Genomic DNA, 71,931 nt, shown 5'->3' on the forward strand with positions numbered 1-71,931 from the left:
AGAATTTCATTGTTTTCGATTATATTCATGATGACGGAGTGATTCTGATGAGGACAGCAAAAGGCACTTTATAGTGATATTGACCCAAATATATAATAATGATCAATAATGATACAAAGTCATTCCTATTCGGTGCCATTTGAGTCCCTAGAACATAATAGTGTACATTTTATTTTAAAAAATCGATTATTAATAACTTTTTGTTGCATTAAAAGTCCCTTTTCAAACTTAATGAGATGTGCTCAAATTACAGCGTGCTTTTCAGTGTGATAATTCCTGTTTATTAATATTTTATTAAAATACAGTTACAAGCTACATTGAGGGACATTTTAGCCCTTAGAAAATGTAAAAATTAACTATTTAATCTTAACACTTGACTTGTTAAAAGATATATGGATGTCCTGTAACACATTTGGCATGTCACATGAGAAAAATCTGGTTAAAATTGTTACATCATAACATCCTGAGCTGGACCAATCAGCGGAAATGATGAAATCATGCAAATTGTAGCATTTTGTGGAAAGTAACTTCCCTGATAGCAACGAATAATAGGAATGCCCTACAATTGTGATATGAAGTATAAAAAACACTATATAAGCCGCCCCCTGCTGAATAAACCAATAAAACCATTACAGAAAATTCTAATGGTTTTATTGGGAATTTTATTGGTTCTATATGGTCCAAAACACAGGGTATTTGTTTTTGTTGGTCTCTAATGGTATGTATTAGTTCTAATGGAATGTATTGGTTCTAAATAATGGAATATGGCCCAAAACACTAGTGGTTTTAATGGTAAAAGCGAATGGTTCCTACTAGTATTTTAATGGAAATCATTAGAATTTTCTGTAATGGTTTTATTGTTTTTTTTTTCAGCAGCATTTCCTCAAAACAACCCTTACCTGATGTAACGTCATCATGTTTTGATTGTGGAGATCCGCGGATCGTTTATCGATTTCTCCTGTTGTAATCACGATAATCTCCGTTAAAATATGTGAAATTCTCTCAACGTTACTGTATTGACGGGATATTTTGATTTCATTGGTAAAACGACGTTTTCTCTCTGTGACTGGAATCTGCGCGAGCTTAGTGCCAAATCCGCCAAACCCTTAAAAAGCCCGCGAAAACCACCAAGGGTCAGTCTAATATCCGCTTTATCCTTAAAGTCCGTTTTAATCATTTATCTTTTACATCCTTCAAAAAATAAAATCACAAATTATACCCAAATAACATTAGAAACATACCAATGGATAAATGTCTTGAACTTAACCATTTTAAAACTTAACATTAACAGATTAATTTGTAACTTTTTTATTTTTTCTAAACATCATAAATTTAGTAGTAACATTAGAAACATACCAATGGACAATTGTCTTAATTTATTACCTAATTATAATTATTACAGTAACTTTTGCGCTATCTAGGAAGACACCAATAGCCCTGACCTGAATATCATTGGTTACACAACCCTGCTGAAAAAAACAGCATCAAACCAGCATGGGTATTATGCTGGTTTGTTGCTGGTTTAGCTGGTGGTCACCAGCATACCAGCACCAAAACACAACATATGCTGGTCTTGCTGGTATGCTGTTTTTTCAGCAGGGAACATTCACATTTAGAGGCGTAGAAAATAACAGATGAATGCTTTTACAATTCATCTATTACTCCACATATGTCAATCAGATATGGGTTAAAGTTACATAAAGAATCTTCTCAGGGGTGCCCAAACTCGGTCCTGGAGGGCCGGTGTCCTGTATTTTGGTTTAAACTTGTCTGGAAGTTTCTAGTATGCGTAGTGATACCTTAATCAGCTACTTCAGGTGTGTTTGATTAGCTAAACTCTGTAGGCCACACGTCACTTCAGGACTGAGTTTGGGAACCCCTGTTTAAAGCCTGGGATACACTGCACAATTTTTGTCTGTACCGGACGAAATATTACCATCATGAAAAAATGGTGCCAATTTCTGTGATCGTAATCGGTGTTCCTACGTTGTACTGTAAGAGTCGTTCAAAGACGGCCGTTTTCTTTGTCTTGTGACGGAAGATAACCTACAATATTTTCTAACAATGTCATGATCAACGCACAGTGTGTTTGCTGCTACGACCTGTGTACCAGTATTTGTTTATGACTAGCGCATGCTGATAACCTTGACGCAACATCCGATTCAATAGTTGTCATCATTGTACAGTCTACATGCTTGACTCATACCCAAGTTTAAACGATCCATGTCGCACAGTGTGATCTTATAGGAGTAAAAAACTCCTGCAGAACATAATTAAAGCTGAAATGACACAAACGATCACATTAATCTTTTTTGTTTTGTCTTTAATAAACAAAAGAACAGATTGACAGACAGAAAATGATTTCTCTATGAATCCCAGAGGGGCTTTGCGATTTGATAGAAAAGAAGTGCAATGGGTTTTATTTGTCTTTCTCCCTCTGTTCCTTATCTTTCTTGTCTTTCTCTGCTTTGGCTTCCTCTGCTTCGTGTTTCTTGATCAGCTCTTCCACCTCTTTCTGCTTCAGAACTTTGATTCGGGTTTTGCCGTTTTCTCGTGTTAGTGTGGCGATCTCCACTGCACAGATGAGAAATATTAATAACAGCATAACAAAATATAGACCTTAATCTGTTTAGTTTTTTCTGAACAGGCTCAGATGGGTTGTGGGTCTTGTATGTGGTGTCATGGTCATACATAATGCAAAACTCTGCTCTATGCCAGAGTATCTTAATCCACTGGCATCGTCTGCATGCTAAAACATTTATTCCCTCATGCAAAAAACACACACACCTTTCTCTGCAGACAGCTTGCTGACATCCATGGTCTTATTGAGCACTTTGACGGCGAGAGCGAGGGCAGCTGATAGAGTCATCTCTCCTTCCTTATAGTCCTGCTTCAGCATCGACACAGCAGCCTGAAACACACACAAACACACTTCATGAAATCTGACTTTTTCCATGTTTAGGTGCTATAATTGGGTCCCTAGTGCTTCTATCAACCTAGAAAATGTAAAAAAGATCAAGACAGTAACTTAGTTTTGGTAAACCATTCTCTGCAAGCATTTGAAAAAATAGGTAATTGAAATTTGTCTCCCCTTGTGATGTCAGAAGGGGATTTTATGATGATAATACCGCATCTTAATCTGAACTATCCAACCACAGCACTGCCATTTAGTGCAGAGATCAGCTCATTTGCATTTTGAAGGACACACCCAAAAATGGCACATTTTTGCTCACACATACAAAGTGTCAATTTAAACATGCTAAAATAAATTATCTATATAATATTTTGAGCTAAAACTTCACATACGCACTCTGGGGACACCAAAGATTTATTTGACATCTTAAAAAAAGTGTTGTGAAATGTGTATTCAGAGAAAAGTTTACTTTTTAAACATCACAACATAATCATAAAACAAAAAATTATACTGAGGATGTTAGCGCCATCAAGAGCACAAAAATATTACTACAGTGCACCAGTAGTGGAAAGCATTGTCCAATTTATGAATATTCTTTTTATTTAATTATGGGGGTTTTTTGTGGGGGGGGGGCATTTTGCCTTTATTTGACAGACGTGTATATGAGAGGAAAGGAAAATACAAGGTCGAAAAAAGGGTACGGGATCGGCAAAGGATCTCGAGCCGGGAATCGAACTCAGGTCGCCATATGTTGGAGCACTGCCCACTACACCACCAGCTCTGACGGGACACTACTTTTTAATGATAAAAACTTTATTAAATTTACCAAAGAAATGCAGAATTAGTAATGAATTAAAGTTAAACAATCATGTTTAATGTTTATTTTTTACATTATTCACTAAAGCAAAGTATTTAAATAACTAATTCACAACTAAGTCACATCACTAACTGGACAATTTCATTTTTGAACAGATTCAAAGTAGTAAGGTAAGAAAATGTCCAAACTTGAATTTAGATTAAGGTAAGTGGACATACTATTTGAAATATTAAAAAGCAAAACAATAATCCCTACTTGCATTTTTGCAAGAATTTATGGGGGTTGTTTCTCATAAAGGGCTTATCCTAGTCCCAGACTAGGAAAATGCATGTTTGAGCTGCTTTAATTTTAAAAATACCTTGCCCTGACTAATTTTTACATATCTGTGACATTGTTTTGTCTCAAGATGCACATCTGTAGTGTTTTTTGTAAGGTACCGTATTTTCCGGACTATAATGGCGCTTTTCCATTGAATAGTACCCCACGGTTTGGTTTGGGTCAGGTCGGGTCAGCTCACCTTACTTTGGCTTGGTTAGCTTTTCCATCGAGTTAGTATCACTTCGCAGTGGGAGGGATTATAGGCGTGTCGTTATATTTGCGCTGTCTACTGCTGTGACATCATACAAGTGAGAGGAGAGCGTCGTTGTACATTCCCATACATTCATTTATTTCTCAGTCCGCCACAAAATTCAAACTGGCCACCACAAATATATGTTTGCTCATCACGTTTATCACTACCTCTGTATCACATGACAGTTTCTGTACAAACACCCGTAGCGTCAGTCGACGCACTCCGCTGAGCCTCATTGAAGTTGCATTTAAGCATATAATGCTGACGTGCTCGTCGCGAATGTGCCGCCACAAACTACAAGTTATGGTGTTCCTGATTCTCAACCTGTGGATGTTTTTCATCGCTAAAAGGGAGTTTGGGAAATTATAGCAGAGCACAGATGACAACATGTTTGCTCGAGATAGCGCAAGCTCGCATAAAGGTAAAGCTAATCTTTTACATTATAGCGATGACGCTGGTAGTGACGATTCTCTCAGACCAATCAGTAATCTATTGTGTTTTTGCGTCACATTTGGTATCAGCTCGGGTCGCTTGGAACTCCAACCGAGGTGGTATGAAGAAAAGTATCGGGTACTATAAACTGCACCCAGTGGAAAAGCTCCCAAAAGTATAGCTGACCGACCCAAACTTAACCAAACCGTGGGGTACTATACAATGGAAACGCACCATAAGTCGCACTTTTTTCATAGTTTGGCTGGTCCTGCGATTTTTACTCAGGCACGACTTTTAGCTGTGGGTTTACACCAGACACGGTAGAGGCGAACATTTTGAGTTCACTCGCTTCGTTGGCGCATGAAATTCTAGTCATTCAATACATTTACGTGGAAATTCGCTTCTGCGACTCCGCTTGCTTCCTGTAATCACGTCACTACTAGAGCAAGCTCCTGATTGGTTAACCGCCAAAGTTCCGATTTTTCAACTTGTGCGTTTCCCACGGCAACGCTCAGAATGAGTTGGAATCGCGTCTACTGCACCACCAACGCCTCATTCACGCCGCGAGACCTCCAGACGTGCGTCAACGTGTCTTTACATTTACTTAACATTGGAATCACTCAAGCTTCTACCGTGGCTGATGTGAAAACAGCATAAGTCAGTATGAATTAATTTCAACAGCCGCAAGAGTCCGCTATAAGCTGTTCATATATTTATGGAATTCAATGGATTCAGTGATGTGGATTGACCATAGACTGTAAAAAAAGATAGACGACGCCCATTCGCTCTCTTCCATTGGTAAAAAGTGAAGCCGCCAGTGTCCCGATACGGCGCCTACATCTTGGGTCTTGAGTCTGCGCAGTGGCGATTTCGGGACCAGTCCAGCGCAGTAGTGAGCAGGAAGTAAAGCCGCGAAAGCAAGGCCCCGCCCTCGCAGAATGCGCATATCACAGCTGTCAATCATGACGTGTCACCATCATTTTTATAGCATTAAATAAGTAACTTAAAGCAAACTTATTTTAAAAACAAACACTTGAATTTAAATCAGCGTGATAAAAACTACAGTACATGACAGAAACCAGTTTTGGAAAAAGATAATTGAAGTGTAATTAAATTGTTTAGGGGAGGCGGGGTTTATGACCTATACTGGAACCGGTCACTGGGGGGCGAACGAGACGTTTTGACTTAAATTTTCAGGGCTTGTGCAGCACGCTTGGGATTGACGGGCCTGCGAACTTGACTACGTTGGCTTGTTCGGTTAATTTAGCCTATTCAGCCTTCCAGGTATGTCCTGTATGCTAATGTGTTTCGTGTAAATCGGTTCAGCCTGCTGTTCTGTGTGCCATTGTTTAGTTGAATAACTTGCCTTTCCATATTAAATGTCTGTTCTTCAGCTTGGATTTTGTGAAATAATTTTCTAAATAAATACGACGTGTAGCCCATAACAACTTATATGTGTCTTTTCGTCTTCATGACACATTTTTGATTTTTGATCGATTTATAATCCGCAAAATACGGTATGCTTAAAAAAAGGCCTAATATAAATAAGGCCTAGTCCTGGACTAACCTAAACCCTGTCCAGGTATCAGCCATGATGTTTCATTAGGTGCAAAATTCAATTGAACTTTTAATGATAACTCAAATTCAAGTACTCCACTCACCGCACTGTTGTTGCCGATACACGTGGCTTTCCAACCTCCGTAGTTTCCACTGGGATCACTCTGGTAGAGCTGAAATCCATAATGTTTGTCCCACCCCATATACAGCAAAGAAACGCCAAATGGCCTCTTACCTGATAAAACAAAGTTTACAGAGCTTTAACAGGAGCATTAACATATTGTTATCAAGTTATGATTATTAATTCACCGGTGTACCTCCAAACTGTGTGTATGCCTGTTTGATGTCACACAGGGCTGTAACCAACTGCTCGCAGGGAATGGGTTCCTGATATTGTAGGAGATACCTGCACACACAAACGCATGTTAAAAATGTAAAGATTAGTCTGGGTCTCATCAACATGAGTTGTGAACGAGGTGTCACTCACCTCTGTGCGATCAGTCTTAGTTCGTTCGTGAGCACGTTGGCGTCTGATGTAATTCCGGCTACGCTGCACGCCATGTCGCTGGATTATAAAATGAATCACACACATTTAGTGTTTGTCAACACTTACAATTCTATTCATTAATAAATGAATGAATCTTTGTATTTAATTAATCATATTCATCAGGCATCAGACGTGCAGATCATTACTTACTCGTTGAGTTTGTAAATCTTCTCCGAGAAGAAAACCTCATCCAGAAGTTTATGGATGTTCCTCCTTTCTGCCGCCAGAAGCACACCATCATTGGCCAAAATGCCCAGACAGGTGCCAGCATGACCAATAGCCTCCATGGCATATTCTACCTGATACAACCGGCCTGCACAACACACATACTGACGTCATCATTCATATATACAGTAATGCATATTAAAATAATATATATATGAATGTAGGCTCTTACCCTCTGGAGAGAAGATGGTCGTTCTAGAGTCATATCTTCGAGACTATAGATACGCAAATAAAAAATAAGTTAAGCATATTGTATATGAAAAATAAATAAAAAGAACATTCATCGTAAAGCAATGCTCACCATTGTGTTCTTCAATAAAAAAAATCCTGCAAAAAAAGAGGAAAAAATGCACAACAGAGAGTAACAACATATACCTGGATTTAAATTTGATCAAAAAATAGATATTGTGCCGCTGTCATTACCCAAAACCCAAAAGCAACAAAATGAAACAGAAACTAGCAAAACACAACAAAGCCACTCACAAAAACACACACTTTCAGCTCTGTCACAAACCTACAAAAATTTTAAATGAAAAAGAACAAGGAAAATGGAGTAGAAATGTGAGTTTTAAAGCTGCTTTCGGTTTATCCTGTATGAATGTGTTTAGCTTTAGCATTAGCAGCTGCATAACAGCATGAAGCAGCAACTTTTCATTGGATATAAAATATCGTTCACACAATTAAACCCACAGCAGCTTGGCCTCTCAACCATGCACGGAAACAGCAACATTGCTGTGTACATCACTTATAGGACGTAAAATGTAGTAAAATAGTGTTATTTTCATACCTAAAGTCTGCGCTCGCGCTGTCTGTTCACTGAGGGGACTTGCAAAGAATCTCACTACAGCGGGAAGCGCGTCCACTCTGCATTGACGTCAGCCACGCGTCACGTGTGTTCAGACCGCGCGGTGATTGGCTGGTCGCCTCTTTTCTGGTAAGCAGTCTTAAAGCTTATTTTTATTATAAAAGCACTAAAAGAACAACAAAAAATACTTTAACGAAAGCGTCCCATCAATTTGGTGGTCAAGTCCAAGTTATGCTTATTCTAAGCCCACGCATTGCATTTTTAAATTCGCTAGACATTTAATTTAAATAGATTTATCAGATGCAGAATTTTGCACTTTACAATGATTTTTACAATCTTATATTTATAGTTATCATCCTTGGTGTGAAATCATTACACAACTATCACTTGTAATATTAATTTATTTAAACTAATTTTGCATTTTTGATTCACTTTGCCTTACAACAAACATTCATACGACGTAAGTGTACAAAGTTAGCACTGAGGATTAAGATATTTTATTAATCCACACTTACTGTACCTTTGGGGCTGATGAGGGTGGGTGAGCTGGACTAAATGTGATCTAGACAACAATGCATAGCTGCTCACTTCCACAGCGCCCCCACAGTACGGGAGGACCAATAACAGAAGTGGACACACCACTGACTGAAGCCTCTCAATTAAATAAATAAATATAATTTAAAGGGCACCTATTTTATTGCTAAAAACGTTATTTCGTGTATTTGCTATAATACAATGGGTTCGCATGGTTAAAAAACCTTATTTTTAACATACAGTGCATTTTTGTAGCTCCAGATATAGTGTCTTCCTGAAACGCACTGATTTTGGACAAAACTCCTCGATTTTTAAAGCACTGTCCCCCTGATTGGCCAGCTAATCTGTACGTTGTGACGTTCCTTATCATGTTTAAAAGAAACGGTCACAATGCAATGCTAACAGGAGTTAACTTACAGGCTGTGAGTCCAAGCGGCAGGAATTATGATAATGTCGGTCTTGTCTACATCACCAATCCCAGGAAGTAAACTGTTGCCTACAATCCATGTGTTTGTTGTAGTCCAAAAAAAGAAGAGAGAATTACGTCGGAAACGATAACTTGTGTCATCGTTTACTTTGGTGTTTGTACCTTTTGCATAACGTTAACATGTACTAATACACACTTACACACCAAAGGAAATTTAAAATTGTGAATCGGACCATAAGAGCTCTTTAAACTAAATATTGAAAGCCAAATGTATTTAAAAGTGCACTGTGTAAATTTTAGCGGCATGTAGCGGTAAGGTGGGGAATTGCAACCAACGACTCAGTCTACTGCTCACCCCTCGCTTTTGAAACGCATAAAGAAGCTACGGTAGCCGCCACCGGAAAAACATGTTATCGACGCAGACAACTTAGTAAAAAAAGTTTGTACGTTAAAGGGCTTCTGTAGAAACATGGCGGTACAAAATGGCAACTTTCACGTAAGGGGACCCTCGATGTATGTAGATAAAAAACGTCTCATTCTAAGGTAATAAAAACATAACGGTTCATTATAAAAAGGTCTTTATACACCCCTAATAATATAGTTTTGTATATTATTTAGCATTTCTGTCAAGAGATTCTTTTAAATATTACACACTGCACCTTTAATATTGCACCTTAAGACTGTTAAAACAAAGTATTGAAAAAATGCAAACTCCACATGCTTAAGTCAATGTTTATTAAAAATTATTTACAATAACAGCATAATCTAACAACAATGATTTTTTATTCTACTGAATCAATCATTCCAGCACTTATGAGTTGCATATGGACTTCACATAGAGAATATAAATGCAGCCAAACATCGCAAAACAGCGTTTCAGTTTCTCCTTAAAGGCGAACATCACTGTAACAAAAAATACAGAAACAAACCAGCCTTCATTTAGATCTCTAATGTGTTAAGTGACTCAAAATGCTGTTGATGAAATTTAAATAAACATATCCTGATGATCATAATGTTTGGACAAAAGTCTTGGGCACGGTTTAGCCTTGTCAGACGTTGTGAGCTGAAATGAGAAATTTCTGAATTCCTTTAATCTTTATTCATTATTGTTATTCACAATGTTATACAAGGGATGATCAGAATAAATAAAGTGACACTTCAGTGGATCGGATCAAAACGAGTGCTTTTTCTTACTGACGGTAAGATGAACATTCATACAGAAGAGAGTTGGTAACTAACAGTATGCTGGACGTTGCTGTATACATGAGCACATTCACTTTTTTATGTGCTTGGGTCAAAATCAGCACCGTAAGACAGCAACAAAGCCTCTTCTCTTAAGATCAGTGACTGTGAAAACACAGCATTTGGAGAAAAACGCTGGACATTTGTTTTTAAGTGCTAAAGGAGGAGGTCCTCCTGGAATGGAGGATTTGGCGAACCGGAGGCACAGCTTACAGAGTTCAAACACCTCCTGAAGGCCTCTAAGTGGCGCTGTGCTAACCCAAGGTCCATGCCGTGTTTCGAATTTCTCACGTTATGGCAACAGGGATCGAGCCACGTATTTCAGGATGCCCCCGTGTCGGAAAAACTCAACATCCATCTCGTTCTCAAACAGTGAAACCACGCTGAAACTCTTGCCCGTGCTCGTCTAGAAACACAAAAAGATTAGCTCATTCAAACAGTAGGGTGTAATTATGAGATTAGGACTGAATTAAGAGCTTTTGGTAAATTAAAATAATTGTGATGAATAGCATTTGTTCAAGTTAACATGATAAATCTCTGAAGACTAAAATAGCTTCTAAGGACAAATTTTGAGTGCACTTTATTTTAATTAATTCATTTTCCCTGGTATATAAAAGTTAAAATCTTAATATTTACAAATGCTTGAATTATTTGTAGGTTGGTCGTGACAGCTCTGTATTAGCAAATCATGCTGACCTGAGGCAGTAGTTGTTTTACCTGTACTGTGAGCTGCTGTCCCGGCGTGAGCTCCTGAGGGAAGCTGATGGTGAATCGCTCTTTTCCACACAGTTCCAGCGAGTCTGCGGTTTCTCCGGGCATGAACTGCAGCGGAGCGATGCCCATGCCCACCAGATGATTCTTGTGCATCTTCTGAAAGCTCTCCGCAATCACAGCACGCACACCCTGAACACACATATACAAATATTATAACTGATCTTTGCTCAAAACCCAAAATTAAGTTTAAGTGATGTTTAACTTTTATTTTTTGCCATAGATGAGTAATCTTCTCGATTAAGAGACAACGCTTCCTCTACTATGCACTAGGTGGTGCTCTTACCCAACTTACAAACACTGAAACATCCACTGAACCAAAAACAGTAAAAACTCTGTGTATGTTTTAGGGGTGACCCCGAATAGTCAAAGATTTGATGCTTCGATAGGAGAAGCTTGATTCGACTACCAATCTTACAGTGTATTCATCACAGATGTGTTATGAAATATGGATCATTTAAGTTTTGGCTGTATAAAGGGGGTCCCACACTGGACGCGCAGCTCAGCGCCGTGCCGCTCTATAAAAAAATCAAACACATTGTTTTCTATGAGTATACCCACACCGGCGCCGACAGGTGGCGCCTGTCCATGGCGTCCAGCTACGACTCAGGAAGTTGCTCAAAACCCTGTCGTGCCACTCACGTAGTTTAACATTAAATAACATCATATTTGTCCCAAATTAATAACGATTAATATCGGCTGCTAACGTATAGTTTGCATTTTGAAGTAGATGCTATCTGACAAAGCTCCCGCTATTTAATGTGCACATCCGGTTTACGATACCTCTGAGTTGTCCTCGACGCAGCGCTGAGCTGCGCGTCCGGTGTAAGGGGGTCGCACACCGGACTGATTTGACATATTAGGGCTGCACGATAAATCGCATGTGACCGTCACGCGCATCTCGCCGGCAATGCCGGCTCCCTGATCAGTACCAAATTGCATCAGCTGCTCTCAGATGGAGCAGCATTAAGCACAGAGCCGTAATTTACTCACAATCGGGGCAATTTCAAATTAATTATCGTGGACGTATCACCTGCGATATGTATGCGATATGGCCCAGCTTGTCAGGGAACTACGGCTCTGTGTAGTTAATGCTGCTCCATCTTGAAAACAGCTGATGGCAATTTATTACTAATCAAGGAACCGGCATTACTGACGAGATGCGCGTGACAATCACATGCGATTTATCGTGCAGCCCTATCACATATAACAGCTTTCTCTTTATATGTTAATATACAGCATATAATGATATGCAAATAATATGTGAAGAAGTAGCTTTCAGTAAATATTGCGTGAAAAAATAAATAAATGTGCGTGAATAAATCGTTGTGTGATGTTCTGTACATTGTGGCTTTAAAATGTTATGAGAAAGCATTTAACAAATGTTTATACACATTAGGGCTGGAACGACGCATCGACCTAGTCGATTACGTAATTACGTCGATTTGCCGGAAATGCGTCGCAGTGTTTACAATCAGGCGTTATAGACACTTTCAGCAGTAACAACATAAACACGCGGCTTTTGTGGTCATCACGTAACTTCCGGTAAACTCTGCGAATAAATAAATAACAACAAAGTCCTTTTAAAGTAGTTTAGTTATATAACAAGCTAAATAAACAACACGTAGATTACATAGGAACCCAAAACATTAGTTATTTTCGAAGAGGTATTTGTTTAAGAGTTCAGTTTCAGCAACTAGTCAGACCATTAAACAAACAGAAACCGGAAGTAAAGTTCGGACCAGACGCTTAAGGGTTTGTTATAGTCGTGCGTAGGTCCTACGGCGTAGCCGCGACGGCATAGGTTCCGCGTCTGTTTTCATTTATACTTTTGCGTCGTCGTCCGCGTCGACGTGCAAACACGCGCGCAGGCCGCTGGTAGGCAGTAACCACGCGTTTAACCACAGTAGCAGTGCGAACGCCAAAGAAGAAGAAGAAGACCAGCAATGATGGATGTAAATAAACAGTGACTTTTGTTGCAGTTTGAGTTAAATCACTCCTCAACTTGGCCATTCTTTGTTTTCACCGTCGCAAACGGAAATACCTATGACGCAGTTTTTTTTACCTGACGGGAGGGGTTCTGGTGGACCAATCACAGCGCTTGCGGTCCGCGTAGAACTAACGCGCTGTAAAAAAATTTGTGAGGTGCGCGTCAGGCTACGCAGAGCTATGCACAGGCTATGGATAGCCGACCTACGCACGACTATAAATCGCCCTTTATCGTGTCACCACATGTGTGCCCGATGAAACCATCTATACCAAACAGCCAGAACGCGATCAAAAGCATGGAAACACTTTATGCAGAGAACAAATAAAATGGTGCTCTGCACACTGTGTAAAACTAAAATGGCATACCACAGCAGCACGACATCTATGCATGAACATCTCAAAAGAAAACATCCTGGGACTCTCTGACCTCAAAATGATGAGACAGCAGCGTAAGTATTTATATATTGTGTCTAATACAGCTGCGTTTACATCTTTGTTTAATACGAGCTGCGAGACATCGCGTCACGTCTGAGCAGTATGTTGAAATAGTAAATAAAGAGCGGGACATGTTTTTATATTAATAAAAAGTTAAATAATAAGTTACTGTCTCATTGCCAGGACTCTCTTGTGAGAGATTTTCCTGGTTAAATAAAGGTCAAATAAAAAAAAACATTGAGAGCTGATAGGCATGTGCCAGCGTTCAATGAAAGTCAGCTGGCAGTGCGAAATTCCTAACTTATTTTTGCAAATATGTGCACAGATATTACAGAAGCTCATCTTTTTTTTTTTAAGTAACAGCAGTGTAAACGTGGTTTATAAAATATTAAAAGAACATTCTAGCTAAACTTGTTTTTTTTACCTGGAACTTTAGAAAAGTTCAATTTTAAAGTTGATGCTTATTCAGTTTGATTTATTTTTATTTTACTTATTTAATTTTAATTATTAATAATTATTTAATTATTAATATGCCCATTTTATTGTTTAAGCTGAATTTTGCACTGTTTATGTTAGGCTGAATGTATGTTGGACCTATATTTTCCTTGGCACTGGCACTTTATTTTTCGTGGTGAAAATGTTTGTTTGTGTATTTGTTTAATTGAAAAAAAAAGCTTAAATAAAATGTTGGCATTAATGGCAGATGTTACATGTATTATTTGTTGGTGAATTATATATAAAAAAATCATTAGACTATTCGACTAATCGAAAAAATAATCGATAGATTAATCGGTTGAAAAAATAGTCGATTTTATAACAAATCACATAAAAAAGCCCAACAAAAATTTTGCCTAACATAAACAGTGCAAAAGGGGCATTATTCACCTTAAACAAATAAAATAAATATATTAATATTAAAGAAGTAAAATACAAATAAATCAAACTGAATAATAACTGGCGAGTTGAACATATCCAAAACAAAGTTAGATATTAAACAGTTAGTATGTGAAATATGTGGGTATAATGAATCCTTTTATTGTTTATTGTTTTCCTCACTGTTAAACCTTGAATAAAAGCGCCTGGTAAACACTTTCTAAATGAATGAACAGAAGCCGTGGATTATGGTACAGTACCAGTAAATAAGGTCCTTTAGCAGCCCAGTCACGTGAGCTCCCAGAGCCGTACTCTTTTCCTGCCAGGATGATGAGGGGAACTCCGTCTCTCTGATAGCGCTCAGCAGCTTCAAACACATCCATCTGTGACAGGACAACACATGAAACATGAACCCAACGAGCTCATAATAAGAACAATCACATTCACACAGATCGGGTCTCTTCACGTACTGTCTGTCCTGTTGGAATGTGCATTGTTTTGGGTCCGGTCTTCCCGATGAGGCGGTTTTGAAGCTTTATGCTGGCGAAGGTTCCTCGAGTCATGACGGCATCGTTTCCTCTCCGTGCGCCGTAGGAATTAAACTCACGAGGGGTCAAACTAAAAAAAATAAAGGACACATGTACATATAAAAAGATACATACAAAAAAATAGTATTTAGGGGGAAAAAAACTCCAAATGGTCTCACCGTTTGCTCTGAAGGTATTTGGCGGCAACGCTGACTCTAGCAATGCTCCCAGCTGGAGAGATGTGATCAGTTGTTACTTTATCACCCAGAAAGAGCAGGACATGAGCGTTGTCAATGGATTGAGGAGCGTTTACTTCTTTAGACTGAGAGAGAGAGAGAAAATAGATGTTGGTACTTATGCTGTGATTCCCAAACGGATCTGGAACGGGATAACACTAACCAGTTTGCTGAAAAAAGACGGACATCGGAGGTAGGTGGATTTGGGATCCCACGGGAAGAGGGAAGATTTGGCCGACTCTAAACTGTTCCAGAACGCATTTCCTTTCTGCAAATAAAAAAAAAACATTTGTCTTAGATGTAAACTGATTATTTATGATGCTCTGTAAAGAATAATGACTTCCTCTCACCTCCACCCGGCTTCTCAGCTCTTTGAACATGGAGGCGATGACGACGTTCTCCTCCGTCTGTTGCACTTCCTCTTTAGATGGCCAGATATCCCTCAGAAACACCTCCTTTCCCTCTGAGTTCACACCCAGCGGTTCTTTCTCCAGGTTAATGCTGACTGTACCTGCGATTGCGTACGCGACCACCAGCGGGGGCGAGGCCAAATAATTCGCCCGTACACAGTCGCACAGGCGTCCTTCTAAATGCCTGTTTCCAGAAAGCACGCCACACGCCACCAAGTCCCCCTGTGAACGAGCAAACAGTTCAAATTAATACGCAGAAGAGTAGATAGAAAGAAAAGAAAGAAAGAAATAGGAGTACTGCTTCACCTGCTTAATCGCATCTACAACACTTTCAGGTAAAGGTGCTGTGTTACCCACACAGGTGGCACATCCATAACCAACCACCTCGAACCTGTAGCACATTTACATTTTTGTTGATACTTAAAAGTAACCTACATATATGTGTGAGTTTACATGTATGCCATGCGTACCCAAGTTTCCTGAGGGAGGGCAGGACTCCGCTTGTGTTCAGGTAATGTGTGACGGTTCCACTTCCAGGCACCAGACTCGTTCTGATATACGGCTTTACTGACAGACCGGCCTCAACCGCTTTCTTTGCCAGCAGACCTGAACCAAACACACAAACACGTTTTCTATACAGTGTCTTGATTGTGACGATAGCTTAGATTTAACACGTGTCTATGTTTCACCTGCGGCAAGCATGACGGACGGATTGCAGTTATTGGTGCAGCTGATGATGGCAGCGATGACCAAGGAGCCGTGCGCGAGGTTGTACTCCGCCCCCTCGTGTAGGAACGGGATCTGGATTCCCTGCTTGTCTTTGGATATGTGGAAGCCCTTAAAACCCACCTGTGCGTAGACATGGATAAAACAAAACTGATGTGCGATGTGCATATGACACCGAGTGAAGGTGGACATGTGTGCACTCACCTTCTCGTTCAGGCAGTTTATGAAGTCTTCCTTCATGCAGGACACGGCCACTTTGTCCTGCGGCCGTTTGGGTCCGCTGACGTGAGGCACAATGGAGCTCAGGTTCATCTCAATGACCTACAACACCACAACATTGCAATATATTAAAAATTTTGGAGAGTAGCGTAAACATATCCGGCCGTTTCAATGAACCGCACCTCGGAATACTGCGGCTCTTCTGATTGGTCATCGTAGCTTCTAAAGAGTTTCACAGCCTTTAGATAGTCTCCTAAAAGAGCAATCTTCTCCTCACTGCAGACTGTCAGGAAAACAAAACATTTTATAGTTATGTAACACCCTAATTAAAACTTAAGCTATAACATGTAACGTACGCAAGATGGTACATACTGGTATGTTTAAAGTGCTGCAGGGTGATGTCATCCACAGGAAAGAAGCTCACAGTGGCATTGTATTCCGGGCACATGTTAGCGATGGTGTTCCGGTCAGGAGCCGAGAGCTGTGATACACCGGGCCCGAAAAACTCAACAAACTTCCCACCAATTCCAGCTTGACGCAGGTGCTGAGAAACAAAGATCCGACAGACTGTTAATAAATATTTTGTATATAGTGATGACTCACACTGCAATCCCTCATTTTGCCCCCCAAAAAAGTCCCACTCTTTTAATACCATTAACAGCGTAAAAGCTGAATTTCCATGTCCTACTTCCGGGAATGCCGTGAGCCTGGATAATGTAGTGTACACTGTGAGCTGTTTAAATTATAGTTAGCAGAGACTTGGACCAAGAAATGGTATTCCTTACGTTACAAGTTAACAAGCGGATTACATTTTGATAATGAAAAACTAAAATTCAAAGCAACAAACAAAAATTCCTGATATTTCAGGACTTTCAATGTCTGGAAAATATCTTTAAAAATTCCATGATATTCCAGAAATTCCATGACCCATGGGAACTTTGCAGTAGCAAATCATCTTCCTAGCTGTAATAATGTAATCCAAAGGCCACTACAGGGTTCCCACACCTTAGTTAACTTCAAATTCAAGGACTTTCCAGGTCCAATATCCTCAAATTCAAGGACTAAATGTGGGGATGCATTTCAAGTGAGAGCAAGGTTACATCGTGTTACCTTTTAAGATACATTGCTACAGTTCCCTTTCGAGGGAACTCACGCTGGGTCACTGCGGTGACACTTTGGTGACGCCTCCAGGGGTAAGTGCGTCTGAATGTGTATATCAAATTCAACCAATGGTGAGGCTTAACAACAAAGACAGGGTGATGCAGGAGCCAAGAAGTATATCACTATCTAAAATATTGCCAAAGACGACGTTACAGGGACGCAGGAAGCATGGCAAGTGAGACTCAGCGTCTCGTTCCCTTCTCAGAGAACAAGTTACATAACCCGAAACGTTTTTATGTGTCAAACACAACTATGCAAAAAAGCATTTTGGAATGAATCAACATTCGCATACAGAAGATATAAGCATTTAAAGCGAACAGTTTAGCACGTGTGCTTAAAAAGTCTAGAATTTTTATGATATTATCCTACACTGCACAGGGACTAATATGGATTTTTTTCCCCCAGAAAACCTCTTGCATAAAATAGATTCAAGCACTTCCAATGACCTGTATGTATATTTTCAAAAACTTCCCATGGCCTTGAATTATTTCCCCCAGATTCACAAACTTTCAAGGATGTCAAGGAACCCTGCCACTAGCTATGTAGAAGAGCTTGGTGTACCTTAGTGATTCCCAGGACAACGTCGATGGATGTGACGAGGGGATTTATGGATCCCACAAGTTTACAGCCCACAACTTCGGGTAAAGTCAAAGTCACTGGTTGACCTAACATGACTGCTTCTGATTCAATTCCTCCAACTCCTGACAGAGAGAGAGAAAGAGAGAGAGAGAGAGAGAGAGAGAGAGAGAGAGAGAGAAAGAAAGAAAGAGAGAGAGAGAGAGAGAGAGCGAGAGAGAGAGTTATAGGTATTCGCCATAATCGATATAAAGCGGATAAAAGGGAGCTATAGATGTATGCTCACCCCAGCCCAGAATGCCAAGACCGTTGATCATGGTGGTGTGAGAGTCTGTTCCCACTACGCTGTCTGGATAAATAAACCCCTCCCCCTCTTGTACAACCCGACACAGGTACTCCAAGTTCACCTGATGCACGGCACCGATGTCCGGAGGAACCACGTTGACGTTTTTAAAGGCTTTCGAACACCACTAGAGAGAAGAAAAGCACAGCAACATGAAATTCAATTTTCGTAATAAATGTGTCTGGTGTTTTTAGGCACAATTGTCTTAAAGGGACACTCCACTCATTTTCCAGCTCCTCTAGAGTTAAACATTTGATTTTTACAGTTTTGAAATCCATTCAGCTGATCTCCGGGTCTGGCGCTAGCACTTTTAGCATAGCTTAGCACAATCCATTGAATCTGATTAGACCATTAGCATCGCACTAAAAATAACCAAAGAGTTTGGATATTTTTCCTATTTAAAACTTGTCTCTTCTGTAGTTACATCGTGAACTAAGACTGACGGAAAATGTTGCAATTTTCTAGGCAGATATGACTAGGAACTATACTCTCATTCTGCCGTAATAATCAAGGACTTTACTGCTGTAACATGGCTGCAGGAGGCGCAATGATATTACACAGTGCCCGAAAATAGTCCCCTGCTATTAAAAGTTACCAAAGATTTTTAAATAGGAAAAATATTAAAACTCTTTGGTTATTTTTTAGCGCATGGTTTTAAACAAAGTGCACGTTTATAGCAGCTTTACAGAAAACATATTAATACAGGAAATATTTGTATTTTTCTTTTCATAATTATCTTCATCATTCACCAAAATTTGATAATCTTCTCTAACTCTGAAATTATTTTTCATTTTTTTATATATATAATTCAAAGTCCAAAAGTATTTTTCTACTTGTTAAAAATTTAAATGGCAAAAGTTAAATGCTATATCTGTATAAATCCTAGAAAGATAAATAATATATTCATCAGAAGTCACAAAAGGTAAATTCAGGGTTGCCAGGACTGACTAATAAAACCAGCCCAATAGCCAGTCAATACACGACTAATGTTCCTCCCACATCAAAACTCACAAATGTCTCTACTGCTCACCTGGCAGAGCATTGCACGAGTAATCCCAGGGACCTAACAAACTGACAAAATGCACACCCTGTAATTCACTGTAAGTAGCTTTGGATAAAAGCCTGAAATAGGGAACCAATCACAAAACGGGGAGGGGGGCAGCAAGACGATGACGACGTCTATGCGACACACCGATTGGCTATGAGCTACGTACAGACGCATTTGATAGACATCCATAGCGCCAAATAAACGACTCTGGGCATTCGTAAACCACGCCTCAAATACAAGAAAATGAACATGTGGTTCCCAGACCACGTCTCATTCTCTGTAAGACTGGTCTGGTGTTAGCCGGGCTAAAGTAAAGCACTATTCGGACGGTATAAGTTTTCCAAACAACCTTTGAGCTTCAACTTGCCCTCCACGACGTATGTATATGTACTGATCGGATGGGACTAGAATTCACAAGCTATTCCAGAGGTGGGAGTGTCTGTTTCATGCATTTGGGCGTTGCAGAAGATCACATGCTCTGGATATGCGTGTTTGTAATGTTTTAAATTTTGCAATGAAACTTTGATGTTTTGAAACTTAAGCCCCAGGATTAGATTTACGGGGTTAGATGGAATAATGTAACTTTACCACAGGATGTCTGTAATATGGATGGTCAATTATAAATCTCAGTAATACATTCAGACGTGGGAGGAGTAAAACAATTATGCAGCGCGTCACCTCTCTCGTCATCACGTGCACATTATGTTGCTTCCTGATATCACATGTGCAAACACGCAACATGATGCTGACGAGAAAAACTCAAAACTCACAAAATTACAGGAAATGACTAAATTTACATGTATATTTACAGTTGGTCTATTTGCACGGGATTAGTATTACCTGAGGTAATTTCTCCGGACCTTTTAACAGAAGGTAAAAGTCTCTGTAATCTTTACTGACATTGTCCATAATCATTACTGACATGGAGCATTCGACGTGGAGCATATTTTGTGCCACCATACTTACTCGTGTAACTACTCATGTAATATTCTTAAAATAGAGAAAACATGAAAGTGTTTGGCGGCTTCTAAATTCATCCTAAGGAAGGAATAGGGCTAGACTAAATGCTAACACATTCACAACACGCTGTACAAAGATTAAGTGCACGCATTGAAAAAAGATAAGTATGCATTAATTCGTCTAATTGAGGTAAGAACATAGTAAAATATTGAAAAACTGTGGTGTTTTCCTTTAACAGTGTATGAGATTTGGCTTGTCTTGATTTAATTATTTATTCTGCCGAATGGAAAAAACAGCCATGTATGAATGAATAGGATGAAGAAAGTACGCCAGATCACGTTTGCCAAAACACGAAAAGAACCCCGTTTTCAAAAGATACTCCGGGTAAACATTCGCATCCATTCGAGTCCAGCAAAAAAAAAGCAGGTAAATTGATCTGGAATTTTTACGGAGGTCGCAAAAGAAAAACACAGACATGGTCGATTCGATTAAAAGGATTAAAAACACAGAGGACCTCTGAGAAGCACGATTTTCCCCCTGTAAAACTAATCCCGTGCAAATATGGCTATAGTCTGCTTTCAAAAAATAAAGTCATTATGCCTTAAGATAGACAGCTGATGAAGAAAATTCTTTCAATTTTCAATAAACCGCAGATTTGGTAACCCTGGGTGAAATCTCACCTTAAAGAACTGCAGTCTCTCTTTATTTCTGTTCAGCTCAATCTCTTGGTTCCTAAGCATCGTCTCAGGCCTGTGTGTGTCGAAAAAGACGTGTCAGAAGAGAATGTAAACAATAGAAGAGAGTAAATACTGCGTGTGTGTGTTTGCGTAAGGTGCAGCCGTACTCTGACACAGGCTGCAGGTGGAAGGGGCACAGCAGTGGTGTGTTCTCGATCTGTACGGCTGGGGTTCGGCCACTGGGGGCGTCTGAGCAGGCCGCTTTACTGCAACCGCGCCCTTGACCCCCACACTGACTGCCACTGCTGCTGCTACCCCCACGAGGCCGACCTGGGAGAGATTTGGCAGCGGACCCTTGACTGTCGTCCACGGGGGTGGGAGGGCTCTGGATGGCACTGAGAAACAGATAGGGCACTTTTTAGTATGTTTACACTGTGTAGTGTCATGTGACTTTTTAACTTTATAACTTGGTACCTATAAAACATTAACAAATGTACTTTGTTGCTTTGTGCATGAGGAAAAGACTGACAGTGAAAACATGTTATTGTCATCACGCCTGTTTAAGACGAGGTGACAGACATGGAGAGTGAAGACTTACACACTAAGCTATCCACAATACATCACAACCATAATAACTGTGTGCGTTACAAGACCTAAACACTTATTAAAGGCTCTTATAGTACTTAAATGTTCATACTGTGATTATTGTGTTTTAAGACATAAATGCTGTGTTACTCTTTCTTTCATCCCTTGAGACAAGACTCCGAGTTCACTCTCACCATTTGCTGTAGTCGATCTGCAGCGAGTGATCGACGATGAGGTCCGTAGGGCATTTGGGGTTCACGAGGCTCGGATCGACCCCTTGTTTAGCTAAAGCATCCCTCATGGCGGCCAGATCCACCATAGCAGGGATACCCCTAAAAACACACACAATTAAATCAGTACACACTCAACACTATAAACAGGCCCAGTAGACACAAAAAAAAACATGTGACTCACGTGAAATCCTGCAGCAGAACCCTCGCAGGCAAGAACGGAACTTCGGTTTGGTTCTGCTGCTTCTGCCAGTCCAAAATACTGGAGACATCTTCTTTCTTCACATAAAACCCATCACACTTTCGAATCGCAGCCTCCAGCAGAACCCGCATACAGAATGGGAGTTTTTCTGTAGCATGAGAGACGATTAGTGTTTTATTTATATTTATACCACAGGGCTGCAAAAACGCTTCATTCTGATTGGCCGAGAAATGTTTTACAGGTGTGCATTATTGTAGAGTAAATGCACACCTATTAAGTTGCTCCAGGTAACACATTACCACCAATAGTGGCTTGTGACTGCTCTTCCGAGGGGCGCAAATTCAAAATATGTGTTCGGGTGTCAAGTGTGTTGCTCGTGTTTTCAAAATATGTGTCATGTGAACCACACGCATCACGTGTTTTGTCAAAATAAGTGCCTGCTGCACACGCGTCAAAACCGTTTATGATAAAAGAGACGCTCACGTTCGCAAAATACACGCAAGACACTCCATTATCATTAACCCTTTAACGCATCTGCAGCAGGCACTTATTTTGACAAGACACGTGATGCACACAGGATCACTCGACGGGCCGAACACATATTTTGAAATTACGAACCGAAAAAAAGAAGGCACCGGCCGCCACTGATTAGTGATTACCACCTTGGGTGTGCATTACCGTATTTTAGAATAATTTAATGACGCGTCGTCAATTTTTACGAAATATCTGAGCCTTGCTGAGTTTGATCACATGGATTACAATCTGATCTGTGCAACAACGTGTGATCTATAAGTTTATCCTCTCTAAAGCATCATAATTACAGCCATTCACATTCAGATTGATATCTTTATCCCGTACATGTCACCCCTGCCATTTTTAAGCATGATTTCCTGTTAGACTGTGGTCAAGTTGTTTTTTGACTATTAAATTTTCTCACCATATCTGACATCATCAAGCATTTGCGGGTTGAAAAATCGTCGCTCTTCATATTGTTCCCCCCGAAGTGTGTCGATCACATGCCTAAATGGATGCTCTGTAAAAAAACAGCGAATGTTAAATTAAAAAATACTGGATTAACTGATAAATGAATCTTATTTGACAGGAAATAGATGCTGAATGTATCTGAATGGCTCAATATAGCAACGTTCAGTGATCTAATTTGTATTAAAGTTTGGCTATGACCGTGCACCTGCTATGAACTGGCCAAGACTACAACAGAAAGACTAAACAGTCTCTGTTCAAAGCTTGTTGGCCTTCAACTCTTTCCTTTTAAAGTTCCCAGCAGCACACAGAAGCCATAGCTATAAACGAAAGACAAACATAACCAAAGCACTGAGACCAACTAGCAGTTCAATGGGATTCCCATGAAATCATGTTTTGAATTATTTATTTATTTTTATTAACAACATTCAAGCATCTATGGATTTATTCATGGTAAGAACCGGTTAATCACATGTTTGGGGAAGAGCAATTTCACATCTAAAATTCTCAACAAATCTGCGTGTTTTGGCCTGTGAAGGGAAAAAGGAGTACCAAAACTAACAGTAAAGTAGCTGACACAGCGAGAACATGAAAACACCACACAGAAATGCCTCGAAATCATGTTTTAAGTGATAAGCTAAGTTCACACAAAAATGACATTTTTTGTGATTATTTGCTGACCATGATGTCATTCCAAATCCGATCACTAACTTACTAGGTATGCTGTTATTATTTCTTGTGAAACACATGTAAACATTTTTGAAGAATTGTTCAATATTTCTTGACAAGTAATAACAGGTTACAGTGACCACTGCTGTCAGACTTCAAAAGGGCAATAAAACAGAAGCAGTCCATGTGACTGAGAAATAAATCAAGTCCGGATGCAAGTAGAGCACAAGTTTATTATGCAACACTTTTCCGATGTAAAAGACCGCACGGGACTGTTTATCATCTCGCTCCCGCAAGGATCACTTCCGCACCACTCCGTATTCCCGCTATCTGCTTAAAAATCTTTACTTCCCAACCCAACAGATCCTGCGAATTTAAAAACTTGTTTCCAGAATCTCAAATATACGCTATTCAAAAAAATTGTATAAGTTATATTTTTTCATCTTGTCAACATAGTAAAATGTTAAAATATTTTTTGTTAGAATTTTTTTCTAAACATTCATCACTTAAATTATTAGCAAAATTAGCAAAACTAACATTAAAAAAACATGTTGTTGACTGACGACGGTTACCTGAATTTGGATATGCTGTTCTGTCAAAGGATGTTGGGATATCGGGAGTGGGCTATTGTCAGACTGCCTGTTCCCATTAAAGGTACCACAGAGTTCTGACTAGTGATAGGACAATATATTGCAGAGGCCGATATATCGGCCGATATTTGAATTTGTTTTAATCTATTATCGGCGTGTTTTAAGGACTTTAAAGGGGTACATTTATAAATGTTATGCATAACTAATGTTTCTTTTTTGTTTCACCTATTTGCTGTTTGTCTCTTATTTACTGTGATAACATTTGTGTTATATCGGGCTCGTATCGGCTAATCATCCTTCTTAATATCGGTATCAGCCATAAAAAAAAACATATCAGTCGACATTTAGTTCTGACGACTAACCGTCTTTTATTTAGAAATGTAATCCCGAAACGTAAGAATCCTTATCGAGTAGGGCTGGGTATAAATATCGATTCATCAATGCATTGCAATTATTTGTTTCTCAATTCAATATGGATTCATCAAATTCTATGAATCGATTCAGCCCCCCCGGCAAGTGGCGCCGCTGTGGGCAACACTCTAGTGAGAGTGTTCAGCGTTGTACAAGATGCGCTTTAGCAAAACAGAAAGATCAAGATGGCAAACAGCAGCACTTCTTTCAAGCCTTCACCATCAACGTGATCAAACATTAGTAATACTACACACATTATTAAAAAATATACTCAGGTACTTAATTGCTTGTGTATTTACTTATTATTGAATCGATACCGAAGCAAGTAAATCAATATTGAATTGAATCGAATCGAAGCCTCAAGAATCGAAATCGAATCGCATTGTGAAATTCCTAACAATACCCAGCCCTATTATCGAGGTCCCGCGAGAAGCCACAGGAATGCAGACCTATAGTACAGTGTGGCTCCCAAAGTAAAGGTCAGGACTCCAAGGGGGTTGCGAGACAGTGAGGGGGGGTCACAAGATAATTTTCAAAAGTTAAATCATTTTTTAACAGTTAGAAATGGCATATTTTTTATCCATAATTGTTACAACGGATAAAAAAAGCTCTCTCTCTCCTATGCCCGCGCATGGCTTCTGTAGTAACTCTGTGTAATGGCAATTTTTTAATTTGCGCCGAATTGTCTGCGATGTCGCGTTTATAAATCAAGATTTTAGTAACTTAGTAGTTAAAGTAACAACTTGGATTAAACACAAGGTTATTGGGTCATGTTTAGTCACTATTTTAATAGTCTTTATGTCTGACAACAGAACAGATAATAGCATTCAGTTGTGTTAAAATACAATAAAACAAAAAATGACTGTCAGATCAGACAGAGAGTAGAAAAACAGATTATCCAACACAGAGCTCCAGACAGACTTTTTTCACTAGGAGCTCAGTGGCCCCCAACTGAAAATTTTAGGGGCGCAACCAGAAAATTTAGAGGCACATACCATAAATCAACATGCTAACCAAATATTCACATTTCTACTAAGTAATACATTGTATTACTAATAAATACTTTGATGATAGATGGAGAAAGTATAATGTGCTGTTTTAAATTCATTGTAACATCACAAAAAAAGTCAAATTTACTGGTCGCACATGTACGAATGGATGTAAAATTCAGAGGCACACTCTCAAAATTTGGTGACAGTCTGGAGCCCTGCAACAGATTAAATAGCTAATCAAAAAAAGAACACTATATTAATAATAAAAAATAATCAGTAGATTAGTCAACAGAAGAAATAGTCGTTAGTTGCAGCTCTACCCTATACTTTCCTGTCATCTCTGTAATTACTATCTATCAAATAAATCTACTATCTTTCTGCTAAGATATATGTGATTTTTGCTACGAAAATGCGGGGATTATGAAATCATGTAGGCCCTGCATATTCTGCGCACGGAAACTGCAATTTATGCTGCGAAAGTGCGACGAATTTGAAAAATGCGTCACCCGCATAAATATGCAGACTTTGGCTGATTATGCGTTAAATCATGCAATCGCATAATCGCGTTTTTCTGGAGGGACTGTTTGTGTTGTCATTATACTTATGTGTGCACAGGGTCCGAAATTAACACCCACCAAGCGCCAAATGCGGGTAGATTTTCCGTTTGGCGACTAAATTCAAGTCTACCCGCCAGGCATTGGGAATTTAAATTACGTTTGAGCGCGCGCTCGAGTTTTACTTTCACTTTCGCGATCACGCGAAAAGATGCAGTACAGGAAGCAATCCGTCAGGATTTGTCATGGATTTGTTGGGCATATCCTCCAACTTCGTCCTGTCAGTCATTACTATCCTCACGTAAGAAAATTAAATCTTACAGATTGTACGGGCAGTGAAGAGAGTGACTCTGTGCACAATCGCTCTTAAAGCGACAGTAGCCCCTGTTTTTCTGATCGAAAAAATTATCCAATCTGTAACTGGATGATCCAAACTGTGAGTTTTGTGACCCACTAAACCACTTTTAAATGGCGAGTATAAATTTGGTTTACATGGAAATCCAGTCTTTTTGTTTGTTAAAAAAACAACAGCATCAAAACAACAACAAGAATAGCAGATTAAACATTGTGGTTAGAGGCCCTATTTGCTTTGTATTGGCAAAATTTGGCCTGTGGTAAAACTAATTGAATAAGCCTGTGCTATGTCCACAAAGTCAAGTGGCATTTTCTTATCTGTGACTTCAGTTAATATTAGGGGTGCACCGAAATTTCGGTCGCCGAAAATTTCGGCCGAAAATGGAATTATCGGTTTCGGGCCGAAATAAAAAATCCAGCCGAAAATGTAAACCGAAAATGAATGTCAACCGCGCCCCTTTCATCTGTGCGCTAGCGCTTGGGTTTCACTCAGCCTTACGGTGATCAGTCGTCTCCCACCCCTCCCCTTCGTGCTCAAGCAGGTTTCACTCAGGGTCCAGCTGTTTGCACGCATCTGCAAAGATTAAGAATGTCTTGATGTGTAAACTTTAGAGAGAGTCGCGCTATGTGTCTCTTACTGTAATCCATTAACGTACATTTGGCGAATAAAGCAACGAAACACAACGTAACGTTTTTATGTGGCGCGACTGTTGCGCTGTTTGGGATTCACCATCAGTCTCTGTATATGCATGCGTTTAAGTGCCCTTAAAAAATTTGAGATCGCACGGACAGTGCGCGTACAGTCCGCGTACAACATCGCATGCGCGTGAAAATATTTAGACAGGACACTCCTCTACAAACAATTATACAAAGGAAATAGACAGCATTTGCACACATACTATCGTTTTTCTTCTTTAATTTTATTTCATCCATAAACAGAAAGCTGTGGAGCATGTTTGTTACCATATTGTTTGATTCCTGTTCTTTGTTGTCTTCTTGTTTGTTCTAAACTGTGTTTGCAATGGTGGATCGGTTTCTTTTCTTCACCTATCCTAATGTTTTAATGTACTGTAAATTTCTCCAAATCAGTGCTGCACTAGAGTAATAATTTGAATAGAGACGCGTTTAAAAAAAACAAGCAAACATAAATTCTTTCTGTTATTGACAGGGCACATATAAACAAAATTCTCTCCACAGTATTCTTTTTCTAATAAAAACATTTGTTTATGTCTGTATAGATTACAGTCAGATTAACCTACTGAAGTCTGTGTCATTAATGTTGATCAAACAACCCATGACAAAGAGACAAATAGCTCTAAAAAATAATAATATATTTAATTTATTGTGTTATGATTAATTTAATTTGATTTCTGTACCTAATGCTAATTTCAGACCTTATTAATGTACAACTTTGTTCTCTTATATAAATGTTTGCAATTTCTTTATTGTTTATTAGATTTTTCCCACCTGGTTTTTGCTGATCCGAAAAATAATCTGATCTGTGCCTCAAAAACTGTAATGTGATCCGAACTGTGAGTTTTTTTATCCGTCACACACCCCTAGTAAAGTTAGCACACAGTGATAGCCATAAATGCAATTGAACTAATAATTGGCATAATAATTTATTTCGGTGTTTCGGTTTCGGTTATTCGGCCTTGGTTTCCTTTTTTCGGTTTTCGGTTTCGGCCAAGAATTTTCATTTCGGTGCATTACTAGTTAATATTTCAGATTCAGAATCTGATGTATAGATATTTCACATTGGTTAGAAGAAAAATTTGTACTGATGATTAATATGTACTGAAAATTGATATGTGTTATTTGTGTTTTGATAGATGTTTTGTCTTAATATTCTACATTAAAAGTATTGTATTTTATTTGGGCTACTTGCATTCATTTCGGGCTACCAAAAACTGAAGAGTTTTGCGAGCCCTGCCATGAATACAGGAAATGAAATCAATGTACATGTGACAAAAAAGGCTGTTTATTATTCTGGCCGGTAAAAAATATGCTTGGCTGGTGGATTTTTTCATCTACCAGTCCCCGTGGCAGGTGAGCCAAAAAGTTAATTTCGGACCCTGTGTGTGCTTATGCCTATTAGTCTGCTCGGTTCCCCACAATGTTTGTATAGCCTACTGTAACCACCTCTAAAGATTGGGTCGAATCACTGGCAGTGTTATTTTAGGGATCGTGGGCTGAAAAGTTTGGGAAACCTTGCTCTAGTATACAGGAATATTGCAAATGTACATATTACAATATGAATATAGCAATGATTTGCACTAACTGAATGATTTCAATACATCAAAAAGCTACATCAAAGTTTTAGACTTTTCCTAAAAAGAATGTAAAAAATGTATGTTGGATATATAACTTTATTAAAAATAAAGTTGATTTTACAAACTTAAAGTGTTATCATATTGCCAATATCGTGCAGCTCAATCAACAGCTGCATATTGGTTTCAAAAATGTTTATTTTTTGTGTTTTCAGAAAAACACCATACTGGTAGGTAAATAAAGATAAAAACTTTCAGACAACCCAATAATTTAACTCACTTCACTCAATCAGAGGGTCAGGAAACTGTGCATGACATAAAATGCACACAAGTTCAAAAACAGCAATATATATCGCCGTTTAGGCTCAGTTGCACAGGAGGAGCATGCACGTACATGCTTATCACCCACAGCCTACTGCACTTCTTACTGCTGCTGGGCTTAGATTAGGTTAGATTAAATACAGCAACAGAAGACAAACCGGTATATGGTGTACATTAACAAAAACAGTTAAATCAACTAAATAAGTGATTCAGTCAGTGATCTTTATTTATGACATGTTATAAAAGACCCTGTTGACAATACTCTCACTGTCAGACAGAAAATGACAGTGGGATCAGTCCAGCTGATATAAAGAAATAACCCAAATGTTTGTGTACCATGGTGGCCCGAGTAATTATAATTACACACTCCACCCTATATAGAAAGCCTCTTGCATTTGTGAAACATAATTAAGGCATTAAGAACCTCTGCATAACTGTTTAAAGTCATAATAAGGTAGATTTCAAGTTTAAAGAGACTTATGGTTTACACAAACTACAAACAGAATAAATGTTTATCATTCTATTATAGCAGGATATGGAAACCTCAATTATAAATATTATGACTACATGCAACAAATCATTCATGTTACATACTTATATATTTGTAATCAATTCTCATGTGTGAAACCTAATTGTAAAAGTACTTTAAGGTGAAACAGGAAAATGTACGCTTTTAAGTAATTGTGCGGCACCAGTCACTGTACATACAGTTTGGTAACGTTAGTATGTTTGTCATAATCATATAAAATGGCATTTGCATAATGCAAAGCGGAATATTACAATATGTAAAAAAATATGTTTATGGTCTAAATGACGTTTTCAACAAAGCATCTTACAATCAATCTACAAAACAGTGATACGTTAAATGTTATTGTAAACAAACTACAATAATTGAATATTGTACATAATAGGGTTTATCTCAAATCCCAATAAGCTACCTACATAGACACTAGCAAGGGAACTATGTTAGCACGCAAAACTATGCTGTCAAGATTGTCACACACTAGTCAGAGACATAACTAGTTCACTCCGTCCCGTGTGTTTAGTCAAGCCAAATGTCAGTAGCTCTCGCTTAGCATTAGCCGCACCGCTAACGACAAAACCGCCTCCCTCATCCATATGAAAGCGACTTTCTGACGACTGTCTGAATACACTGTGATAATTTAACATATGGCCGGTTGACTATATCCCTGTCAGTGGTGGAATTAAGGTAAATGTTGCTGTTTTTGTGTGTTTAGAAGAGCTCTTACCGTGCTGAGGAGAACCGAGCGCCATGATCAGTCTTTACATGAACACGACTCCACTCGCTCAAGAAGCCACAACCGGTAGCCAATCAGCGGACAGAACCACCCTGAAATACTAGCCAATCAGAGCACGGCGTATTCACAAAGCATCCAATCAGCAAACAGCATCCCGTAGAGTACTTCATTGGTGTGTTGTTTAGCAACAAATCTTATTGCATATTAATGATGTAGCACTCAGCTTGGTACATAATGTTCAGACAATGAATAAAGCATTTTCTTTGCTTTCATGTTCTTTTATTTCTGTTGAATGCATTCATGTGAACAAATAATAGTGACGAAAACATTGTTGCACATGCATAGAGCACTAAAGTATATTGAAATTTAGTTGGGAGCCATGTATCTGTAAATTTGTCCCCTGATATTCATAATTGTGTACGATATACTGTTTTTATCATATGGCAATTGAAATGTATTATATTAAATTCATGACATATTATGAAGAGTTTCGTTGCAAAACGAGACAAATCCGTTTTTAACATTTTTGTCGAAACATGTTTATTATTATGTTATCCTGTTATTATTTTGTTTTATGGTGCTGTATTTTTTTAAGTTATGAAGGTTTAAATCAAAACAAACCAACTGCAGTTGAATTGATTAATTGGAATGCACAACCAAAAAACGAGATTTCCGAAAAATTAAAAAAACTGAGTTATCTCGTTTTGCAACGAAACTCTTCATATTTAAATAATAAAAGGATTAGCAAACGTGCAGTGTCACACAAAACAGATACTTTATTTTTCTTTAATTATTTATGTTTATTAAAGAGAAACAAAATATTACAACAAATGGCATTTAACTTACCCAATCAACTTGAAACGGCCATTAACTTCATAATATAACAGGGGCTTGACACAAAAAAACCTGTAAATAAAAACGACGTAAAAATAAATGAATACCTGACTAAATAATAAGAAAATATACGCACAGGCTCGAATAAGGGGTGTAAATAATACAGAAAATGTGCAGAATCCATACAGACTAACACAACACACAACGTAACAACAAAAAAAGTATTTTTTATTGATATAACCAAAATTTACACATTCAAGTAGTGCACATTTAAATCAAATCAAAAAAGAAAAATAAGAAAAAAATAACAATAAAAGCAATAGATACATAATTAGATGGAAAGTATTTTATAAATGTCACAGAAGGAAGGAATATTTTTGGATAGATATTTTAGGGATAATAAGTAATTTTTGCACTCATTTTTTAAACAATTTAAAGAAGATGGTTGCTCCACTTACATTTATGTATATGGTATATTAACACAACATAACTATAATGATGTTTTGCATCAAGCACCTTTTTTTATCCATCCACATACACCAAAATATGAAATTCGTTAAAAGTGTCCTGCATATGTAGAGGTGCAGTTTATGCCATACAATCATCTTTTTTTATTTTATTAAATACAAAAGTATATAAACAACAAAGGCAAATATACATTTTCAGTGTAGATTGGTATTACAGGCTCAACGCAGTATACACAGTATAACTAATAAATAGTTTAGAAAAAAATAAAGAAAATAAATAAATAGAAATCTGAAATTATAATTTACTTAAACCTAAATAGTGAGTAAAAGAATTTTTTTTTAAGATAAATATTAGGGGCAGTATCACAATAGATTAAATGATGTCAATAAATTAAGCAGCTTCATAGCACTCTGATCTTCATCTTATTAAGGGCTTTGGAAAAACATTGAAGTAATTTTTGAATATAATAAATAGTGAATGCCATTCAATCCTCCTGATACCCTGTCCTATCAGAGTGACGTTTGAGCATGCGCCGGAAGTGTAGAGGAGTAATCGCTCGGCATGACTTTCCAGCAGCAATAGCAGGCCTCGAGTCGATCCGAGCAAATGTCGTTTTATGGGTTATAGTGGTATGTTTATCTCCTGACAGGATCTGCCGCTGGATGGACAAACGGAAATCATGGAGAGATAACCGGGTGAGTTATCGCGCGAGGTCAAATTAACTTCTATTTTTACAAATGTTTTCTATTTCTGAGACATGAAAGGCGAGAAGACCACTGTAAAGATGCGAAGGGAGGGGCACATATGCTGTTTTTATGTTTGCGGGGTGTCAGGTTGTCATTTTTCCTGGAATATCGCGATGCGCATGCGCAGTAGAGAAGAGACCTGTCATTTTTGCAGCTTCGCCATGAAAGGTCACAATGTATCTGAAAATGAGAGCTGGATTCAAATTCAGAATGTGTTTAAAGTACATCACATATTTAATTTAAATGATTGGCAAAATAAGGAGTTATTGTTGTGATGCACACTGTTTATTTTACACCATGAATGTGAATACATAATCATCAGTGTCACGTGTGTGCGCGTGTGTGTGTTTACACGTTTAGTCATTGATGACATTTTTTCTTATTTGGATTCATTTTTCACATTTTATTTTGTAAGTATACATACTAATTTCAGAATTCCAATTTAGTATGCAATTCCAGGTAGCTGTATGAAAAAACAATTCAAAAGTACTTCAAAATCTAATCTATATGTATGACCCCAAGTTCACTGTTATTTTGGTTGCACATTTAAAGTTTGACCCTGTAAAGAAAACTATCTATGCTGTACAAGTGTATTACATAATCCAGGTGTCACGTGCAGTGACCTTTAAACTCTGTACATTTAAAACTTCATTCAGCAGACCCTTTTCTTCATAGAAAGAGCATTTAACATTTGTCTAAGGAGCAATAATAAGTTTAGTCTAGTAGTTTTGGTTTTTTAGAGTAAAATGAATTTTGTCATTGCAGGATAGACTTGAAGGCGTGCGTGTGACTGATCGTGTCTTGATCTGTGGCCATGATGCAGCAGAAGCGCAACATTCAGATCATCGAGTGGGAGGATCTGGACAAGAGGAAGTTTTATTCATTGGGTGTTTTTATGACCATGACCACACGGGCGGCGGTCTACCCGTTCACCCTGATCCGCACCAGACTTCAAGTCCAGAAGGGAAAATCGCTCTATAACGGGACATTCGATGCTTTCTTCAAGATTCTGAAGGGCGAGGGGGTGAGCGGCCTCTACCGAGGCTTCATGGTCAACACGTTCACCCTGATCTCAGGTCAGGCATACATCACCACCTACGAGTTGGTGAGAAAGTACGTTTCCTGTTACTCGTCCAATAACACGGTGAAGTCTCTGGTGGCGGGTGGATCCGCCTCGCTGGTTGCCCAGAGCATCACGGTACCCATCGATGTGGTCTCCCAGCAGCTGATGGTGCAGGGTCAAGGGTCTCACCTCACACGCTTCAAGCTTAAGATGGCGATGGCCACATCCAAACAAAAGTTTACATTCGGACATACCAGAGACATTGTGGTTCAGATTTTTCACGCAGATGGATTAAGAGGTTTTTATCGAGGCTATGTGGCGTCGTTGCTCACCTACATACCCAACAGTGCTGTCTGGTGGCCTTTTTATCATTTATATGCAGGTAGGGAAAACAGACAGTTTATTATCGAAAGTTAAACGTGATATCTTTAAACTTAAAATCCATGTGCGTGTGTTTTCAGAGACGCTCTCCACACTTGCCCCATCTGACTGTCCGCACCTGATCCTGCAGGCCATAGCCGGACCAATGGCTGCAGCTACTGCCTCTACACTAACCAATCCTATGGATGTGGTCAGAGCCAGAGTCCAGGTACAAACAGACTTTGGCATTAACTACTTCAGACAGTCATGCTTTATAGCAGCACCATAAATAAACAGGAATACTCTTTGGGTTCGATGGAAAACAAAGTATAGCTTATAATGCACTGTAAGTTACTTTGGACAAATGTGTTGCCGAATTTTACAGAGAAGCTAGGCAAAATCGCGTTCATAATTGTGGAAAATCATCTCCGATAATGTGCACGCGAACACTTGTGTAGTGCATGCGAAAGTTTATTTTACCAGCGCACGCAAATGCTTTTTTTGCAGAGCACGCAAATGCTTTTTTTGCAGAGCACGCAAATGCTCTTTTTGCAGAGCACGCAAATGCTCTTTTTGCAGAGCACGCAAACGCTTTTTTTGCAGAGCACGCAAACGCTTTTTTTGCAGAGCACGCAAACGCTTTTTTTGCAGAGCACGCAAACGCTTTTTTTGCAGAGCACGCAAACGCTTTTTTTGCAGAGCATGCCAATGCTTTTTTTGCAGAGCACGCGAATGCTTTTTTTGCAGAGCACGCGAACGTTTTTTTTTTTTGCTGCGCACGCGAACATTTTTTTTGCTGCGAACGCTTTTTTTGCTGCGCACACAAACGTTTTTTTTTTGCTGCGCACGCGAACGCTTTTTTGCTGCGCACGCGAACGCTTTTTTTGCTGCGCACACTAACGTTTTTTGCAGCGCATGCAAACTTTTTTTGCTGCGCATGCAAACAATTTTTTTGCAGCGCACGCGAAAGTTTTTTTTTGCAGTGTAATGCACTGTAAGTTACTTTGGACAAATGTGTGGACAAATTTCACAGAGAAGCTAGGCAAAATCACATTTCATAATTGTGGAAAATCCTCTCTGATAATGTGCACGCAAACGTTTTTTTTTTGCTGTTCAGGCAATTTTTTTTTGCAGCGCACGCAAATGTTTTTTTGCAGCGCACGCAAATGTTTTTTTGCAGGGCACGCAAACATTTTTTGCGCGCCTGCAAATGTTTTTTGCAGCGCATGCGAACATTTTTGCAGCGCATGCGAAGGCTTTTTTGCAGTGCACGCAAACACTTTTTTGAAGCGCAACCGAATGTTTTTTTTTTTTTGCAGTGTAATGCACTGTAAGTTACTTTGGACAAATGTGTTGCCGAATTTCACAAAGAAGCTAGGCAAAATCGCGTTCATAATTGTGGAAAATCATCTCAGATTATGTGCCTGCAAATGCTCGTGCAGCGTATGCGAACTTTTTTTGCAGCGAACGTTTTTTTGCGGCGCACACGGACGCTTTTTTGTCCCTAAAACATAGTTCTTATACTTCATCAGTCTATTTTTTAACTTGTGCAGTGCACTCTTTTACTTCTGAAGTGTACTGTTATACTTTCCTCCCTAAAAGCCATTACTAACATATTCATATTATACGTCTTCTGTAGTGCACTCTTATGCGTTTTTTGCTGGGCACGCGAAAATTTTTATGCAGTGCACGCGTACTCTTTGTCCCTAAAACATATTTCTTATACTTCTGTAGTGCACTCTTATGCTCTTTACACTTGTGTAGCATACACTTATACTTCTGTTTCTGTAAAGCAGCTTCAAAACTATAAAAAATATTTTAAAAAATAGATTTTAAAATTGTTTTGCTGTATTTAATGATTAGTGTTAAGATTAAATACGTGTGTTTGCAGGTCGAAGGTCGCTCGTCTGTGATTGAAACGTTCAAGCAGCTGATAGCCGAAGAGGGCGCTTGGGGTCTCACCAAGGGTCTATCTGCTCGCATCATTTCCTCCACACCCACCTCCATCATGATCGTCATCGGTTATGAGACGTTAAAGAGACTCAGCCTACGGCCTGAACTGGTGCACAGAAGACACTGGTGATGATAAAGATGGACCACCTAAACCACGTGTTGGATTTCCATACCTCAGCCCTGTTTTATGGGCCTCTCTTACCCTTTTCAACGGATGCCTTTGACATTTTGATGAGGACCAGGCAATAACTGAAGGACTCAAATGTGAAACTGTGTTACTCTTGTTGAGTATTTTATTTTATTACCTTTGTGTGACCCAAACTAGTATTTTGCAATGAAACAACATGGAACTCTGTGTCATTCATCCTTTTCACCTGTTGTTGTTTATTGGATTTCAGCATTTATAATATGGTGGTCGCAAGTATTAAAACATTCAAGGTTTCCACAAATATGGAAAACTTGGAATTATCAGGGAATTTTAATATTGAGATTTCCATTTCCAGAAACATCATGGACATTTTTATAGATATTTATTATAGTTCTGAAGCATTTGTTCAGATATTTCATCAGCTAGAAATTGGTCTTTGTGAGTCCAGTCTGTAATACAACAAACATAAATAAACAGGCAAGTTATTTAAATTCATTAGTAAAGGTTTGAGTTGTTCAGACTAACAAAAACTTATTTTGTTTGAGGCCTTGTATTTTACTTTGAGAGAAAATGGTTCGGGGCCAAAGGTTTTATGTAATTCATTTAATTCTGATAACTGCTGTGATCGATGTTTTTGTCTAAAATGTGCTTTGAGTTTCGATGTCGATTGCATTAAATGAACTGCACAAGAACGAAGCTGTTTGGGATTGTTTATTTATTTGTATACTTCATAAATAACTGCTCCAAATGAATCATAATTCATTATTTTTAATAATTCATTTGTTAAAATAATGACAGAATATTACGTTTAATGATGTCAATTTCCAGTTCTTTGTCCCCAAAACATATTTCTATTTGTATTAAAAGTGATTAATTGAAAACTACTTTACAGTTGTGCAGTCAGTTATTAAGTTTACATGTTGGACCTTCTGTCATTTTAGCAATGGTCCAGTACCAGCTAGTGGCCTGTAGAGGGCAGCATTAAATAAAGAAAGTCATGTTTGTATGATGTTACATATGATATGGGGTACTTGATACAGAAATTACACAGGTTAAACAAAACGTTTAGAAAAAAATGAACATTTATTTGTATCTCCATATACAGATGTTGATGAAACCACAAAATAAAAAAAACTTTCCTGTATTTTGTGTGGGTTTTCTAAACCTTCAACAGGCCACATTCGAGCGATTCTTCACATGGGACAGTCATATATGTGGATGGCTCTGTCATCGCCTGCCGAGACGATCTTTGAGCCCGTTGGGTTATATTTAACACTCCAAACCTGCGTGCACAAACACACACAAGTATGCTGCGTACCCTTATAATAAACTAACAAACAGTTTGAAGCGGTCATTTCATGTAAAATCCAACCTCTATACTCCCATCTTAAGTCACAGAAAGCTGAATTGATGGTCTCGACACATCGGGGTACTCACCTGATCCTGATGATCAAAGAAAGTGTTCACACACGATCTGCTGTTGGTGTCCCAAACCTTTACACTCTTATCTGATGAGCTACAAAGACGAAAGCAAAAAATGATAAACTAACCTACTAGTCATGCATTTAATAACTATCACCCAATCCTAATTAAGTGACATCAACGCTTACCTGGACACAAAGTGTGTGTCATCAGGTGAAAAGGCCACACTGAGCACCCAGGAGCCGTGACCGCTGAGCGTCCCGGCCAGTTTAGCGTGCTGCCTGTAACACACATACAGACAGGTTTTTAAATCATTCAGGGTAAAACGGTTTGATGAATCCATGTGAAGTTGTACATACACGTCATAAATCTTGATGTATCCATCATCTGATGCCGTAACCAGCAGCTGAGAGTCAGGAGAGAAGGTTAGAGATCTGATGGGCATGGCATGACCTGGAAATACAAAAAGAAGAAAGAAAGAAAAGTAAGAAAGTGTTTGTCCCATGAACTACACTTTATACACTTAAGTTAAGATTTCTTACTAAACAAATTGTAAAAATGCTATTTTTTTCATATGTTTGAAGCTAAACTTTATGTACTGATATAAGAGGGTGGGCTTGGTCGTTAACACTAAACCACTTGATATGTAATTTCGGGCATACATATGTTAATCTTCTCGTTGTAACGTACACAGAACATATTATTTAAAATAAAAATCTTGTTTCGTACACACAACAAAACACTCAACACTTTGACATTCATAGCCGTACTCATCTGAACAAACAAAAGTAATGATGAGTGAGAAATTGAAGGGCGGAGAGAAAACAACGTCGCTCGGTGATGGAAACCGATGTTTATGAGTCTTGAGGGACGGCCAGTAAAGTGAAACAGTACGTCTTACAAAAACGCACGATCACTTTTAATCCATCTAGCAGACTGCACGAGGATCAGACTACCAGACAGCATGTCTGCTGAACACTGACACTTAATATTAACAGAGAAACTGAAGACAGATTAAATACTGTGGAGAAATATTTTGACCTTCCAGCGTGTGCAGGAGTTTCCCAGTCGCGATATCAAAGATGTTAATAATTCCGTCAATGGCACCACTGGCTAAATACTTTCCATCTGGACTCTAGGGAGAGCGAGAGAAAGAGAGAGAGATAGAAATAGTTTAGGAATATGGAAAACTGAAGGAGTAAATTCTGCAACACAGAATGCGTCTTTAAGATATACTATACAAATATCACTTTTGCAAAGAAGTAATACTATGATTTACTTATTTTTAAAATCTTGTTTAAATCAAATTAATATCTACCAAGGAGGTTTAGGGCCAAGCTAAAACAAAAAACAAAACCATCTCGAGATTAAAGTCATTAAAATGCATAATGAAGTAATTATTTAATAAGAAAAAAGTCAGAATAAATATAATTTTGAGAATAAAGTCGCTGATTTAACGAGAATAAAGTCGCTGATTTAGCGAGAATAAAGTTGGTCTTTAATGAGAATAAATTCGTTATTTAACGAGAATAAAGTCGTAATATAACGAGAATAAAGTCGTAATATAACGAGAATAAAGTCGTAATATAACGAGAATAAAGTCGTAATATATCAAGAATAAAGTCGCTATTTAACGAGAACAAAGTCGTTATTTAATGAAAATAAAGTTGTAATACAACGAGAATAAAGTTTTAATTTAACGAGAATAAAGTTGTAATTTAACGAGAATAATAAAGTCGTAATATAATAAGAATAAAGTCGTTAATTAACGAGAATAAAGTTGTAATTTAACGAGAATAATAAATTCGTAATATAATGAGAATAAAGTCATTACTTAACGAGAATAAGTCGTTATTTAACGAGAATAAGTCGTTATTTAACAAGAAACATTTTATTAATAAAAAAATTCTGTGTACAGGCAAGCAGAAGATCCCAGAATAAGAACACAAACCACTAAAGAGCACGTTTGGTTCCTTCAATGAAAACGAGCACATTCTGGGCTTTTCTGCTTGACTGTACATGCTTATTAATAATATATTATAGTGTTTAGTGAATTTAGTGTATTTATATCACTGTCTTAATGCAGTAAACAACGTAAAGAATAAGCCTAATATATTGACTTCATTTACGACTTTATTCTCGTTAAATAGCGACTTTATTCTCGTTAAATAGCGACTCCATTCTCGCTAAATAGCGACTTTATTCTCGTTAAATAGCGACTTTATTCTCGTTAAATAGCGACTTTATTCTCGCATTTTAATGACTTTTATCTTGAGATGGTTTTATTTTTTTTATTCCAGCTTGGCCCTATTCCTCCTTGATGAATATCAAACTAATTTAAAATGAACTCAAAAATTCTCCCAGAATCACACACGTGGCAAATAAACCCTTTTGCATATCCATTACCGTTAAAATTACCCGAATTGACATTGCGAATTGAAAATGTGTGCAACGGAAGCATGTCAATTTCGCAAAAACTCCCACGTTTACTATTGTTAAAAATTTACATTTACTGCCACCAGCTAATAGATGACAAATTAAAGCTTTCCTTCCTCACGTTTACCAGTGCGCTCTCCTTCAAGATGTACAGGGTACAGACCCATCAAACACAACGCCTTAACGTTTGCACAAAAGGTAATAGTTTGCAGATTAATTCTAACCGCTCTGGATTAAAACGAAACTAACGCCAGCTGGTGGCCCCTGATGCAAGTCACATAATTATTTTTTTAAACCTCCCAGAAACACCTCAATACCTGCCTTCTCCCAAGTATAAGAGGATTTCCTTGACAATAATGTTCGGATAACACTTCTACATCTTTTTGATTACAATTAATGTATCATTACTATTAAAAATCACCTATACGTTGACTCCTAAGAGTAAGTGTGGTTTTTTCACCGAGTGTCAAAGTGGCCTGAAGCCATTCATTTTCAATAAGAGCCAGCGGGGAGCTCCGGCGCATCTTGGACGGTGTGAGCGGCGAGGAGAGTTGAAATCAGCTCAACTTTATGGTAATGAGCTATGATGCGGTTCGGGGGCAACCAATCGTCATTGGCAGGGCAGCCAGAGCGTTTTTTGATGCTCTCGTCGTTGGTGGTGTGAACGTAGAGTAAGGGGCTTTCCTTGGCATTAATGTTTGTATAATACTCTTACGTCTTCTTCGGTTAAAATAATGCCCAGTGCGGTGGATGTGATATTACTAAACCTACCAACATCAGTCGATGTGATGTTTGGAATGGCTTATCACGAGGGGAAAAACTATGTTTTAGCTGCATATCAATGAATGGAAACGCCCTTATTTCGCAATAGTCTGTTCTCAACATTTAGAAAATAATGCTAAAGATTTGCGCAAATCTGCAATGGAAGCGCAGCAACCGTTTGCACTGTTATTTAAATATGATTCCAGATATCCTGTAATTATTAATGACTTTCTTACATAAGCAATGCTCAAAATAAATTTCCCTCTGGTGTCCAGCGAGTGCTCCTTTTTCGCGCTCTCCACACCAAAGATGTTGACCTTCCCAAGATGGCTGCCGGTGGCGATGTACTTAGAGTCCGGGGAAAATGCCACAGACCAGGCATCAACTGCAAGCCATATAAAAAAAAGATTATTATTTTATTATAAAACCAAAGATCCACAAAATCACCCTCAAATAAAGAGGATCAAAACATTTGTGAGGAATGCGTCTAAACTCACCTGGGCCTGCATCCAAAGACTTAATCTGTTTGCCCGTCTCCAGGTCCCAAAGACGAATGTGAGCGTCTAGAGAGCTGGAGGCAGCGAGTGCCCCGTTTTGACTGATGTCCACTGAGACGACACCCAGCTGGTGACCCTCGAGGGTCCACTGTAGCTCAAGCTTTTCATCCGTCCTATTAAGCATCAAAATATGAGCGGTGATCATAATAATTAGATGCAAGGTATGCACCATATACAAATCTACTCTGAATAAAAGTGATCAAATGCATAAATGTAATCCAGGAATAGATAACGATTTACCATTTCCACACTTTCACGAGGTCATCCAGAGAACCAGTGATGATGGTTTCTGATCCATCCTTCTCGCTGCGACCCCACGCCGACGTCCAGATCGAATCCTCGTGAGCTGCGGAAGCAAAAACACGAGACACCCACTGGCTGTGTGAATGAATGGCTCAGTAGGTTTTGAGATCTAACACAGATCAGTTAAACAACTTGTGTGTATACTCACCATGCTCCTGCTTGAATATTATACTGTACTAAAAAGAAAGTAACAAAACATTTTTAATATCATACACATAACCATTACTATAAATACTATAAAGGTGTTTAAATTTGAATCAAACTCACTTGTGTGGTCATAGTGCTCGCTTTAGAACCTGATTGTGTTAAATAAGAATTCAGAAGAGTTTATAAACGATCAGAAGAACATATCTGACATTTTTATGAGCTTTTTAATACATTTATTCACTTACGTCATACACAGCCGCTAGCTAGCTTAACTTAGCATATAAGTAAAGAAAAGCCTACGACACGTGCTGAAGACGTTTAGGGTATCCGCGATGTCGTCAGAGGTTGTTAAAGATGTGTTAACTTCACTAGTGAAGTGAAGATTCACCTCAGAGAGAGAATTAGAGAGGTTGATGAACAATAATAAACACACGCAGACGTTGCCTAGAGAGCCGCCATGACACCTGCGCGCAATGTATTCTGGGAACGAACGTCTGACTCCGCCTCTCCGTGTTTCAGTTTCATACAGCTTTCCATTTAATTTAATCAAAATATGAATAAAAATACAGAAACAAAAGTATAAAACATGAGTATAAACATTTATTTTTAATCTTGGTAATAAAAGTAATTCTAGCAATTAAAAAATGCAAAAAACGGGAAGTTACAATTAAAATAATAAAGTAGGCCTAAATGAGTTCAAAATAAATACATACATAATTCAAATATAAAAAATAAAAACAATAACGAATAAATAAATATTAATAACGAGATATTTAACAAACATTCACATTTGCTTAGAGGCATGATCTATTGCATATTGATATATTACAATAATGTATTCAATATATGTGCTATACTGCTTATATGTTGCTAACATTCATGCATTTGGCAGATGCTTTTATTTAAAGTGACTTACAGTGCATTCAATCCATACATATTATTATGCATTTCCTGACATCAACACAATTAAATCAAATAATTTTTTGTATTTTTCCCTTGTTGTGTAACTTGAAAATATTTTGTAATGCTGTCACTGTGTCTGAAGAAAGCAGAATAAGTTTAAGAACTCTCTGTCTCAGAAGTGACTTTCAGTACGGCTGCAAGTGATTTACTGCAAAGTCAAATCAAAGATGTCTCCACTGTGTTCCTGAGTCCATCTGTTAGGTGGGATTTTAGCTCTTTTATGTCTTGAGCGGTGAGAGTTTCTCAGCAGATCCCCTTTGAGGTGCAGTATGTGCCGCAGAGGGAATTCAGCATCGACTGACCTAGATCTGACAGAGCGGGCGAGCGAGAGAGAGAGAGAATGCAATGCTTTATGGTTAAGATGACTGAAATACTGTCTGTTTATTGGCTCTAAACTGCTCAAACTGTTCTTTAAATCAGTTCTTTCCATAAGACCCACTGATGTATTTGTGATTTTAGGGTGACTAGACTGTATAATCACATTTCAACTTGGCATTAACTAAACCAACCCTAAAGGGATGTGTCAAAATATCGACCTTAAATAAGTATCGGTAGATAAAAGCATTATTCCCACTATTGGACATCGTTAGATTGTTTAAAAACAGATGATGATCAGGTCAGACTATATCAATCAAAAGGGGCAAAAACACATCAAAACTCTGCATTTGTACCCCCCCTGCACTTTAAGAGGTGGTTTCCCGGACAGGGATTAGACTAGTCCTAGACTAAAATAAATGTAAGAGCTGTCCAAACTGAAAACAACTTGCACTCACATATCTTAAAATACATCAGTGCCCTTTGTATTGCTTCAAAATGCACACAAGTAATGTTTTTAGTAAGGCATGTTTGTTAAAACTAGTTATATTTCCTAATTAAACTAAGGCATAGTCCTATAAGCTACTTTATGTCCGGGAAACTACCCCTAAGGATTTAATGACATAATAATTTGAAAACAAAGAGTGAAAAGCTAATCTATCGGTATTGGTCAGTTTTAGTCATCAATTATCGGTACAGGCGCAGACATTTTGTATTGGTGCATTTGTACTCTCTTTGCTCTTTAAGGATTTAATAACATAATAATTTGAAACAAGGAGTTAAAAGCAAACTATCGGTATCTATCAATATCTGTAGATGTCATTCTAAGTAACAGAATATCGGTATCGGCACAGAAATTTCGTATCGGTGCATTTCTATGCTCTGCACTTCTAGGATTTCATGACATTATTTGTAAATAGCAAAACTATCGGTATCTATCGGTATCGGTAGATGTCATTTTTAGTCATGTACTCTCTGCATTTCATGACATTATTGTGAATAGCAAAACTATCGGTATCTATCGGTATCGGTGGATGTCATTTTTAGTCATCAAATATCAGTAGTGGCGCAGAAATTTTTGTATCGGTGCATTTCTATGCTCTGCACTTCTAGGATTTCATGACATTATTTGTAAATAGCAAAACTATCGGTATCTATTGGTATCGGTAGATGTCATTTTTAGTCAGCAAATATCAGTACTGGCGCAGAAATTTTTGTATCGGTGCATTTGTACTCTCTGCACTTAAAGGATTTAATTACATAATAATTTGAAACAAGGAGTGAAATGCAAAACTATTGGTATATAACAGTAGATGTCATTCTAAGTAACAGAATATCAGTATCGGCACAGAAATTTTGTATCGGTGCATTTCTATGCTCTGCACTTTTAGGATTTCATGACATTATTTGTGAAAAGCTAAACTATCGGTATCTATTTGTATTGGTAGATGTCATTTTAGTCATCAATTATCGGTAAAGGCGCAGAAATTTTGTATCGGTGCATTTGTACTTTAAGGATTTATTTAATAACATAATCATTTGAAACAAGGAGTAAAAAGCTGAACTATCTTTATCTATCGGTATCAGTAAATATAATTCGAATTCATCGAATATCAGTATCGGTGCAATTTTTTTATTGGTGCATTTGTACGCTCCGCACTTCAAGGATTTCATAATATAATAATTTATCGTTTTCAGTAGATGTCATTCTAAGCAATCGAATATCATTATCGGCACAGAAATTTTGTGTCGGTGCATTTGTACACTCGGCACTTCAAGGATTTCAAGACATAATTTGAAACAAGGAGTAAAAAGCAAAACTATCGGTATCAGTAGATGTCATTCTAATTCATTGAATATCGGTATAGGCACATCAATTTATGCATCCCTAGTTTTTATTGTACAGTTATGGTACAGCTTTGCAATTGCTGCTTTTTATTATTGCATATAACTAACAAATGTCTCATTTAAGTTTAATCCAAACCAAGCCCAGGCATATTTCAACTCACTAGAACATTTCAAGCTGTCAAAATAAAATTACTGTCATGCAGCATTAAATCTTCATATGCCAGCATCTGTTTGTCATCTTCATGGTGGCAGGTGGTTAATGTGGGTCTCTGTGTGTTTTCCTCATTTTCTCTTCTTTTTTTAATTGTTTTTGGCCCATTTGAACTCACTAAGGACACTCAACCAAATTTACCATAAGCATTTAGCTGTAATTAGTGAATTTCATCACGTGCTTGCAATAATGTAGCACTACTTTGAATGAAGAACCATGATGAAGAACAGGCCATTTGTCCCAAACATTGTACTAAGTACTCTCTATTCTGAAAACCAGTTAGCGTTTAAGAGGTTGTGGAGTTCGTTTGCGTCTGTCTTCGAAAAGAAAGTCTCAGCGTGTGGCGTCTGAACAGACTCTCGAAGGTTCTTAGACTGTAACTGAAAAATGACCGTTCCTGCTTTCTCATGGCTCGAAGCGCTACAGGAGATGTCTACAGAAAGGAGTGTTTTTGTAAACTGCATTTCCATTTGAGCACTATAAGGGCAGGAAATGCTAGCATTAATATACAGTATAAAGACCTTCATGTGTCCAAACCTAATTAAGAACTTGAACAAAGAGATTACGTCATGATCAAGGACTGAAGCTCTGCTTTAGTCCAGTAAACAGTATGAGAGCGGGCATAGCGTTCCTTTTAAGAGGTATCATAAGAGGTCAAAAAGCACAAAGCTCTCTTGAACACTTGATTCTGATTGGTCCATCTCAGCACTCAAAAAATAATGTTTGCGAAATTGGGTATAATCGAGTGTCGTCCTAACTAATGGCTTCCTACCTCGCTGTACTAGTTTGATAATAAACTAATTTAAATTCAAATCAATATTTCATGTCCAGTTTTTACATATGGTCATTACTTTAATCCAAAGAGACTTACAATGCATTCAAGTTACACATTTATTTATCAGTTATGTGTTTTCCCAGGAAATCGAACCCATGACCTTTGAACATGATGCTACAGGAACACTCTATGGGTGTTTGTCAAAATGCAGAGTTCCCACATCTTAGTTAACTTCAAATTCAAGGACATTTTAAGCACTTTCCAGGTGCAATACCCTCAAATTCAAGGATTAAATGTGGGAACACATTTCAAGTGAGAGCAAGGTTACATCATTTTACTTTTTAAGATGCATTGTTACAGTTCCCTTTGAGGGAACTCATGCTGCGTCACTGCGGTGACACTTTGGGGACGCCTCCAGTGGAACGTGCGTCTGAATGTGTTTATCAAATTCAACCAATGGTGAGGCTTAATGACAAAGACAGGGTGACGCGGGACCAGGAAGTATATCTGAAATATTGCCAAAAGCAGCGTTACAGGGACGCAGGAACTATGGCAAGGGAGACGCAGCGTCTCGTTCCCTTCTCAGGGAACAACAGTTAAATACGTAAGCCGAGATGTTTTCATGTCAAAACACAATATCCAAAAAAGCATTTTGGTATGAATCAACATTCACATACAGAAGATATAAGCTTTTAAAGCGAACAGTTTAGCACGTGTGCTTAAAAAGTCTAAACTTTTTATGATATTATCCTACACTATACAGGGAATAATATGGATTTTTCTCCAGAAGACTTATTGCATAAAATAGATTCAAGCACTTTCAATGACCTGTATCTATGTATGTATATTTTCAAAAACTTCCCAGGGCCTTGAATTATTTCCCCAGATTCACAAACTTTCAAGGATTTCAATTACCCGTGTGAACCCTGAATATGCGTTCTTCAGCGATCTTGCGTCCATGTGTTCTCGTTTTACATCATCATTAATCGTCGATGCTCAATTCCAATTCTCAAGAACGCAAGTACAGAGGACGCATGAAAATACCTGGATGTGTTCTTGATATCGAGGATGCATCAAGTGCAGACTTGCGCGCCGAAATCACTTTACGTCCCAGAAGTCATTGCGGCAAAACAATGGCGGAGGTCAGAGCCGTTTCTCAATATGCGTTCTTGTCTGTACTTGCGTTCTTGTGGACTTTTGAGACGTCATCAGTCGCGGCCCAAGTACTGTTCCAATTCAAAGTTCGCATCAAGCGCAAGTTCACATAAAATCCCCGGATGTGTTCTTGACCCGCCCATTTATCGAGGATGCATCAGAGGAAACTTGTGTGGACTTATGACAGCGAAGTTTCCCAGAATGCATTTCGAGTCAGGAGTTCGTTCTTCCGAGTCTGAACTTGCAAGTTCGAACTACAAAGGACACAAGTCCGAGTTTGGCGTACTTGGTATTGAGAAACGGCTCAGGTGACCAACAGGAAGATCGCACACATCTCAATTCTCACAAGTGCGTTTTGTGTTCTCGCGACCTTCTGAGTTCGTTCTTCCGAGGTCGCCTGGCTAGACCAATCTCCACGAGAACGCAAGTCCGTTCTTGGAATTGAGAAACAGCCTATATTTAAACATTTTCATTGTAGCCTATTTTAATGTGGTCATAATGTGAAAATCTTTTTCCTTGTTTAATTGCTATAATTGGGTCCCCAGTGCTTTTATCAAGACAACGTTAAAAAGATCAACCCAGTAACTTGGGTTTGGTAAACCGTTATCTGTAAGCATGTGAATAAATAGGTCATTCAGATTTTGCCTGTTTTTTGACGTAGGTAGCGAGTCTTATTACAATATTACACCCCCCCCCCCCCCCTTAATCTGCACTATCCAACCATGGCACTGCCATTTCTGTTTACACTTGGTATTAAGATGTGTTTTCATCGATCGGATCACAAGTGGACGAGAGAGACACATTACGTTTACACCTGGTATTTAAATCCGTCTCTTTTGTCCACTTTCGACCGCTTCTGTGCTGAATACTATGAGGGGTGGTCTGTGAGACGGTGGGCGAGTCTCTCTGCTCGCTGTCATTCAAACCCGAGCAGGAGTAATTATGAGTTTATGGACGCAAACTAATATTATGTCGGAGTGCACTGGTTGTTTAGCAAGTAAACAACATGCTGCACAGTGTTTTGTACATGAGTATGTAAGAGCTTTCTTTGAATTTTCAGCGCAATTGATGAAATAGGATCGCGCAACTTTCACACTCTTTCAAAACGAAACTACGGAGATCAGCCGCTTAGTTTTATTAATGAAAGGCTAAAAATAGCGCTGTTCAACGAATGTTCACGCCAGAAGTCAAAAAAGACGTAAAACTTGTGTTTAATACCTCAGATTAGATAAATGGGCGGAGAGAAGGCGGTCGCGTGTGGCTGTTCGAACGCATTCAACCACATGTGCGTTCCGCAACTCCAAAGCGATCCGATCGAAAGTGGTTTCGACCACCTCTGGATGTGGTTGAAAGTGGTCGAAAGTGGAAGAGCTCAAAACGTTTTGAACACCGTTTACACCTGGCATTAACGTCGTCCACTTGTGATCCGATCGACGAAAACACATGTTAATGCCAAGTGTAAACAGCCTAGTGTAGAGAAAGAAAAAACATATGAAGAGTTTCGTTGCAAAACGAGATAAATCCATTTTTTTTACATTTTTGTGAAAACATGTTTATTATTATGTTAACATGTTATTATTTTGTTTTATGGTGCTACTTAGCTGTATTTTTTAAGTTATGAAGGTTTAAATCAAAACAAACCAACTGCAGTTGAATTGAAATGAATTGGAATGCACAATCCAAAAACGCGATTTCTGAACAATTAAAAAAACGGTGGTTATCTCGTTTTGCAACGAAACTCTTCATATATTGACAGCACAATCGAGTTTCAATTTCCACAAATCACCATTATGGTGATCAGTGTTTGCATTTCCCCAGCTCATTTGCATTTTAAAGGACACACCCAAAACGGCACATTTTGTTCACAACTTCAAAGTGGCAATTTTAACATGCTATAATAAATTATATATGGGGCGTTTTGAGCTTAAACTTCACGTACGCATTTTGGGGACACCAAAAACGCTTTTTTACATTTTAAAGAAATCTCATAATATGACCTCTTTTATAAATATGAATATACTGCATAATAATCAATAAGTCGACAATGTTGTTTAAAATAGTTTAAGATGGCAAATAGCATTGGACCATAGGATGTAATGTAATGTAATACAAATTTTTTTAAAGAGCCAATAAATCTCAAGTTCTTCCACTTTGAACTTGCGACATAGACATACAGAAGTATTTCAATATACTGTATTAATAATTGTGAACATATACAACCAGCTTTGTATGATATCACTTGAAGTGTGTATCATAGATCAGTGGACATGTGACAGAAACACAGCTTTCAAAATACTGGAGGATGACATGGGGATGCACAGCACATGGATGTACTAATGAGAGAGGAACACATCAGGGGTGGGTTTGTGACTGATGCTGGAACAGGTTGTCGGGTGACGCAGTCTGAAAAGTGAGACAGTGGCACTGCCAGGGGCGGGAGAACAAGAGAGAGAGAGAGAGAGAGAGAGAGAGAGAGACAGTTAAGACAAGTGGGAGGGTGAGAGAGTACAGAAGACAGGCAAGCACAAAGGAAGAGAGCAAGAGTAGAAAAGGCGAAGAAGAAGAAGAAAGGGAGAGAGAGAGAGCAGGACAATCCGAAGATCAAAATGCATCCCAACTTCGCCGGCACCTGGAAGATGAGGAGCAGTGAGAATTTCGATGAACTTCTGAAAGCTCTCGGTAATATTTCATTTCATCTACATCACTGTCATCTCTCCATGTGTTCATGTTAGATCAAGCGAGGCTTGGATAGATGTTTTAAGCTCTTAAGAAAGACATCACTGTGTAGCTTAACAGGAGATTTTGTGTAGTGAGCAAATTATTCACATTTATTGAAGTGGGTCACATAACTGATAAACTTACCTTAAAGACAAACTGAAAGATTGAGATGGGCTTATATCTACAAGCCTGCAGTGACACAACAATCTGAAAAGAAGGCAGCATGGAGCAAAACTCTGAACGTGATGATGTGACACATTTTGATGCCGTTTTATAGCTCAATAGAGATATATTTAAATGAGGTATTGACTTTGTCCTAGATAGAATGAGACATTCGACATACATCTCAGATAATGTTTTTTTTATAAAACATTCATCATATTGAAATCTCAATATACCGAAATATATGTTGAGTTTCTCTTGAAAATGTTTTGTATCTTGATCAGCGTGAGGATAGTTGAGAGATGATGAGATCTTATTTAAAGACATGAGAAAGTTTACAATGTTCTGTATTGAGCTGTCACACATTTGTACAAGAATTTACTTCTTTTCTTTTTCTTTATTATATTTCTCTAGCTTCAGCAGAGCAAAATGTTGTGTGTTTAATCCCAGGGAAAAAACATGATGATATAAAAATGTATACCTTGTTATGCACTGTAAGGCGCTGTTAATAAAAGCGTCTATCAAATGTAAATGTGTAAATGATATTTTATGATTATGGTTGGTTGCAAACGTCTGTTAATGTGTCAATGAGAGAGAGAGATAGATTAAACAGAGATAAACTCTGATATGATCCAAACCAGAGGGAAAAATTGAAATAAATTCATCTTCAGGAGTCCTCCAGTAATTGCTGGGCATGACGGACATTTGAAAACAAACTTTTTAGAAGACATTATAATTTAATATGTAATTTAAGAGAACGGCAAACCTGGTATTATGTTAAATTAGAATCGAGGGTCATATTTGGTAGACAGTTTTTTCGATTTTTCTGCTCGGATTAAGCTCTGAAACATTCAAAGCATTCTTAACCTTACACCATAAGTAACTTGAAATGTACATATTTTATATGATGTTTTAAACATTTAAGTGTCCAGTTAAACAATGTGCTCCTTTTGTTCACATTAACTAGACTTCGTCACTGTTTTTACGTATGCATATCTACTGGACAGTACACTATTCGAACATCTCTGACACAGTATCTGGGATACACTAATCCGAAAGTTGCACACTATACACTCTCAGGAAAAATGTTTAGCTGTCGGTAAGCTTTTAAAAGTCCTAATATATAATATTTAGGTACACATGTATATACTTTGAGGCAAGGGTGGGTTAAGACTCACTTTTTAAGTTAAAGTTACGTGAAAATATATGTTGATTTGACATAATTTTTTACAGTGTGACAACAATGATATTTTCTGTAAAAAAATTCAGTAGAAATTTGCAGCTGGGTTGCCGGTAATCTACCGCAGATCTAAATTCCTGCTACCCACCGGCAACATTTTGTTCAAAGTCAAACAAACACCAAACATCTACAAGTCTTTGTCCCCACAGAACAAAACCAGAAAAACAGCATCAAGCAAAACATTCTGGGAACAAAATCTGAAGTAAAAAACAGAAAAAGGTTGATGATGATTTCTGGTTCCCAGAATGCCTTGCACGAGGCCGTCATTGTATAGTTTTATTCTGTAAAGATAAAGACTTGTTAATATTTAAAATTTATTTAACTTTGAACAAACAATTGCCAGTAAATAACATTAATTTAAATCTACGGTAATTTACCGGCAACCCAGCTGCAATACCATTATAATTTCTACAGATTTTTTTTACAGTGCACTGTAAAAAAATTCTGTAGAAATTGCAGCTGGGTTGCCGGTAAATTACCGTAGATTTAAATTTATGTTTTTAACTGGCAACATTTTGTTCAAAGTTAAATGAACATTAAACATTTACAAGTCTTTCTCTTTATAGAGTAAAACTAAAAAAAAAACAGCATCAAGCAAAACATTCTGGGAAGCAAAATCTGAAGCAAAAAACAGAAAAAGGTTGATGATGATTTCTGGTTCCCAGAATGCTTTGCATGAGGCTGTTATTGTATAGTTTTATTCTGTAAAGATAAAAACTTGTTAATATTTAAAATTGATTGAACTTTGAACAAATCCTTGCCAGTAAATAACATAAATGCAAAAAAAAAACAAAAAAACAACAAATGCAAATCTACAGCAAATTACCGGCAACCGAGCTGCAATAACATTGTAATTTCTATGGAATTTTTTTACAGTGTAAGTTACTGGCAACCAGCTGCATAATTACAGCTAATTTTTTACAGTGTAATATATATCGACTTATTTCCACTATATAAGTTATAACAACTGATATAAGTCAAAATAAATAAAATTGAGTTAAAATTACTTGTAAATTTGAGTTAATTAAATAAAAAAATTTAAGGCGGCAAATAACTTTTTTACCGTGAGACCCACCAACATATTTTTAAATGTAAATTTAAAAATGAAATGTATTTCATTTTATAAATGAAATGTTAGTTTAATTGCAGTATCAAAATAACTTTGTAGTATACAAGATACTGTAGAAGATAAAGACTGAAAATGTTTCATGTTCATTTAACTTTGAACAAACTGTTGCCAGTAAATAACATAAATGTAAAATCTACAGTAAGTTACCTGCAGCTAGTTGCCAGTAATACCCAGAAATACCTTAATTTCTACAGAAATTCTTTACAGTGTATATTTCAAGTTGGCAACTAATCTCTTGGTAAGATAAATAATAATAAGTTGAAATGACTAGTAAATCTAAATTGATTACACTAAACAATTTAAGGCAGAAAATACATTTTTACAGTGTATGGATTCTACTTATTTTAGTGGATCGCAGAATGAAAAGCTTTGGGGTTCCAATATGCACCCTTTAGGAATTGTATACATTTTGAAAAGGTACCACCCCAGTGACAGCTTTTAAACCTTTATTTCTGAGAGTGTATAGCATTATGTGTATAGTACATTTTGCATTTACAATGATAACCTCCTAAGACCCGAGCTTTGGTTTGTCTTTTTTTCAGATTTCTTCCGGCTATTTTGGGGTAGGAAGAATCAATAAATATAATAACCAAATATTTTTCTTCGAATATGAAGCAGTGTAATTGTCCACGTTGGTATACAACAGGTTCCAGTTACACAGAATAAAATATTATGGTGCAAACAACAAGAAAAATGTGATCTTAGGAGGTTAATGATGATCTACATTGTACGTGTGTATGTTGTCCAGTCCATTACTATTGGATAAGCTCAGTAGTGTTCACTATTAAGGTCACAAGTGGTCAAATGGTCAAATGTGCTTCTTCAGGTGTGAATGCAATGCTGCGTAAAGTGGCCGGCGCTGCAGCTGCCAAACCGCACGTTGAAATCCGTCAGGACGGAGAGCAGTTTTACATCAAGACCTCCACCACCGTACGCACCACCGAAATCAACTTTACCGTCGGAGAGGAGTTTGATGAGGAGACTGTGGACGGCAGGAAATGTAAAGTGAGTCTTTATTGATTCAGGAACACGATCCTCTAATCTAGACCATTGAAAGACTATTAGACAACTCATCGGATCACAGATCAGTTAGTGGAGGAGTATACGGAGGCTCTAAAAAAACAAAACATCAAACAAAAATGGCATTTACAATCAACTTAAAAAGAAGATGAATGATTATTGGTGTTGACGACGCATAAAACATCCAAGATAAATCTAATTGATAAGTCTGCTTATTTTTGATCATAAACTGTATTCATGTGATTCAAATTGAATGAAGATTCATTAATCCTGCAACCTACTTGAAATTAACTATATTGCATTTGATTTTAAATTACAATAGTAATTTACACAGTAAAATAACACAAACCATTAACACTGTAAAAAGTTTTTTTTTGCTGCAGTACATTTTTTACTGTATAAAAGTTGGCTGTGGTTATGCAGCTGTTTACCAGTAACTTACTGTAGATTTAAATGTATGCTTTTACAAATTAAATGAACATTAAACATTAACAAATCTTTGTCTTAAAACTATAAAATAACAGCTTCATGCAAAGAATTCTGGGAACCAGAAATTCTCATTAACTTTTTTCTGTTTTACCTTCAGATTTTATTTCCCAGAATGCTTTGCATGAGGCTGTTATTGTAGTTTTCTGTGTAAAGACTTCTTAATGTTTAATGTTCATTTATCTGTGAACAAACTGTTGCCAGTAAATAACATACATTTAAGTCTACAGTAAGTTACTGTAATTTCTACAGAAATATTTACTAGTGTACAATCAAATAGGCGTTACAAGTAATTTCAACTTACTATTTTATTAATGTTTTACAAATTTTTACCATTTTAAATGTTTTACATTACTTCAACTCATCCAAACAAGTTAGACAGTTTAAATGTATTATTGCTACGTCGTTATTTATTTAAGTTACACCCAAATTCGTGTTATTACCGAGCCCCTAAGGTGACATTGGAGTAAAAAAATCTAAAGTTTAGTTTCATGTGCTCACGTGAAACTTTCATGTGCTCACGCGAAACCTTCATGTGCAGAACTTTTTTTAAAAGTTTAGTTTCGCGTGCTCAAGTAAAACCTTCGCGTGCGCACATGAAACTATCGCCTATTCACGTGAAACTATCGCGGGCGCACGTGAAATTATCGTGTGCGCATGTAAAAGCGAAAGTTCTACGTACGCAGGCGAAACTAAACGCGATAGTCTCACGTGCGCACTCGAAACTAAACTTTATTTAATTTTTGCTCCATGTCCCCCTAGGGGCTCCGTATGTTATAGTCATGAAAACCTTGACCAACTCATCCGTGTCCATGGAACGAAATTCAGATTTCCCTCGTGCCTTTAGCACGAATGTCCTTTCGCGTCAGTGGCATTCTTTTTCATGTCATTTTATGTATTGTTTCCAAATAGTTTTTTCCTATTTTCTTACCATTGTCGCTTGGGGTTGGGGTTAGAATCACTTTCTGTTACATTTTTAGACATCCTAACCCAAACCCCAATTCTAACCCCAAGCGACAATGATTTAAAAATTGGAAAAAAATGAGAAAACAATACATAAAATGCCACGAAAAATAAAGTCGGGCCATGGACACAAAAACAATTAGAAATTTGTGCGACTGACACAAAAAAGCTGAATTTCGTGCCATGGACACGGATAAATTAATCAAATTTTCCGTGACTATAACACGACTTGCCTTGAGATCATGTGAAGTAATGACCAATTTTTTAGTGTATAAAACTAGCAAAGCTAGCAAAAATTCATACACTGTAAAAAATATGCAGCGTTTTTGTCAAATTAACATATATTTTTGTTACTTTAACTTGATTTTAATTCAACTTTTCACAAGCCAAAACTTAAAATAGTGGGTTGAATTGACTTGCAAAACCAAGTTGTTTTAACTTCATGCTGTATTTTTACAGTGTAAAATGTAAGTATATAAGATTGTCCCTCTGTTTTCTTGCTAGTTTTCAAGATCTATTAATTTGCTTTAAATTAAATGCTGTAATACGATTCATCTTGTTTCTGACCGGTTTGCTCCTATGTAAAAATGAATGGTTAAAAGATTTGCAACAAAAGGGTGCAAAAATGGTACATTCTCAAAAAGTACAGCTTTGCACCTAAAGTGGTCATATTAATACATCAATGGTACATATTGGCATATTGGTACGAAATGTATACACATATGGGATGTTTTTAAAAGGATACAGCCCCAGGGACCGCTTGTGTTAATTTCTTCTGACATTGTATTGAGCACTCTTCAAAGTCTTGGACAGGTTCAGCTGAAAGCACAAGCTGTTGTTTTTCTCAGTGTCTGATTTAGGTAGATAGACCCCAAACACGTTTATGTAGATTTCCATTAGTTCACAGTTACACAGCATCGCCTTGCATTCATCAGGACAAATTAGCGTGAGCATTAATTTGCGTAGGTACAGATTTTTTGTTTTTGTTGTTGTTGTCTGTGCGAACAGTTGAGGTCCACCCTGTAACCTGAGCAGAACTGCTGATCCCCTTATTCACGTCCAACAAAACCCATTTTATTAAAATCTAAAACCAAAAAAAGGGCCTTTATTTTTTTTACTGATCACACAGAGAGAAGAACTTGAACTTCCAGAGCTCAGCAGCAGGTGACTTGTTAAGTTGTATATGAAAGCTACAAAAGTATTGTTTCTGGAGTAAACCCTGCGATGATGAACATATAAGATTTAAATTATATTATACGCAAAAAATGATCTCTTATATAAGCTGTTTATGAAAAAGCTGCTGTTCTTCTAATACTCTTGGTAATAACTGGAAACACTCAACATCTTTTTCAAAGATCATGCAATAACATAGATGCAGAATTGTTTATTACTACAATTCATCAAGTCTTCATTTATTTATTTATTTTTTATAAGGAAAATATTTTACTAATCATGGAAATGGCTTATTTTTTTCCTAACAGAAAGACAGACAGAAAGCAGGGGTGTATACAGAAAGATCTGACCTCATTTTGTTGTGAAACAGACAGCGGGGTGGGAGGGTGGGGTTTTTATTTGGGAGTCTCGCAGCCCCTGAGACTCATGTGTCTCGTCTCAAACCGTTTATGTGTTGAGAAATTCTAACATTGAAATGACATTGTGGATGAAAATACAATAAAAATGTTTTCATAAAGAGACCAACATTCAAGGTTAGATGTGAGAAATACAGAAAATACATTAAAAAACATGATATAAAAGCAAATGTTTGTGTGTGTGTGTGTTTGTGTGTGCGTGAGAGAGAGAGAGAGAGAGAGAGAGAGAGAGAGAGAGAGAGAGAGAGAGAGAGCTGTATCACGCTGGGCACATTATTACTAAGCAGTAGATCAGATCAGACTTGCTTTCATTTTAGTACACTTAGTCTCAAATGTATCTTCGAAAATTGCTTAAGAGAGATAAAATAGAAATAAATTAGGCAATGGTGTCATAGGCCTACATTAAAATTATGGAGATGTAAAACTAACTGTACTGTAAAAATATTGCTGTATTATGCAGCTGTTTGCCAGTAACTTACTGTAGATTTAAATGTATGTTATTTACTGGCAAAAGTTTGTTCAAAGTTAAATAAACATTAAACATTAACAAGTCTTTGTCTTTACAGAATAAAACTATAAAATAACAGCCTCATGCAAAGCTGTTTGAACAAACTGTTGCCAGTAAATAACATACATTTAAATCTACAGCAAACAATCGCCAGTAATACTCTAATTTTTTACAGTTTTTTTTACAGTGATAATCTGGTTTTGGGGTAAATATGATGAGAAATGTTTCAATTCATATGGAAATCTTCAATAATATTGACTTTAGATTGCAGACTTGACTAATTTAAGCTCAGTTTGTGACATTGTTAAGAGACATTTGTGTGATTTTTGTCTTTTATCAGGACAAATATCTGAGGAGATTTGGACAAAAGTTTCTATATGATCTCCGTTTAATTTTATTGATGTCTAGGAAAAATAAAATCTATTAAAGAGATCTAATTTGTGATTTTCTTAGCTATCAAATTTTGATTTAACCCTTATAAGTCCCTTGGGGTCAATCTGACCCCCAAGCCACATTTCTTTAGCTAAATTTTTTTCCTTCATCAAAGTGGGTTAAGATTTTTAGAGTTTTCTAGACTATCTGTCAATATTCATATATATAAAAACTGGGCTTAAAGGGATAGTTTGGCCAAAAATGATATTAAATTAGGGCTGCACGATTTGGGTAATTTTTCCCATTGCGGTTATTGATGCTAATATTGCGATGTGCGATTGTGATTATACTAAATGGTATCATGAGTCAACTTGATGGGTTTTAAGGAAAATCCACACACAGTTTAGCTAAAATGTGTATTTGTAAAACTAGAAATGTTTTCGTATTGCCACATGATGTAGCAACTGCTCAGTGTCAGTAAGCCTAAATCCAAAATACTGCCATACAACAGACGTAGAGTTTTTTTTAGCTACCAGATCACTGTCAATCTCCTCTGCATCCATCTACGCTCTGGTATAAGTGACGACGCACACCACACACGTGCACTGCCTTTTTTGTTAGTTTTTCTTACTTTTTTTAAACAGCAAGGAAAATCATCAAACTGTTATCAGAAAGTTTGTGTTAACAAGTCCACACATTTATTTATTTAATATAATTGCAACTTTTTGCTGTCATATAATTGCACAGGCTGACATTGCGATTGCGATGCGATTAATTGTGCAGCACTATATTAAACCCATGATTTACTCACCCCCAAGCTGTCCGAGCCCATCGTTTTTCAGACAAACACATTTTCTGAAATTTTTGAAAGTGTTTTAGATCTTTCAGCTAATTAATTGTGAAGTTACGGGGTCCATGGCCTTCAAGTTCAAACATCCTTCACAAAATAAATCCAAACGGCTCCAGGATGACAAACAAAGGTCCCCTGCGGGCAATCCGCGCGGTGCTGTTGTAGAAATATCCATATTTAAAACTTTATAAACCAAAATAACTACCTTCCGGTAGCGCCTAATTAACTGAAAGATCTAGAACATTTTCTAAAATATCTGAAAATGTGTTTGTCTGAAAAACGATGGACATATGCAACTCGGACGGCTTGGGGGTGAGTAGATCATGGGTTTGGTGTCATTTTTGGCCAAACTATCCCTTTAATTTGATCGTTCTGAAGATGTGTAAAAAATGTTACCAAAAGAGGCCACTGGGGTACAAATGACCCCTATTGAAAATATAAACACAAAAAAATCTTTTTTGAACACACAGACACACCAACACACGCACGCACGCACGCACACACACACACACACAAAGACACAGTAAACTTACACATACATAAAAACACACACACGCGCACACACACACACAAACAGACAAAGGTATGACTGCCACAGAGAGCATTTTTTATAGAATTTGCCAGAAAAACAGCCACAGATGCAAAACAAAGATGTAAAATGGTGGGCTCTAATGCTCACACAGGTGCGTGTACCCACACACAAACGTGAGCGCACACACACAAACACTTAAATTTCTGTGGCATTTTGTAAAAACAGACATAACAAAATGCTTAAAAATTACAAATAAATTCTTTTTAATGTTTATATGTACATGAATTCACAAAAAATCACTAAAGTAGTGATGCGAGCAGTTGTCCACATCCAGTGAAATGAATGGGTCTCTATAGACCTCTAATGGGCAAAATTATTTATTTCTTTTATGTTTTTTGTCTACACACCAAATGGCCAAATTCGACACATAACATCTATATTAATATCTAATAACTATTTAAATCAAATTTAGATCATAATTTATGTGAAGTTTTCATAAAAAATTATATTTCACATGTGATCTAATGGTGTAGTTGAGGAATTGAGTGGTAAACAGGTACAAACGTACTTCATATCTCCCAAAATACAGCATAAATAGATATAACATAAATATTTTTGTATCATTAAAAATTGTTATCTTTTTTGTTATCACTTTTTTAATTTCTGGGGTCATTTTGACCCCCGCAGAACTCTAACGTAAACCAGAAAATCTGGGCTTATGAGGGTTAATTTTATAACATCGCACTAAGCTGTTATAGTTTAAACAATATACTTGCCAGAAAAAAATACTTCTTGGTTAAATCCAGGAGCGCATAGTTTGATTTCACATGGCTTTCAATCTTTGACTCAGTCAATATTAAAGATATCAAGATGATATTTTCACAGAATGTTGTTTACATTACGATTTTATGTAAAAAAACAGTTAATCACTTAACAATGACTTTAGCTGGGTTTTCACAGACTGGGTGGCATTTACACCCCAGTTGTCCTGTTGAGACATCACAGACTGAAAGTAATCCAGTCATTTGGTAGGCTTGTTGCTATAGAGACCGCTCACCTGCCACAGGGCAAAAGGCAGAGACTAAAATGATCATCAGAGAGACGGAGAAAAAACAAGACAAGTATATGTTTGGCAAAACAACACCATGGACCACTGGAGATAGAAACAAAAAAAGAGAAAAATCTGTTGTTGTTTTTTATTTCAAACTTCTATACTCAAGATGAATGATGATGTCATGATGCTGTATGCAGGGGGTTTTAGAGCAAGCTGTTTAAATGAGTTTAGTGCCTGAGGCCCGAGAGAGAACGAAACGGATGATGTCTGATCGCCGACGCCGTTTCGCCGCATGCTCATTTATCTGTGTCCTCACATACAAACACACTTTATTACATTAATGAACTCAGAGTCTGATCTCTGTCTCTGTTTAATGGAGCGCTCTCCTGCTTTATGTGTCTGGGTCTTCTAGAGCTTTCCCACATGGGAGACAGAAAATAAAATCTACTGCAAACAGCGGCTGGTGAATGGAGATGGACCTGTGACGTACTGGAGCAGAGAGCTACGTGGAGATGAACTCATCTTGGTGAGACCCACATATGCACATAAGTTTGTTTTATAGTATCATTCTTTTACTAAATGTGTGATTCTATAATTAGGGGTACACTGTAAAAAAAATTCTGTAGAAATTACAATATTATTGCAGCTGGGTTGCCGGTAATTTACTGTGGATTTACATTTCTGTTATTTACTGGCAAGGGTTTGTTCAAAGTTAAATCAATTTTAAATTCTTTGTCTTTACAGAATAAAACTATAAAATAACAGCTTCATGCAAAGCATTCTGGGAACCAGAAATCATCATCAACCTTTTTCTTTTTTTTTGTTCAGATTTTGTTTCCCAGAATGCTTTGCTTGATGCTGTTTTTTTTAGTTTTACTCTGTAAAGACAAAGACTTGTAAATGTTCATTTAACTTTGAACAAAATGTTGCCAGTAAATAACATAAATTAAAATCTACAGTACACTGTAACAAATTTCTGTAATTTCTACAGCAAAATTTTACAGTTACTTCTTGTTCTGTCATTTTACAAAGTTTAGCTGTAAATTGCAATGCATTGTGGGTCAAAAAACTATTACAGAAGTTGACAGCTTTTCCCCCACAATAAATTACAGGTATATTTGCGCTTGCCTGTAAATGATGCAGTATTACAGTTATTCACTGTTGAATGTGTTGCACGAGGCAGCTTGACGCCATTTTATGTCGGATTGCAGAGGAGCAGGGACATTGCCACGCCACACATGCACAAAATGTAAGTATACTATTATAAATAGCTATTATAATTGTTAATGTTGGTTGAAATATAGTTTACTGTGTATCAGTCAAGCCCCACAATAAAGTTAATAAAGAATTTTTGAACAAGCAATCCCAGGTGAAGCAGTTTAGTGGTTAAAATAAAGTAAATGGTATAACTTTCATGTTAACCCTTTTCATATTTAAATTGGACTTCAATGCGTTAACGTCACTCAGGCATGCAAGCAGGGTGCGTGCATGCGCGTACATGCACGTCCACATTGATGCATAGGTCTTATACATGCATACATATATTTTGAAATATTAAAATATTGATAGGATCAGATAGAGAGTTTTTAACAAACGTGCGTGTTCATAGGCGCAAATTCTTTCTCCGCCGGTGGCAGCGTCAAGCAATGCTAAGCAACGAAAGAAGCTCTGTAGCGCCCACGCGATTTGAAGAGGAGAAAAGCGGCGCGGTCACGTTTTCCGCGTGGTTTCAGACGCGACATGTAAAGTAAATGTAAAGCAACTGTGCGCGTATGTGTTGGCCATTTCGGTGGTTGCTCGAGCCGAGCCCCGGAGGACTCAGGGGATCAGGGCATATCTGCGTGTTTATTGTAGCACTTCCACTCATAAAACAACAAGTGAGAAACCTTTTTGGGGTTATAATGTTTCCACCTGCGCTGAAAACGCGTTCTGATGGTGTACTGGTAGCGCAGATTGATACTTTTTCGCAACTATAATTGAGAGAGAACGGCCGTTTCTCAACCGAAGGCTTCAGTCTCCGGAGGTCGCATATGCAGGCTGTATGTCATCAAGTCTGGTTTATTATTTTCATTGCAAGTCATAAGCATATTACAACAATGTATGATCAACAAAGAATAATAGTCAAGCTTTCAAAAATGATATTGCTATGAAAAATTACTGTACATTTGAATCTATTTTTCTTTGTCTTTTAGGTGTTGGCAACAGCTACTGTTGACTACAGTTTCCTGACTTAATTGTCTAAGGTAGTCTATTTTTTGTAATGAGTTGTAAGCATTGCAAAGACGGGCTATGAAGGACACAAATTAGTTTAACGTGGATATGTTCATGTGGAAAGCAACAGATTTTTTGCATGTAAACCATTTGTTTATGCTTAGGTGAATCAGCGTTTGGATGCTGAGCATCGGGTGGTTGTGCCTCCACATCCCAACTTCGTGGCTGGAATGGCAGCTTTGTTTTCTATCTACTACAACTTCAATCTGGTGTACCAGGAGGAGCAAGTGCACACTGGAGTTCATTCAAAGGTAACTATGTGCTTGAAGTACAATGCGGTTTATCATTATTTTGTAAAGTGTGCTATTATGAGTAACAGAGATTTTATTTTGCTTTAAAGGTGCAGTGTGTAATTTTTAGAAGGGACAGAAATGCAATATAATATACAAAACTACATTATCATGGGTGTATAAAGACCTTTTCATAATAAATCGTTATGTTTTTATTACCTTAGAATAAGACGTTTTTATCTACATGCACGAGGGTCCCCTTATGTGGAGGTCGCCCTTTTGTGCACCATGTTTCTACAGAAGCCCTTAACGGACAAAATTTTTTGTCTCCGACAATGACACGTTTTTCTGTTGGCGGCTACTGTAGCTTCTCTATGCATTTCAAAAGCAAGGGATGAGCAGTGGGCTGAGCCGTTGGTTGCAATTTGCAATCTCTCCACTAGATGCTGCTAAATTTTACACACTGCACCTTTAAGTGTGCTTACAGGAAATCCCTTTAACATGATTTTTTAGTTGATAAATTGGGTTAAGTTAGCAGTTTTTTACCCAAATGCTTTATATCATTGCAGAACCAATTAATTGTAACATTCAAACATTGACAATAAAGATTTATTTGATTATATATTTTGAAAAGTAGTTCTGCATTGGGGTAACTGAGCATTTAGGTAAATAAACTGCAAACTTGCTTATCTAGAATGTTTTTCAAGTCTGAAAGCACTATAAAGTTGCTTAATACACTTAATATGGTGTATTATGTTATGAATACTAAAATGTTATATTGTTGTGGTTTGTTTTATGTTTTGTTGTCCTTTGAAGCAGGGGATAGTCGGGAAATTTTCAACCAGAGGACCTGCTGCTTGAGGTTATGTTAATGCAACTAACCTAACCATAACTCATGAAATTTCGTGACTAGAAATCCAAATCATCCCTTCAACTGTTATGACCCTATATTTCACTATTGTCATTGCATTGCAGAACCACTTCCTGGTTTAGCTTGCCTGGACAGCACAACTGAAATTAAATTAATAATAATTACCAGCTGAATTTTTCTGTTGCAGTTTTTCTGCACTTAAGCTGAAAATGGCAAATCAGCTTGATTTGCACAGCCTGATGTATTTTTGCACTCTCATGTAGACCAGTTAAGGCACTTTTTCATAAAGTTTATTTTCATGTGATTTTGTGATTTCAGATGCTTCATTGGACTGAACCCGTCCAGTGGGACCAAGACAGCAAAGGTGGTTAGCCAAAAAAGAGGGAAGGTACCGGAGAAAAAGAAGAACCGCATTAACCCTCACGTCTCCTCTCTCCTTAAGCGGCTGATAGATTTTGAATGGCTTCAATTTTAAGTCTCAAGCGACTTCCTCACAATATGAATGGACAATGTTCTAAATGTTTTCTGAATTTCACTGAATGTTAAGAAAATGAATAGAATATGCTGTTAAGAAAAAGACATTCTGAAAATGTACAGTATTGTAACACTGTATTTTGTTTTAATAATAAAATTTCATGATTTTGCATCTTGGACTATGGTTTTATTTAACAGTTGAAGAGAATCTTATCCAATGATGTTTGGATTTAAAGCAAGCCTGGTCTTATTTAAAACACTTTACAATAGGCATCAGCAAAGATTAACAATTTATTTTTAACAACAACACAATGTATTGTAAAATATTTACAGATTTTTGCTGGCAACTCGAGTTGGCAGCAAAAAGATGTAATTATTTCAAAACACATTATGTTGTTGTAAAAAAGATTCTACAATAACATATTGTATTGTGAGGAATTTACAGATATTACCTGGCAACTAGAGTTGCCAGGTAATATCTGTAATTTGAAAAGAAAACAAGATAATGTTGTAAACTAAATTACAATAAAGTAGTGTTTTAATATAAAAACCTAATACTTTGCTGTAATTTATGTACAACAATAACCTGTAAATGAAATCCAGTATTATACTGTAATTCATTTTTACAGTTATTAAAAGCAAATTCACAAAACTTTACAAGACTTTACTGGCAACTTTTTTGCCAGGTACTTACTGTAAAATCTACAGGCAAATTCGTTACAGTGTAAGTTACCGGCAACACAGCTGCAATTTCTACAGATTTTTTTTACATTGTACATATCATGTCCGTGCACTTTATTATAAATTTGATACATTTTTCAATAATCACTTTTATATCAGGGGACTTTTGTAATTTGTTTAATACAAAATCCAACAGATATCCATCTTTTATTTTACAAAAATGCCATATTTTATACTGGAATTTGCTGTTTTTGTGCGATCCGATTTAGTTAATGGGTTTTGCTCTAAAGATTAGCTCTAAAATACACATTTCTTTATTATTTTTTAATAAATATTTGTTCAAAATGATCATTAAATTATGAGAAATGTGTTTTAACAATATTTTGCTTTTGCATCGACTTTAAAGGCGGAGTCCACGATGTTTGAAAGCCAATGTTGATATTTGAAATCACCTAAACAAACACGCCCCTATCCCAATAGAATCTGGACCTTCTGTTGATAGACCCGCCCCACACATACGCAACCCGGCAAGGATGTCGGTTAGTAGACTCGTTCCTTACTGCTGATTGGCTCTAAGTGTGTTTTGGTAGTCGGCCCGTCTCCTTTTCCAAAGCGTTTTTCAAACATCGTGGACTCCGCCTTTAAATCATCCATTTTGTGTATGTCCAAGAAATCAATGTCAACTGTGCTACTCCCAATAAACCCCCTATAAATAAGCAATGGTTTGTTCCAAAGTTATAAGTCCAACATCAAGGGATGTCATTTAATTTTTTATAGGGAAATTTGAAGACAGCGTTAGTCATAACTTCTCTTCTTCTATATGACATCTATTTTATTGTCTGCACATAAGAGTACATTGATTGACCGTCAACTGTGTTATCAACAAGAGAACTTGCATCACATGCTATATTTATAAAAATGTAGAGAAAGAATATAAAAATGTGTCCGAACCCATTTTTGCTAATGTAAGGAAATGGTTTATGCACCAAGCACACGGCCTAACAGGGTTGTTCCTATTTTCGTAATGAGTAATGGGTGTGTTTTGGGCATAACGTGCAATAAACTAATGAGAGTCTTATCTCTCATCCCCTTTAAAAGCCAGTTGCACCTGGCGCAATGCCGATTCCCTATTTAGAAAGCGGAATTTGTAAACTGAAAATCTAAGCAGAGGAAAAAGACCACCAGTTTAAGATTAATGTTAAAAAATTGTGTTCTTCTTATATGATATCTATTTTATTGTCTGCACATAAGAGTAGATTGATTGACCGTCAACTTTATCATCAACAAGTTTTAGAGAACTTGCGTCACATGCTATATTTATATGTAGAGAAAGAATATAAAAATATAAGTTAATCAAGGTCATGTACTAACTAGTCCAAGTTCAGCAGTTTGCACAAAGCCCTAAATGGCCCTGAAATGTCAACTGTGTTACCCATAAACTGTAAAACAGGTAACAAGGATTAACGTCGTTGACAATGTTGGCAATTTTGTGCCTAAAACCATCATTTGCATTACAATGCATAAACTTAAAGGGGACATTTCACAAGCCTTTTTTAAGATGTCAAATAAATATTTAGTGTCCCCAGAGTATGTAGGTAAAGTTTTAGCTCAAAAATACCACCTAGATAATTTGTAATAACATTTTCAAATTGCCACTTTGGAAGTGTGAGCAAAAAGTGCCGTTTCTGGATGCATCCGTTTATATGCAAACAAGCTGATCTCTGAACTAAATGGCAGTGCCGTGGTTGGATAGTGCAGATTAAGGGGCGGTATTATCCCCTTCTGACATCAAAGGGGAGCCAAATTTCAACAACCTATTTTTTCACATGCTTACTGGGTTGATCGTTTTCACATTTTCTAGGTTGACAGAAGCACTGGGGAAGCACTTAAACATGAAAAAAGTCAGATTTTCATGATATGTCCCCTTTAACTGAACTCACTTTCTATCAACGCAGTATCCATAACATTATATCATTTTACATTTGTCAAGGGTTATAAAGCATTCAAAATTCCTATCAGTCATAATTGACTTAAACCTATATAATATTATAGATTTGACATAATGGGCCCTATTTTACAATCTAAGCGCATTGTAAGCACACGGTGCACGGTCTAAATTGGTTTTCTAAATGGGTGGGAAGCCACTTTTGCTAATTTAAGGACTAGAAAAAATGGTTTATGCGGCAAGCTTTTTTAAAGTGTTGTTCCTATTTTCGTAATGAGTAATGGGTGTGTTTTGGGCGTAACATGCAATAAACCAATGAGAGTCTTAGCTCTCATCCCCTTTAAAAGCCAGTTGCGCCTGACGCCATGCCAATTCGCTATTTAGAAAGCGTAATTTGTAAACTGAAAATCTAAGCAGAGGAAGAAGACCATCAGTTTAAGATTAATGTTAAAAAATGTTGTTGTTTTTATTTGTATTGAAATATTTTTTTTATTAAAACCTTTAAAAGACGTTTTCTTTAGCTATGGAAGTAAAAATAGCAGGCTTTTAATTGCTGTAATTGATTGATATCTTACATAATCATGGTAATCTCATAAAATAATTTGCAAATATGCAAGAAAAGGTTTGTACTCTAAAAATACTTTATTTGTAACAAAGATAAAGAATTTAAAAACTTGCAGAGAGCCGTTTCAGCACTCGGACAGTACCATGGGTTTTTTGAAAAGCATCTTACCATATCCACAGGTACAAAGTCATCATATACAATAAATCCGTAGGGTAGCATTTAAAAAAAAAATTTAAAAATAGATCCATGTTTAAAGCAAAGCATTTATTTACTTACCAGGCTACAAGTATAGCAGCTCTTTATGCCTTCTAATGTCTCATAATCGATCCTCATTTATGTCCAAGAGACTCAATAATAATCTTTTACATTTTAATCATTTAATTTTTCGTATTTAATAGTTTTTGTGCTGCTGAGCATTCAAGTGTGTGATAAGCAAACCTGCAATGTCGTCCCGTTTATAGGTGCATATTTCTAACGCGCTCATTAAATAACAAAAGCAATATTTTAGTTGCCTCAAAATAGCAACGCGCCAAAAATGTGCCTGAACACACCACGATTTCAGATCGATGGGCGCAAAATTGGGCGAAAATGCATTTGCTATTTAAACAATGTGGAGCTAAACGTAAAAATTATAATTGCGCCGGATTGAAACTAGCAAAAGACACTTGCGTCGCGCATTGCGCCGGGTTTATGATAGGGCCCAATATCTATTTCTGCTTAGTCATGACTGATAGCGTTATGTTATTGTATAAGTGGTATAGACCGTTTCAGCAGTAACAACATAAACAAACGGCTGTCGCGGTCCGCACGTAACTTCCGGTAAACTCCGCTAAGAATAAATAACAACAAAGTTCTTTAAACGTAGTTTATTTATATAACAAGCAAAAAAACAACACATAGATTACCTAGGAAACCAAAACATTTGTTATTTTCGACGAGGCATTTGTTCAAGAGATCAGTTTAGCAACTAGTCAGACTGGATGCACAATATATCGGCCAACATATCGTTATCGGCCGATAACTGCTAATTTTTAATATTATCGGTTATCGGTTTGATAGCAAAATTAGGCCGGTAAATGAAAGCCGATAAATGATGGATTACTTTGGTTTGTTGAACCACTTCACTTGCTCATTGCTGGCCATGTGGAGTTTTGATTGGTGCTTTCTGTGACATAGCACGAAGATGACACGTGTTGCGTGCTTAAGAAGAGTATGCTAGTCTAGCGCAAAGACAAGATGTCCGCCGTCTGCGAGTTTTTCATTGCAAAAATAATATGAATATTTATCGGCCTATAGATATCGGTCATCGGCCCCCAAATTTAAAGAGTTATCGGCCAAAATTTCCATATCGGTGCATCCCTAAGTCAGACCATTAAAAAACGAAACCGGAAGTAAGGTTCGGATCCAGACGTGTATCACGTGCATCCGATGAAACCGTCTATAAGTCCTTACAACTTGAAGTGCATTATAAAACTATATTTACCTTTATAATAATATACATTATTATAATGTGTGTTTAAAATGCTTTATGGATACTGAGTTTATATACGTATCATAAACACTATATATTACAATGATTTCATGGAGTATTTATAAATTCAGTATGACTTCATGATTTGAAACAGTGATTTGAAACAGTGGATTTATGTTAAGGGAAAGTTTCATCCTTCGTGAAAGCATTCCTCAGAACGCCCTTTATGAAGCAACCAAATCATATTTTTTAATCAGTTAGAAAACCTCAAAAACTCCTTCAAACAAATGTGTTATCAAACATGCGATAATTAACTCAAGTTTCAAATAACACACCATTTGTCCGTAACACAGTTGACAAAACAATGAATCAAATGTTAATTTTCATTAACATACTTAAGTCATTAGAGCTTAAGCTTGCAAATAATCAAGTTAGCACAAGGTGAATATAATACTCAACCAACTAGTTTATTTATCAAAAAAGAATACAGATTTTCTCACTTTTTTTTGGCTGAAAAGTTAGTTTTTTGCATAATATATGTGTGTGTGCACTGTGTGTAATTATTTTTCGCGATTAATTATCACGATTAATCTTTTGACAGTCCTACTCTAAAGGTATCTGACACTTAATAAAGCACATATGCAAGACGTCCTGTGACACAAACGTAGAAACAAATTCAGAATGGCATGGGTGTAACATTATCTTGGGCTATCTTAATGACAAAAACATATTTGGTGCACATATTGAGCTGTAATACATGGGCAGAAATTCAAGTTGAACAGTAAGATAAGATAGTTATGAGAAGGGTTGGAAAATTCTGGGAATTTTGTGAATTTTCTATGGTAAGTACACATGAATATATGTGAATTTTTGCAAACCGATGAGTCTGATGTCGAGGGAGCTAAAATTACCAAAATTTTCAGAATAATTTATTTTAATTCTTTAAGTGTCCAACTTGGAATATTTCAAAATTCCCAAGCTTTGCAACCTTAGCCTGAACACACAGGAATGTAGAAAAACTGTCCAAAACAAATGCAGGTCTGACCCAAATCAGAGACGCCCTCATTCAGGCCATTTGAAAATTCTCATGGGTTTGTGAATGAATATAGAGCTTAAGTTTGACAGAACAACAATCATATAATTCAGCAATAATAGTGTTTGACGTTCTGTTGTGAATCTAGGACACGGTTTTTAAAAGACAAAGCATGAAAGAGATTAACGGAGGCTCTGATTGTGTGTTTTTTTTCCATAAAGACAACATGATGCTCGAATGATCTATTATAAAGATGACAAAAACAATCCCATCCTGCTTATTAATCATCTTTTTTTTTTTGCAGTAAGAAAAGTATGGACCCGTCCCGGATTTAAACAGAAGAATATCATACAGAAATAACACTGTTAAAAATTCCTTGTTGCACTAAAATTTTTAAGTTTCATCAACTTAAATTTACAATTAATTTCAGCGTTCTTGACTGGTGAGGAGTTGCTATAAATTATAAAAATATATTGTAAATTCAAGTTGATTAAACTTAAAAAAAATGAAGTGCAAAAAGGTTCACATCTAGGTGACATTGGAGTAAAAAAACGAAAGTTTAGTTTCATGTGCTCATGTGAAACTTTTATGTGCTCACACGAAACTAAACTTAAAAAAAAATTCTGCACATGAAGGCCTCGCGCGAGCACACGAAAGCCCACGGGAGCACGCGAAACCAAACACGGTAGTTTCACGCGCGCACGCGAAACAAAACCCTATTTAATTTTTGCTCCATGTCCTCTTAGGGGCTACGTACACATCCACCTAGCAACCATTCAGAATAACTTAGCAACACACCTAGCAACCACTTGTGTTTTGCACAGAAAAGCACTATTAACTTTTATCCGATAATGTCAAAATCTTTCTTTTCTTTTACAGATCTTTGGGGCCGACGACGTGGTTTGTACGCGGATTTACGTTCGAGAATGAGGTTACACAGATGACCACAAATAACGCAACCCAACATTCCTTCATTTTAAGTCCAAAAAATAAACCATTCATGCATGTCAAAGAGTCATCATGCAGTCTTGCAGTGCATTGTGGGATTAAATGCGATCTGTATATTGCTCCAGTTCAATATCATCCATCACTGTTATCTTCATTCAATTTATTTCTGCCGCTCTTTCGTGCGCAAATGTGTGTACTGCAAACAAAAACGGTAATAAAAATGAAAAACAAACATCTTTTCGACTCTCATTGTTTCCAAATGTTGAATATGTCACTGTCAATACATGTCAAAACATATATGTCACAACCATACAGATTACACTCTTAAAGGTGCAGTGTGTAAATTTTATGAGCACCTTTTGACAGAAATGCAATATAATATACATAACTATGTTTTCAGTGGTCTATAAAGACCTTACTTTACATTATGTTTTTATTACTTTAAAATTAGCCATTACTCTCTACATACACCGTGGGTCTCTTTACATGGACGTCACCTACTCCAGTACCCCAAAACGGACAAACTGAGTGTGTTTTTCACCATGTTGTTAAGATGATAACATGTTTGTCCTGTGGCAGCTCGAAAGGGAGGGGTGCAATTTTACCACTAGATGCTGCTAAAATCTACACACTGCACCTTTAATCATAAAGCTGCTACAAAAGGTGCATTACAGTGCTGCCACAGAAAAAACATTTTTGGTTCCCCAAAAAAAACATTCAGCCAAAAATGGTTCTTCTATGGCATTGTCAAGTACTATGCCCAACAGCAAACACACTAAAACTTAAATCACCTTACATAACAACTCCCTAGCAACCACCTAAAACTGATACGGTGAGTTTAACATAGACAAGCATCCCTTAGCTTTCTTTCAGATGATGAACGTCTTTGGAGAGAACATCACAGCTCTCCGAATCTTATTAAACACAGTTTTTGGTTCACAGTCTCATTCCAGCCGGTGGCAGAGGAAGATAAGCAACATAATCTTATATGGGACACGTTTACAGTGGATGCTGAAATGCGTGATCAGATTTAGTCTGAGTCACGCTCAGGGAAACTTATTATTTATGAATAAAACCCACACATTAAAATGTTGAAGAAAGGGTCTACAAGATTAATAAACTAACTGTGCATAATAATTTATCATAAAACATGTGACCTCAAACATATTAGGTATGATTTAGGAAGGCGTCTGGGCTCAGGATGAGCGTGTGGGAGAGATGCTGAGATGTTTTGGCTGGTGGGCACAATACGTGAGGCAATACATCACTCAGATGAGCCAAGCAGGATAAAGATGTTCTGCTCCTCTTCATCGCTCATCACTACAATAAATGAATAAAAGAGCTTCTCGGACTTAAAAACGTCTGAAACACAAACGTTCAAACTACTTTCCAGTTTATAAGTGTGGTCTTATGCTCATGTAGTAGTATTTATGGTCATGAAAGAGGACTTTAAATCAGGGTTCCCACACCTTAGTTAACTTCAAATTCAAGGACCTTTCAAAGACTTTCCAGGTGCAATACCCTCAAATTCAAGGACTGAATGTGGGGACACATTTCAAGTAAGAGCAAGGTTACATAGTTTTACTTTTTAAGATACATTGTTACAGTTCCCTTTCGAGGGTACTCGCGCTGCGTCACTGCGGTGACACTTTGGGGACTCCTCCAGGGGTAAGTGCATCTGAAAGTGTATCAAATTACCAATGGTGAGGCTTAACGACAAAGACAGGGTGATGTGGGAGCCATGAAGTATATCGCTATCTGAAATATTGCCAAAAAAGGTGTTACAGGGACGCAGGAAGTATGGCAAGGGAGACGCAGCGTCTCGTTCCCTTCTCAGGGAACAACAGTTACATACGTAACCCGAAACGTTTTCATGTGTCAAACACAACTATGCAAAAAAGCTTTTTGGTATG

The 71,931-nt window shown here is 37.3% G+C and overlaps 5 protein-coding genes and 1 long non-coding RNA gene across 6 annotated transcripts; 3 read left to right on the forward strand and 3 right to left on the reverse strand.

Annotated features, from left to right (window-relative positions):
* Positions 1 to 2,306: 2,306 nt before the first annotated feature.
* On the reverse strand, positions 2,307 to 7,939 carry psma4 (proteasome 20S subunit alpha 4). The gene is made up of 9 exons (XM_055192065.2): positions 7,851 to 7,939; positions 7,365 to 7,390; positions 7,236 to 7,278; positions 6,989 to 7,151; positions 6,779 to 6,856; positions 6,609 to 6,697; positions 6,396 to 6,526; positions 2,788 to 2,911; positions 2,307 to 2,574 (listed from the first exon to the last, which is right to left on the reverse strand). Exons 2-9 carry the CDS (start codon positions 7,365 to 7,367, stop codon positions 2,420 to 2,422), a joined length of 786 nt encoding a protein of 261 aa, XP_055048040.1. The 5' UTR covers positions 7,368 to 7,390; positions 7,851 to 7,939; the 3' UTR covers positions 2,307 to 2,419.
* A 1,606-nt stretch (positions 7,940 to 9,545) lies between these two features.
* On the reverse strand, positions 9,546 to 30,574 carry ireb2 (iron-responsive element binding protein 2). Its single transcript, XM_055192522.2, has 21 exons — positions 30,432 to 30,574; positions 22,977 to 23,072; positions 22,022 to 22,187; positions 21,802 to 21,939; positions 21,190 to 21,417; positions 21,026 to 21,095; positions 18,281 to 18,464; positions 17,980 to 18,119; positions 16,630 to 16,801; positions 16,440 to 16,540; positions 16,243 to 16,359; positions 16,002 to 16,161; positions 15,783 to 15,918; positions 15,619 to 15,703; positions 15,253 to 15,534; positions 15,066 to 15,170; positions 14,846 to 14,988; positions 14,610 to 14,757; positions 14,400 to 14,522; positions 10,789 to 10,974; positions 9,546 to 10,477 (listed from the first exon to the last, which is right to left on the reverse strand). Exons 1-21 carry the CDS (start codon positions 30,454 to 30,456, stop codon positions 10,364 to 10,366), a joined length of 2,919 nt encoding a protein of 972 aa, XP_055048497.2. The 5' UTR covers positions 30,457 to 30,574; the 3' UTR covers positions 9,546 to 10,363.
* Positions 30,575 to 32,244: 1,670 nt separating this feature from the next.
* slc25a44a (solute carrier family 25 member 44a) lies at positions 32,245 to 36,896 on the forward strand. The gene is made up of 4 exons (XM_055192664.2): positions 32,245 to 32,437; positions 33,254 to 33,933; positions 34,013 to 34,140; positions 35,803 to 36,896. Exons 2-4 carry the CDS (start codon positions 33,303 to 33,305, stop codon positions 35,992 to 35,994), a joined length of 951 nt encoding a protein of 316 aa, XP_055048639.1. The 5' UTR covers positions 32,245 to 32,437; positions 33,254 to 33,302; the 3' UTR covers positions 35,995 to 36,896.
* Positions 36,897 to 37,076: 180 nt separating this feature from the next.
* Positions 37,077 to 42,132, reverse strand: skic8 (SKI8 subunit of superkiller complex). Its single transcript, XM_055192665.2, has 11 exons — positions 41,885 to 42,132; positions 41,760 to 41,788; positions 41,641 to 41,668; positions 41,430 to 41,535; positions 41,130 to 41,302; positions 40,869 to 41,017; positions 38,476 to 38,569; positions 37,794 to 37,887; positions 37,623 to 37,715; positions 37,450 to 37,528; positions 37,077 to 37,295 (listed from the first exon to the last, which is right to left on the reverse strand). The coding sequence occupies exons 2-11, from the start codon at positions 41,769 to 41,771 to the stop codon at positions 37,206 to 37,208; spliced, it is 918 nt and encodes a 305-aa protein (XP_055048640.1). The 5' UTR covers positions 41,772 to 41,788; positions 41,885 to 42,132; the 3' UTR covers positions 37,077 to 37,205.
* Positions 42,133 to 49,415: 7,283 nt separating this feature from the next.
* Positions 49,416 to 70,250, forward strand: crabp1a (cellular retinoic acid binding protein 1a). Its single transcript, XM_055193011.2, has 4 exons — positions 49,416 to 49,585; positions 52,982 to 53,160; positions 59,942 to 60,055; positions 69,950 to 70,250. Exons 1-4 carry the CDS (start codon positions 49,513 to 49,515, stop codon positions 69,998 to 70,000), a joined length of 417 nt encoding a protein of 138 aa, XP_055048986.1. The 5' UTR covers positions 49,416 to 49,512; the 3' UTR covers positions 70,001 to 70,250.
* Positions 60,490 to 63,547, forward strand: LOC141364283 (uncharacterized). The gene is made up of 3 exons (XR_012369983.1): positions 60,490 to 61,772; positions 61,905 to 62,051; positions 63,220 to 63,547. It is a non-coding gene; the product is annotated as an uncharacterized lncRNA (long non-coding RNA).
* Positions 70,251 to 71,931: the final 1,681 nt, after the last annotated feature.

This window comes from Misgurnus anguillicaudatus, chromosome 6 (assembly GCF_027580225.2).
Source record: "Misgurnus anguillicaudatus chromosome 6, ASM2758022v2, whole genome shotgun sequence".
NCBI lineage: Eukaryota > Metazoa > Chordata > Actinopteri > Cypriniformes > Cobitidae > Misgurnus > Misgurnus anguillicaudatus.

Bases quoted from the DNA above. Each gene is read 5' to 3' on its own strand.
- psma4 (XM_055192065.2), bottom strand. The intron at 7,152-7,235 runs GTAAGAGCCTAC...TGTGTTGTGCAG, and splicing joins GACCATCTTCTCTCCAGAGG to GCCGGTTGTATCAGGTAGAA. The intron at 6,857-6,988 runs GTAAGTAATGAT...TTTATAATCCAG, and splicing joins AAGATTTACAAACTCAACGA to CGACATGGCGTGCAGCGTAG.
- ireb2 (XM_055192522.2), bottom strand. From the start codon at position 30,456: ATGGCGCTCGGTTCTCCTCAGCACG. The intron at 22,188-22,976 runs GTGAGAAAATTT...CTCATGCTACAG, and splicing joins GCTTGATGATGTCAGATATG to AAAAACTCCCATTCTGTATG. The intron at 16,802-17,979 runs GTACACCAAGCT...TTTGTTTCTCAG, and splicing joins TTGTCCTGGGAATCACTAAG to CACCTGCGTCAAGCTGGAAT.
- slc25a44a (XM_055192664.2), top strand. From the start codon at position 33,303: ATGATGCAGCAGAAGCGCAACATTCAGATCATCGAGTGGGAGGATCTG. The intron at 33,934-34,012 runs GTAGGGAAAACA...GTGTGTTTTCAG, and splicing joins TTTTTATCATTTATATGCAG to AGACGCTCTCCACACTTGCC. The intron at 34,141-35,802 runs GTACAAACAGAC...GTGTGTTTGCAG, and splicing joins TGGTCAGAGCCAGAGTCCAG to GTCGAAGGTCGCTCGTCTGT.
- skic8 (XM_055192665.2), bottom strand. The intron at 41,018-41,129 runs GTGAGTTTAGAC...TATGGCTTGCAG, and splicing joins GTCTTTGGATGCAGGCCCAG to TTGATGCCTGGTCTGTGGCA. The intron at 37,296-37,449 runs GTGAGTACCCCG...TTGTGCACGCAG, and splicing joins TCTTTGATCATCAGGATCAG to GTTTGGAGTGTTAAATATAA.
- crabp1a (XM_055193011.2), top strand. From the start codon at position 49,513: ATGCATCCCAACTTCGCCGGCACCTGGAAGATGAGGAGCAGTGAGAAT. The intron at 49,586-52,981 runs GTAATATTTCAT...GTGCTTCTTCAG, and splicing joins TGAACTTCTGAAAGCTCTCG to GTGTGAATGCAATGCTGCGT. The intron at 53,161-59,941 runs GTGAGTCTTTAT...TGGGTCTTCTAG, and splicing joins TGGACGGCAGGAAATGTAAA to AGCTTTCCCACATGGGAGAC.